Source organism: Camellia sinensis, chromosome 10 (genome assembly GCF_055761805.1).
Source record: "Camellia sinensis isolate YWXY chromosome 10, ASM5576180v1, whole genome shotgun sequence".
NCBI classification, from domain to species: Eukaryota; Viridiplantae; Streptophyta; class Magnoliopsida; order Ericales; family Theaceae; genus Camellia; species Camellia sinensis.
In genome coordinates, this window is record NC_138970.1 from 24234730 (window position 1) to 24306818 (window position 72089).

Consider the following 72089-nt stretch of genomic DNA (forward strand, 5'->3'; position numbering starts at 1 on the left):
TGGATCAGCTTCTTGCACCATCCATTCTCTGAAATTGATTGCTGAAGGAGGGGTCTTAGAGAGGAAGATTTCTTTAAGATTTTTCACTATCCCGTTGTTAAATGGGTTTCCTTCTCGTCATAATGATAACAAAAGTTCTCATAAGTTGTCTGTAAATATGCAACGATCAGTAGAGAATATTACATTCTTTAGCAAAAGAGTAAAGCGTAAATAAACACTACAAGAATTAACACTTTTGGCAACAAAAAAATTGGTCGCTAAAAGTCTATTTTTGGTCGGCAAAAGTTATTCGCGACCAATTTTTTTTGTCGCTAGTTTGGTCGCCAATTGAGAGTCGGCAAAAGTAATTCGCGACCAAAATTTTCGTTGGTCGGAAAAAGTTACATTTGCCGACTAAATTTTTGGTCGCTAAATATTTATTTACTGCGACTAATCCATTTTGTCGCTAAAACATTTTGGTCGCAAAAAGTTGCCTTTTGCCGACCAAATTTCTTAGTCGCCAATTGTCACATTCCACGACCAAAATTAGTTTGGTCGCCAATTGTAACATTTCGCGACCAAAAATTTTGGTCGCCAATTGTGACATTTTGCGACCAAAATTAATTTGGTCGCCAATTGTGGCATTTCGCGACCAAAAATTTTGGTCGCAAATTGTGACATTTCACGACCAAAATTAGTTTGGTCGCCAATTGTCACATTCCGCGACTAAAAATTTTGGTCGCCAATTGTCACATTTGGTCGCCAACATCCAACAAAATAAACCTGTAATTTATAATAATTCATCCAATTTATTCAATATAATCTGTAATTTGCAAAAATCATTCAAACCAACAAATAAATTGAATCATGAACATTCAACAAAATACATAGATCAACCATTTCTGAACCTGTTTAATTAAAATCAGCAACTATTATAAGTTTTCATCCACAAATAATTCCAAACTACATATTTCATCTAACATAAAAATTTAAGACATAACAAATACTTGTTATTATGTTTAAAATTTTTATCCATGTACATCAACCGAAAAATATAACTAGTAGTCTACTAAATATTTTCTATACACACCCATCCAAAAATATAACTACTAGTGTATCCAAAAATATAAGTACTAGTCTACCCTTTTTCTACCCATATCGAATCTCTTGGACTGATAGTCAGTGCAGTTTGAACAGGAAACAAGTTCTCTGTAAGTGCTGGATGCAGGAAACCATCCTTCCAAATCATACTTCTTTGCAGCTGCATCATTCAAAGCACCAGAAACAATAGCCACAATTTGATAGGATAGTTTTAGCTGCAATAGAGAGAATTATGTCATACTTGTAGGAAAGAAAAATGCATAATTAAATAGAGAAAAATCAATTTGTCATCAGCAGGAGCCCATATATAGGACCCTCGAAATATAGATATGGCGTCAAGTGGCAGACTTTTTAGCATTAACCAAACAAAACAACCAATTCCAAAATCACTCATCTTACATGACATTACAAAACCTGGCAAGATAATCTATATGAGTACTATAAGAAACATTATCAACCATCTCCAGATTAAAAAAAAAATGAATATAACGAAGAAATAAAGCTGGTTTAAAGCTTGTAGTTTATGTTGCTCATATTGATTTCTTCTGCCTTCCTTCCTTAGCTGCTTGAGAAAAACGTCATCAACAATACATTCAATGATATCCGTGCATACCATAAATAACATGTTCAACTTGTTTGCCTCTTTCTTTTTCTTTTTTTTTTTCCTTTTTGATTAATTAAATTCGAAGCATGCATAAGTTAAAACTTTTATAAGTGAAACATGTTTGCTTTTTAAAAATGAAGAATCCCAGGTTACATGGATAACTGAGAAACGTCAAGTACCTGAAGCAATTCCTTCTCATGAGAGGCCTTCCATTGTCGAAATTGCTCTGCCTCTTGTTTTATCTTATGCTGCAATTGAACCTACAAATGAAAGGGAAAATTAGTATGACGGATCCTAAAGTCATATAATAAATAACAGCTTCAGTGACAAAAATTGGGAACTCGTTTCATACCAGTCGGAGAATTTGATGAGATCTGGAACTCGTTTCATTCAGAGAGGTCTCCCCTATTTGTCTTTGAGCTGCACGAACGCAATGCACTGAATAGACTTACAATATCATCCAAGAAAACAGGACTACTATGACCAATTGACGACACTTACCTTCACAAAAAGAGAGGAGCTCCTTTAGATGGTCCCAGTCCCTCAAAATCTCCTCTGTAAGTTTCTCGACAATGGCTCCTCTCTGCAGAAGAGAGAAGAGACTAGCTAAAGATGTTTGTGAAAATTCAGATTAATGTCATTTGTATTCACATCAAGTACAATATTCACCTCTGGATCATCAAGTCTTTATAAAATTACAAAGTCAGAGATGTGGTGTGTGCACCATCAAAAAGTTAGAAAACATGTGAAAAAAGCTATTATTAAACAAGAATGTTAATGCTGATCACCTAAAATACAGAATAGAAGGGCCATCTAATACAACCAAAAAAGAAAAAAGAAAAAAAAGGTAGACATTGAAAATCACAAATTTTAAGTGTTCATTGCATCCACTCGGAACAATAAAATCTTACTAGTTATAGATTTAAAAGGGTATGAATTGACAAAAACTCCAAATACCTCAGTCAGTTTAACAGATATTAGATCAATGAAAAATTACCATCTCAAACCTTAACATAGCAAAACCAGAATGAAACACAGACATATTGTTGTATCAAGTTCCCAACCAACAGCTGCGGCAGCAATCTCCATGCCAATGTAACCACCAACAACAACAACCACCTTCTGTGCTTTCTCTTATAAAATGAAAACCAGTGTGTGACAAAATCCCCTCTACAGATCCTAATTTAAAAAAATAAAAAATAAAAATCTAGCTATTTTCAAAAGCAACTCATAGCATTTGCCATTCGGTTATCATTAAATACAACTTAACAAGCTTGTGCATGTAGAGTTTTACGACAGAAACATTAGCTTCATCACCATATTATTAACCTGAAGAAAGTAGAATTAAGTTGACAACCAAAATATGATAAATAGATAAATGATAAGTGTAACAAACGAAAATTACCAGTGATAATATCAGTGAATCGGCATCTGCAACATCCCGAATATAGTGAACACCGGGTAAGTTTCTGCCAATCTTCTCTAGAAATCTGAAGCCAAGGAGACAAGCCTTTAATGGATTAAAGGAATGAGGCTTGTGACTCCCTTTCCATGTTTTCAAGTTGAGTGTAGTAAAGGAATTCTCGTAAGAGCAGCTTTAAAGGGAATAGGGGTGAAAACCTTCATAGGAGTGGAAGGACTTTAATTCCATCTTCTTGCTTTCCACATTTACCCACATCATGCAAATCTTCAAACTCAACCTACAGTTCCTTCAATAAACATTTTGCAAATTCACATCAACTAACCCATGAGCCGCCTAGATACAAGTTAAACAACAGAACATCCAAGGTTTTGCATATTTTCTACATGATCTGTTTATTGTCCTTAAATTGATCAGCAATGGGAATAATGGAAGTGAAAAACTTCAGTTATTTGATTAAGATTTTCACTTCCATTATTTGATTAAGAAGATACAGAAAAGTCATGTCATTGCTCTATTTTTTTATTATTATTATTACTAAAAAAAGAAAAAGAATATAAGATCTTTCTTTGGAACACAATAGTAGTAGTGGCCAGCGAGGGAGCGAGGACAAGTTCATTCTTCACCTTTACTTTAAAAAATAAATCAATGTAAAATGAAAAGAGAATAAGCAATTTGACAACTGAATATAAAAGAAATGCATGTAGTGGCTCATAGGATAACAAAGAATTAGTTAAGCAGTTGCTATACTAGAAACCTCACCTTCAGAGGAACTAGATTTTGTACAGACCGGTCTCCATATAGGAGTAACTGTTTTTTGCTTTTTCCAATCCATAACACTTTGCCTATCTTTTGCACCAGCCATTTTCCACTTATAGTTCAGACTATGATGAAAACTGCATTCCTGCACAAGAGTTAGCAGCAACAATTAAGCTAACAGCAACTTGAATAAGCTTAACCTCACCTATTATGAGCCCTATCAAAGCAATAGTTTGGTAGCCAAAACTGACAACAGGACCATATGGCTTCAAAAGCATTCTTTTCAAACAGGTTTTTCTTTTCCTTTTTCTGAAATATGTTACATGATTCCCAAAAAGAAAACACCTCTATCTTTTTTTTCAAGCTTAAGATAAACAAATATGTTTGAAGGTCAACATCCTCAGTATACTAGAACCAATGCAGGTCCTCCTCATCTGGGCATTTGGGGAAAAGGGAATTGAAAGTCCATTGGTAGCATGGAGAAGCTTGTTCTTAACAAGATTAATTCTTCCTTGAACCATTTATGGGATTTGTAGACAATTTATGTTATTGTTGTTTCATACAAAAATATCTAGCTTCTCTTTTGATGTACAAAGATAAATTTATAGTATCTAAAGAGTCTGTCAACAAAAAGAAAGGCATTGTAAGAAAAACATACAATAGAGTCCACTAATACCTCCTCAGCATCCTCATTATCATATATCGAGTATCTAAATGCTTGGCTAAGATTATTTGCTAAAGCTGCTACATCAAAATCTGTCATGAAGATCATCCTTATCACTATCCCTTGTCCTATCTTGCAATGCAGTTGGGCGCCTGTACATCAAAAAGAAAGAAAATAAATAATTATCAGGAAGTAAAACAGGCCAACAAATATTGGGAGCAGGCTACAAAAGGGAACAAACACAGAAAATACAACGATGGTGGGGATTTTTTTAGTTTAGTAATGTGGGATATCAAAATTTTACTACTGAATCTTGCCAATAGCCATGTCCCCTTCCCTCTTATGCTACTTTTATGATAAAGTGCAATGAACCTCAAATATTTTGGATGCAAAAAGTAGCAACCAGATGGGCTGAGTTTCATCAGAGCAACAAGCATCATCATGTACTGTGCACTGACATCCTAATCACACTATGCATTAAAACACAATCATAAGCATACCCGCAAGCCCATCTGTAGACATTTTCCACAATATTACGCTCCTGCAAAACAGTAGCTTGCCAATCATTCCATTCGCTATTTTCCTGGAAAGCACAAGTGAGATTTTATCTCAGTCGAGAGATGTGTCCTCCATTCAACAGAACAAACAAAAGTATACTTGCTCAGTTTAGCCAACATAAGAAAATTCAATCTCTCTATCATACCAATGTTAGATTCAAGATACAGGAGAACCACTTCAAGCAGGCTTTTACAAGAACCAATTGTAATGAAAATAAGGAAATTGAGACCTTATGAAGTGAGTCATACTTAATTGACAATCAACAATAATCATTTGGATATTAATATACCCCTGTTATAGTCGCATTAGGAGGGAGTAAAAAATCAAGATGATGAACATATGAATTTTGTGATCATGTAGCTTACAGAAAATTGATGTCTTCCAGGGTCGTCAGTATCATCTAGATATGAAGATGTATCACATAATACGATCCAGATCTATGTCATTTCAATATGTATCTTTCTCACATATTGTAGGTACAACTACATTGCTAATACGGTGATCATGATCCTGATATAAAAACTTATTTTTCTGTAAGTAGAACATACATGACTACCCAGAAATCATGATCCTGATCCTGATCCTGATCCATACAATAATTTAATACTAAGAATAAATTAAACACAATCACCAACCTCTTGGTCAAGGCATTCAAATTTCCACACACTCTCACCCTCGTCCGTTATTTCATTCCACCACCTCAAACCAACCAAGATACGCCCGCTCGCATTCTTGACTACCCAGAAATCAAGAGCAGCAAGAAGAACAGTGACCACAAAAATGATGACAAAGCTATCAACAAAGAGAGCTGAAAGTTTGTAAAATGCCAAAGTTCCTGCCTGCCAAATCAACTAATTGTGATATTACAAAGAAAAATGGAATTACAATGTACACTAGTAAAAGACATAATTAAATAACCCATACCTTGAAGAGCACATGAAAGAAACATATTTGCGGGTTGGCATACACTATTGGAAATTTTACATTTAGTGGCGTTTAAAAAACGCCGCTATTGGTGTAAGAAACGCCGCTAATTCTTTTTGTGACGTTTTGTACTAAACGTCGAAGATGCGGCCGTCGCCATAGCATTATGACGCTTTAAAAACGTCGCTAGAATTATCCAATATTTAGCGACGTTTAAAAAACGCCGTGATAGATTTTTTCCTATTTTAAAAATGACCATTGACACTGTAGTGGCGTTTTGGAAAAACGCCGTTATAGCTTCTTTTTTTTTTTATTTTTAAATTGTGCTAATTTTTTTAGATTTAACTAAAAAACATAACTGTAATATAGCTGAAAAATAACAATAATATGGATAAAACTTTACTGCTATTTTAATATATTGACTACATTTAAGCAAACATTACATGACTATTTCTAAACCAAAATCAAACAACAAACGCAACCAAAAAATAAAAGGAAAAAATATGTAAGCTGGGTGTACCATTTTTTTATTTTTGGTCATGCCAATTCACGTGAGATTGTATCGGAACTTCCTTTATCCTCTTTCACAGCAACAGAATGTGTTGCCTCATAATATTGTTCTTCTGGTACTTCTCTTGAAGTCCCCACATTGTTTTGCAATCGCACTGACCTTGAACTGCCCTCACTACTCTGTTTCTGTGATAGCACTTCCCTGGAGGAAGTGCCCTCCTGAGTTCTTCATCTCTTCATTCAACTTCTTCCCCAAGTGAACTTCTCTAAAAGACTCAGTCTCTCTTTCATGTTCCAAATCAGGGATTCCCTCCCTCTCTCTCACTTCATTTGAATCAGGACTACTAGCAACTGACCCAAAATCTCAAGAAGGCTTAGCAGATTGGAAATGAGTAATATCTAGGCTGTGGTATTATTCACCTTGAGGAGGATGAAATTGAGTAATATCTAGGCTGCAAGCGTGGGGCAACTGATGCGAAGAAAACACCAAGTGGAGGCTTGGCTGATGAGAATTCTGCCATAATCTCAAGAAGGCTTCACTGACTTGCAACTGCCCATTGTGCATATTCATCCTGTAGATAGGAAAGATAGCGTTAAAAACTATGATGGATGAACCACTTTATTATGAAAACTCTGAACCAAAAAATTGCAAACCTTTTCAGCAGGAGATGCAAGATGCCTCAATCGCTCGGCTTCACTTGGATCAGAAGCATGAGCAGCCAGGACAAGTAATGCAGACTGGAAAACACATACATTTAACAAATTAGTTAATGAGAGTTCACATATATAATATTATGAGCAACACATAACTAAACAAACAATGGCCCTACCTTCTTCGGAAAGCTCAAAAGATCCGCATATCGAGTCAGTGCCGTTCTTATGGTGCATGCAGGGAAAGGAGGCAGCAATGAGCTACCACCAAGTGGAGTGCCATCCTCTTTATCGGTGTGAATGGAGAAATTTGTATCTGGTGATAAATCCATTAACCTTTCAGCTTCCTCCACAATGTCAATCACATTCTCACAGTACACGCCGACATGGTCCCCAGTTTCATATCTGTGGACAAAGGAAGTGAAGAAAGATAAATGAACAAAGTTGATTCATCATTAAATGCATGCCTTTTCTAATCCAATTTGTTTTAAATTTAAAGAGCAGGCATTTTCCATTTAAAGCTAAAGCAAAATCCAGTTGACAATTTGCTTACCAAAAATAAATAATAGTAGTAAGTCGACAGAATTTGTCATCACCTTATTCCAAATATACATCCATAATTAAGTGAATTAGAATTGCAACTTACACAAGTCCAGTTCCAGCAATGTCAAATTCTAGATGGGTGCAAGATCGATCAGAGGCAGCAGTATGAAGCTCCTTTTTCACAGCCACATTAGACCTTAATTCCAAGATAAAATATTTGTTAGGTTACAGAAGCAAAAGCGTATAATTAACTGGCAACAGAAAAATTCAGGATTTAAAACATTCTTTTGGTACGTGCATGGATGTTGTGCATCATGAACAGCATGACCATTTGACATACTCATGCTCTTGTCCAATATTGATGCATCTGTGCCGTCATGATATACCACACGATATTCCAAGACAGCAGTGGTGTAAGGAGTTGCAACAGTTGAACTGTCATCATCCTTAAGCAACTGATCTAACTCTCGCCAAAGTAATTCCCGCCTACATTAGCAGCAGTAACTAAGCTTTTATTTCTATATATCTTAAAGAAGTTGCAAAAATATATATGCTATGAGTTCCAGGTAATGATTCATGTTCTTAATACCATGCAGCAAAGTCATCTTCCATGCATTGATCATCATCTCCAAGACCCACTGGAACAAGACGCTTTCCACCTGTAAATGATAAACATAATCATGAGCAAAACAGAAATAAACACTAATTCAAGGTAACAAGAGCACGATTGGAAGAGACAATGACACTTTACCCATCACCTAAAGGAATATAATTTCTCCATTAATATTTCAATAAGTCATCTTTTCACTCTTTGTTTATTTGCAAATGTAAAGCCCACTTCAATAGAGTTATATGGCATGGTACTCAATTCTCTTGGCAATCACAACAATGGGATGGATGTAAATTGGAGTATGTCCTAGAGTGAAGTCACTTACACAAACCTCCACACAACCAAACAAGACCGTCATTTTTTTGACTAGCAACAAATTGTTTATTTCTGTACTATCTTAGCTATGCAAATAGTACAGTAAACATGTATATTTGCCTATGATAACAGAAATTACAAGAAACTGGGACTAAAATATTATTACAACGCATGTTTCAAACAGAAGGCAATAGCATGCATGGTTAGGACTAAATACAATGGTAACATTCAACAATTTATAGAGATGCAAGACACCACAATTTATCCAAAAAATTTAACGGTAATCAACAGAAGCAAATAAGTACTGCTATAACTTTTCCCATGTCCAATCCACAGTTTAGCATTCACTCCTCAAGTATAGTAACTTTTGTTCAAATTCCAACAAATTGATACAAAAGGTCACTAGAGGAGAACAAAACAGGGATTCAAAACATACCCTCCTCATCAAGGACCTCATCCACGATCTTTGCTATCTGTTTCCCAATAACACAACCACAAATACAAAATTTTAGTTAAGAAATACACTGCATACACACATAATATATACGTGAAATTGACCAAAACATGAAATGAAATGAAATCCAGACCTTGTTGAAATGCTCATATTGCCTGTTGCCAAGGCCAAACACTCCGTACGAAAGATTAAGCCATTTCTCTCTCCCTTTACCCTATAGGCAGTCATATAACACGCCATGAAACCCAAATCTCACTTGGTAGAAGAACCATAGTAACAATAAAAATTAGAAATTAATCAAAATTTACCTCTGAAAACCATTTATAGAACCTTGTAGAATTGTCAGTTGGCTCACCATCTCCATATCTATACCATAACAAACAAATAAATTAAATACAATGTTATATACCAACAATACACGAGTATGTATATATGTATGTATGTGATGTGAAGTAAAAACTCACGTAGCTAAAAAGAAAAATGCCACAGTTTCTTTCTTCAATTTCTCCTCATATTCTTCATCAGTGGCGGCATAATCATCCTATCAACCATTCATTCAATCAATAATCAACCCTAAAATTAAATTTTAAACAATTACATCAAAAAAAAGGAGCAAAAAAAGTCAAACTCACCATATCAATTACTTTAAAGCTTGCCTTTTCGTATCTCGCTTTACCTTCCTCAGCAAGTGCCTGAAAAGTTGAAAAAAACAGCAATCGAATCAGTCAAAGTAATTCAATGAATCCCAACCTGTTTGAGGAAGTGGTGGTGGTGGTGAATATGAATTCATATATAAATATGATGATGATTCAGGTCCTGCCTAATGAGAAGTCCTTGGATCACAACTTACAAACTGAATGAGAGGCGAAGATCTCTTCATATAATACATTTGAGTATTTGAATTCACTCCATATGAATCCCAAGCAGTTTGTGGAGGTGAGTTCAACCCATACGAACCCCAAGTTGTTTGAGGAGGTGAGTTGAGTATTTGAATTCACTCCAAATGAATCCCAAGCAGTTTGTGGAGGTGAGTTCAACCCATACGAACCCCAAGTTGTTTGAGGAGGTGGGCATACTCCATATGGTCCTTCACCCCAACCCATCTGAGGAGATGGGTTCACCCCACATGGCCCCCAACCTGTTTAAGGAAGTGGTGGTGGTGGTGAATACGAAGGTTCTTCTTTAATTTCTGGACTACGATGTATATGAATATGACCCCGTGAAGAACCCAGTTCAGAATCAAACCCAGAAGACAAATCCAATGGGGACTAAACTGGGTGTACCATTTTTTTAAAATAGAAAAAACAACGGGATCAAAAGGCTTATCACTTTTATTAGTTTCAGTGTCACCCCTGATTTGATTAAAATACACACGAAAATTATTGAGGCAAGAAACTTACAGTGCACTGCCCTGAAATGATTTTAGACACGTGACTTAGTTTGAGGTGTTTCTCCTCTTTCCCTGTGAACCATATTAGTACAGATTCATCCTGAAAGCAATAACACCACAGGTTCTAATTCTAAATAATTCTAGCAGTCAAACTCTACTTTCAGTGAATTGCAAATGAATGAAGTTATTGTTTGACAATAACACAACTAATGGCAGGTAATTGAGTATTAAAGTAAGCATATACATAAGACAATTATATATAGGAGGAAATATGTGTATCCTGTATTACATACAGTCAAAATGAAAATAAAACAACACAATTCATCAAGCATTCGCATTCAATTTTCTGACAAGCCAGTTTAGGGGGAGTGATTCAACAACCTATTTTGCAATTAGGCAAGGAAATAAGGTGTTAAATAGTGGGAGTGAAAGCACAACAAGTTCACATGACTTGTGAGCATAAATATTATTTGGCACGATAGAATGTGATTACCTATAGGTGCACCTATGTCATATATTTCCTGTAGTGATAGTTTTCCCCTGCATGCTGAGCACAGAAGTAAGGCAAAAATAAGCAATTAAAAAAATATCATAAAGTTCATACCCATTGCTAACAGAAGGGTCTAGGAGAGGTAATAAGAAAGCAACCATCTCCCCATTTAAATTATAAAATAAGAAAATCCATTCACAATAGATAGTTGTTATAGTCCATCGAAACAACCCACTTTAATGTAATGAAAAATCCAGTCCTTTGGACAGTGTAATTATTTTCTCAATACGAGTAAACAAAAAAAGCACCATTTTCCTTTAACTTGTCCCAAAAAAAAAAAAAAAAAAAAACATTTCCCTGTTTCCATCTCCTACACCACCATGCAAATCCGAAACCTAATTTATTGGCATGACAAGCTGATAGCCCATGCAAATGGAAAAGTAAATCTAAATATCCTTGGCTGAACTGCAATAAAGCAAGAGATGATCCACAAGTTCTTAATAAAAAAAGAAAAGTTTGGTCAAGTTCCACCAATTCTTAATTACACTAACAAATAAAACATTTATTCAAAATCATCCAAATCATCTAGACATTTATCCACAACTCACTCAGCCCACATGGTACTCTCGGTAGCCAAACATCTAAATCAAGCCACCATCTAAACAGTGTAATCCACATTAGAAAAGAACCACGCATTTATATGAAAAAGACCATAATCAAACCTATAAAATGATAATATAAAGAAGTGATGTAGAAATAAAACTCTCCAAAAGCCAAACATCATTAATTTGCCCAAGAATGTTATCAAAACAAATTGCATGACCATCTCTCACTTTGCCATTAGATTACCTGCAATATGAGGTTCCAGTACATATCCCACCCTCCTGACCACACAACACACTGACAACTCAGTTGTTATTATTAATTGCAATGGATTATATCTAGAAACTGATTGATGAACTTTTCACCCTCCACTCTCCTATAAAAGAATGTTGCAGAAAATGCCCATAGACTACCACCTAAAGTCACGGTCTACAAGTATAACAAGAATTTGAATAAAGAACATAAAGAAACACTCGCCGATAATGATACAACTTACAAGTTCACAAATCAAATCTAGTGGAGCTATTCATAGTGGAAAACCAGCACCATTTGTTTTCTTTTTTTCACAACAACTTAGAAAAGTGCCATCGCGGAGGTTGAAAAAGCTAGGTACTTCCTAAAATTCATATCCACTGCTATTTCTGTTTTTTAACATTGCGATCTCAAATTTCTCATGCAATATAACATAATTGTAATCCCAAATTTTCGACATTGCACACAGTTAAAAAAAAAATTAAAAAAAAAAAACTAAAAATCAATTACTATCCCAATCCTTTCTGAATCACAAACATTTCAAGACTGCATTCCCATTAAAGACATGTATTACAGGACAATGATAATGCAATTCAGATCTGTAATATACAACGTTGAATTCATCACAAACGAAGATCGAAATACATAAGAAATGGCATACATAACCAGATTTGCCATCAATTATCACCGATCGATACATATCCAATGAATTTGCAGAAAATGAATTCACGCGAATTCGTGCATTGATATAAATAACACGATAGTGTACACACACAGAGAGAGAGAGAGCAGTGGAGGTGATTGAAGTTACCGGGTTCAGATCCATGAGAAAGGAAGAAGAATTTACAGAAACCAAACGCAGCTGCTCTCTTTGTTATGTTATGCGCCTCTCACAGGCTAATTTGGCACCAAATATAACAGGGACCTGTTTCAATGTCGTTGGGTACCCAAAATCATCGTATTTACTAAAGCTGATGATGATGATGGTGGCTGTGGTGGTAGAAACCCTAGACTTCGGTGACCCAATCGAAGCACAGTGTCGCGATTCACAATCGGAAACCCTACCTTGCGAGTGGGAGGATTGCGACTTGAAGACACTGAGAGAGAATGGGGGAGAGGCAGAAATCGAGGCCAGCGTCGGGAGCGAGCGCAAGAGAGAGGGTAGGAAAGAAGAACAGAGAGGGAGAGAGAGACAGAGAGGGAATGGGAGGAGACAAGTTAAACAATGCATCAACAGTGCGTGAAGTAGAAAATTGCCCCAATCTGGAATTATTTTTCTGAAATTCAATTCCCGCCCCACGTTTCAAATTTCCCCCAAACTTTTGGCGACCAAATTCTCAAATTAGTCGCAAAAATAGGTTCTTTTGCCGACAAATTTTTTTAGTCACCAAATCTCAATCAACGGCGACTAAAATATTAGTCGCTAAAAGTATTAATTTGGCGACTAATTTTTTTTGGTTGCTGAAAATAAGCTTTTCGCGACCAAATTTTTGGTCGCCAAAAAATATGTGACCTTCCGCGACCAAATTTGTAGTTGGTCGGCAAAAGTATACCACTTTCTGCGACCAACATATTTTTTGGTCGCCAAAATATAACCTTCTGCGACCAATAAAATTTGGTCGCCAAAATTAATGATCATTCGCGACTAATTAATATTTGGTCGCCAAACGTCATTTTTTTGCGACTAAAATTTTTTTGGTCGGTAAAAGTGGTCGCAAAATGTGTAAATTCTTGTAGTGAAACATCATGTATATAAACAAAACAAGTAACATTGTGAAATACGTTATCATGCATTTTGTGATTTTTAGCATGTCAAATTGAGGCATGTCATCATTTAATTTTTTCTAGAAGTTCGTAGACAATGCTATCAATGATCTATTTTCAAAACATACATCACTTAGAAAAATATGGATGTCTATTCACCATGAATTGTTAGAAATGGTTGGAAAAATTCTGGGTAAAACCAAAATTTTTTCCTAAGTTTGGTCTATTTTTTAGGTGGGACCCCTGCGCCAAAATTGGCGGGTCAAAGTGGTAACGCTGCAACGCCGTAACGCCCCAACTTCTGGGCTACTAATAAATCAAATCAATCTCAAATTTATAATTGCAAATAACTCATAATCTCAAATATACAAATCGTCTCCATAAATAATTAACTCAAATGTCTCCAAAACATAAATTATACAAATTTCCAAAAATAATATATAGTTGTGGACTAAAAAAAAAATCTCCAACTCAAATAATCTTTTTAGATGCTTCAACCCCAATCGCCACTAAATTTGCTCCACGCCTGAAAAATAAATTAATTCGGGAAGTATACAATACAACAGGAATAAGAAGGCTCGGACAGAAAATAAATCAACAGAGATCCAACAATTACACAACCTATTTGATTCGATAATCAAGCAATTTACCAAATTACATAAACAAGTCAACTCGACATATAATAATTTATCCAGAGCCAAATACACGGTCCTACTTAGTACATGACCAGTAATCGGCCTCACCCACCTCACCCAAGCACAACCGCTTATCTGGGCTATTGGTGCAAGCTATTGGCAAGGTCTACTCGATCCATGTACGAAGCATTCCATGTCATTTAGCTAGACAAATCAACACTGACTACACAAAACAACTTCATAGAATTTATCAAATGACCAGAGTACTCAAACGTGTCAATAGAATGATTTCACAGGATTTATCAAATGATCCCAATAATCAAGAAGATTACAAATTGGAAGTAATTAAAATAAACTCTTTGCAAAGAGATTTAAAGAAATCATATTGTATACCACCGAATTACCTCAAATCAATCTTCTCCATCTCCAACACTCGAATCTCGATATTTCTCCATAAATCTCCAAAGTGGCATAAGGTATGTAAGGTTTCACAAAATCTACAACTTTCCTCCTTTACGAAAATGCTTACACTCACTCTATACACTCTTAATCTAAACTCAAAATTTCTATAATTTAAGAGAGGACAATATGAGAGAGATAGAGATATGGATGGACCAAGAAGAAGAATGATAGAAATGGTTGAGAGGTGAGCTCAATTTATAGGCAAGGATACTTGGGACAAAAGAAAAGGAAAAATAATAAAATAAAGTTTACTTGGTGGGCAAGAATGGAGTGTACTTAGAGAAAAAGAAAAATAACTTTCCTTGGAGACAAAGTAACTTGGAGTCTAAAGAATAGAGAGTGATTAGGGGACTTAATTATGTGATTAGACAAGATTTAGTTAGCCTCTAGTTGGAATGGAACTAGGTTGGGGACAAAATCCCTAGATTTAGGGATACTTGGTACTTTTGCTTCTAGAATGCCATGATTACAAGTCTTGAAAATTGGCCTCTCACGCTCTCCTAGGTTGGCCGGCCATGGGAAAAGGAAATGGGGAATATTTTATTCAATATATGAGTACTATGGATATATTCCCAATGTATATATAGATCCACAAATTGATTTGGTGGTACTATAGTATAAAAAGTACATGTACTAGTTTGGGGCAAATCTTGAAATTAATAAAAGAAGTGAGGCTTGGAATTTAACTCATGTAAAATAAAATAAAATAGAAAACCTAAGAGATGAATAAAATACTGATAACAATGAGGTGGTGCTAAAAAGAGACAAAACAAATAGAGAAAATAAATTAGATCATCATCTAATAATCTCACCACCAAACTACCACCTATATTTCTCATTAAAATATTAATAGCTCAAGAATACGGGGTTTTACAAACGCGTTCTATGTTGCATTGTGATTCAAGTGGTATATTTGGTTGCTTAAAACCATTATCGAGTGAATGGGAAATTGAAGCCAAAGTATGCTCCATGGAAATGGAGTTTTGGTAGAAATTCCTTATGGTTGGAAAATGGCTTGTCCCATATTGATTTGGTGAGAAGTTTTGAATGGGTTTATAAGGCATAGGATTGGAACTTGGGGTGTGCCCCAAGAGGTACCAAAGTTTTGTAGAGAGGGAGTTATGGGCAAAATGGGCTAGACCCATTGGACCCAAAAAATACCACGCACGCCGCCGTCCGTTCGGTCGGGCGGGCTAGGCTTGGGCGCGAGTGCATGGTGTGTGGTTGGGTTGGGTTTGTTTGGCCCAATACTAATCTTTTTGGACCAAAAACATTTGAGTTTATCTTATTTATTTTGAAATAAAATTTGTCCATTTTTATTTCAAAATTCTGGGTTGCAATTAAATTCAAATTTTGTAATGCACCTCTCTACAAAATTCTGTCCAAACTGAATACAGATTTCAAATCTGTTTAATTTTCAAATTCAAATAGATTCGGTTATCTATCCAATTCAAAACCCAACAGGTATAGTACCTGTTCAAACAGGTTGCACCTGTTTAATTCAAAACCTGTAGCCACCAATATATCTATAAATAGACTAGTTCCCCATTTGGATTTCTACTCCATTTTTTCATCCATCTTTGCTGCAATTCATCTCTGCATTTTGCTGTATTTATTCCATTATTATTCTGTGAGAAAGAGTGTATATATTCTGAAAGCACCATGGAGATGACGAATCTGTCTTAAGGACATAGTGTCGAACACTGGACTTGATCAGAATAATATTCAAGATATTAATCAAGTTAATTATTTATTTATTTTCTATTTTTATTATTTATTTAAATTAGATTTTAATTTTGTTTTTGTAACAAAATAAAATCTGTTTTTATTTATTTAATTCTATTTCTAGTTTGATTTTTGTAATCAAACATTCTCTCTCCTTTCCTATTTTTCTTTTATATTCTATTTGTCGTTTAGTACCCAAACATAATTAATTAATTTAATTACAGTGAAGATTGTCCAACAATCTTAAGACAGTTTATTTTTGGTGTCTTCATTGTATTTAATTTTCTGTGTTTTCAAAGTGATATTTTGGTTGAAAAATACAAATAGTATTTATAAACTATTTGACAGATTGTAGTAATATACTGTTTATTTTCTTTGACAACTAGTAGTAATATACTGGTGTCATTAACAATTGCAAAATATTATTTGTGTTACAGGAAATTATTGTGGTATTTTATTTTTTTAGTTTTAGTAACAAGAAAAATAAAATTATTTTGTGTTATAATTTATTTTCTGGTTTTAGTAACTAGAAAATTAATTTGTGTTTTTATTTTTTCTGATTTTTGTAATCAGAGATTATGGCTACTGCAACTGAAACTGCAACTGGAAGTGGTACTCTAATTGTTACACAAACTCCGGTCCCTATCCAGAACCATGTTCAAGTACCAATAAATCATGGAGAAAAACCGAAAAAATTTAACGGTACTGAGTTTAAGAGATGGCAGCAGAAGATGCTGTTCTATCTTACAATTCTTAATTTGGCCCGGTTTCTCCATGAAGAGGCTCCAGCACTTAAAGAGGGTGAAAGTGATCGGCAAGTTGAAACATTCAGATTTCCTGTGCAGAAACTACATCCTTAATGACCTTGACAACATGTTGTATAATGTTTACAGTCCTCTGAAGTCAGCAAAAGAATTATGGGATTCTTTGGAGAAGAAATACAAGATAGAGGATGCCGGCATGAAGAAATTTGTTATCGGTAAATTTTTGGACTTTGTTATGGTAGACTCCCAAACGGTAATTTCTCAAGTTCAAAATTTTCAAATAATTTTGGATGATATTCATTCAAAAAGTTTGTCTCTTAGCGAGTCTTTCCAAGTCGCTGTTTTAGTGGAAAAGTTACCATCGGCTTGGAAAGATTTCAAAAATTATTTAAAACATAAACGCAAGGAGATGCCTATGGATGAATTGATTGTAAGATTGAGAATTGGGGAAGATAACCGAAAGGCTGAAAAGAGAAATGAGAAAAATCTCATTGAGTCTAAGGCTAATGTGGTTGAACAAGTTCATAAACCACATAACAAAAAGAGGAAGTTTACTGGAGATGGTCCTAAACAAGGCGACAACAATGGCAACAAAAAGTTCAAAGAAAAATGCTATAACTGTGGCAAGACTGGACATCGAGCTTCTGACTGCCGCCGCCCTAAGAAGGATCATGGAAGTACAAGCAAGAAGACCACCAATCAGGCCAATGTGACAAAATTAGATTACATCTCTGACGGGGTGAATGACATCAACCTCTCTGCTGTGGTGTCTGAGGCTAATTTGGTTGGAAATCCCAAGGAATGGTGGGTTGACACTGGGGCAACTCGTCATATTTATGCGGACAAGAAGATGTTCACTACCTACAATGAGGCTGCAAATGGTGAACAACTTTTCATGGGAAATTCTTTTACTTCTACTGTGGCTGGACAAGGAAAGGTGATCTTGAAGATGACATCAGAGAAAGAACTGACCCTCAACAACGTACTGCATGTACCTGACATCCGGAAGAATTTGGTTTCTGGCTCTTTGTTAAGTAAAAATAGTTTTAGGCTTGTATTTGAGTCTGATAAAGTTGTATTATCAAAGAGTGGTATGTATGTTGGTAAGGGATACATGAGTGATGGTCTCTTCAAATTAAATGTAATGACAGTTGTACCAAAAGTTGCTATGAATAAGAATAACACATCTTTTGCTTATATTCTTGAGTCGAATTTATGGTATGGCAGATTAGGACATGTGAATTTTGATGCTTTGCGTAGATTAATTGGTTTGGATTATATACCAAAGTTTGAAATTAATCCTAATCATAAATGTGAAATTTGTGTAGAAGCAAAACTAACTAAGGCTCCATTTAAATCGGTTGAAAGGAAAACCGAACCTCTAGAATTAATTCATACAGATGTATGTGATCTTAAATTTGTTCAAACTAGAGGAGGCAAAAAGTATTTCATAACATTTATCGATGATTGCACAAGATATTGTTATGTTTATTTACTTATAAGTAAAGTTGAAGCCTTAGAAATGTTTAAACTCTACAAAACAGAAATTGAAAATCAACTTGGTAAAACCATTAAAATGGTTAGAAGTGATAGGGGTGGTGAATATGATGCACCATTAAATGAATTTTGTGCACAACATGGCATTATTCACCAAACTACAGCACCCTATTCTCCTCAGCAAAATAGAATTGCTGAAAGGAAGAACAGAACCCTAAAAGAAATGATGAATGCCATGTTACTAAGTTCAGGCTTACCACAGAACTTGTGGGGGGAAGCAATATTGTCTGCTAATTATGTTCTTAATAGAATACGCCACAAGAAAACCAACAGCACTCCTTATGAATTGTGAAAAGGTCGACCACCTTCTTACAAATATTTAAAAGTGTGGGGGTGTTTGGCAAAAGTAGAAGTTCCTGCTCCTAAAAAGACTAAGATTGGACCAAAAACAGTAGATTGTGTGTTTATTGGTTATGCTCAGAATAGTAGTGCATATCGGTTTCTGACTTATAAATCAGAAATACTTGATATAAATATAAACACTATTATAGAGTCAAGGAATGCTGCGTTTTTGGAACATGTCTTTCTTTACAAGAAAGGACAGGAATTAAGTTCACAGAAAAGAACTTATGATTGTACACAAAGTCAAGAGACTAATGACAATCAAACACAAGAGACTAGTAATGGTCTCGACCAACAGGATTTAACTGATGATGAACCAAGACGAAGTAAGAGAGTGAGAACATCAAAATCCTTTGGTTCAGATTTTCTGACATACCTGTTAGAAAATGAACCTCAAAGCTTTACGGAAGCAATGACAGGTCCGAAAGCACCTTTGTGGAAAGAGGCTGTTAATAATGAAATTGAATCCATTATGCAAAATCATACTTGGGAATTGGTGGATCTTCCACCTAGTTCTAAACCTCTTGGATATAAGTGGATATTCAAGAGAAAAATGAAAACAGATGGTTCAATAGACAAGTATAAAGCAAGACTTGTAGTAAAACGTTACAGACAAAAGAAAGGTCTGGACTATTTTGACATATATTCCCCTGTGACTAGAATAACATCCATTCGCATGCTTATTGCTATAGCAGCGTTGTTTAATTTAGAAATACATCAAATGATGTTACGACAGCTTTCTTAAATGGTGATCTAAATGAAGAGATCTATATGGAGCAACCCAAAGGGTTTGTAGAACCGGGACAAGAAAAGAAAGTTTGTCGGCCTGTAAAATCACTTTATGGATTAAAACAAGTACCTAAGCAATGGCATGAAAAATTTGAGCATGCAATGCTTACTAATGGGTTTAAAATAGACGATTGTGACAAGTGCGTCTATGTTAAAAACATTGACCAAGGATATGTCATAGTTTGTCTTTATGTGGATGACATGCTTATCATTGGAAGTAGTCAAAATATGATCAAATCAACTAAGCAAATGTTGAACAAAAGATTTGATATGAAAGAAATGGGGGTTGCAAATGTTATATTATGAATGAAAATTACTAAAATATCTGATGGATATGCATTATCTCAATCTAATTATATTGAGAAAATTCTTGATAAATTTATCAAGGATGATTTGAATGTAGCTAGAACACCTGTAGACATCAGTCTTTATTTATCGAAAAATAAAGGTGATGCAGTGTCTCAATTAAAATACTCCCAAATTATTGGAAGCTTAATGTACCTAATGAATTGTACTCGTCCTGACATAACTTATGCAGTCAGTAAATTGAGTAAGTACACTAGTAACCCTAGAGAAGACCATTGAAAAGCGATCATTCGGGTTCTTAGATATCTAAGATTTACGCATGATCATGGTTTAAACTTTACTCGATATCCAGCAGTACTTGAAGGTTATTGTGATGCCAATTGGATATCGGATACTAAATATTTAAAATCCACTAGTGGATATGTCTTTACTCTGGGAGGCGCTGCTGTTTCTTGGAAGTCCACGAAACAAACATGCTTCGCACGATCCACAATGGAATCCGAATTCATTGCTTTAGACAAAGCAGGAGAAGAAGCAGAATGGCTTCGTCACTTCTTAGAAGACATTCCAATGTGGCGTAAACCTGTGCCAACTATTTGCATTCATTGTGATAGTCAATCTGCAATAGGCAGGGCACAAAATCATATGTATAATGGTAAGTCACGACACATTCGTCATCGACATAATACCGTAAGTCAATTGTTGTCAAATGGAATAATCTCAATAGATTATATAAAATCTAAAGAGGATATTGCAGATCCGTTAACAAAAGGTTTGACAAAAGAGTTAGTGTATAGTTCATCGAAAGGGATGAGATTAAAGCCTATTACATAAGAGTCATTATAATGGTAACCCTACTTATATGACTGGAGATCCTAAGAACTAAGTTCAAAGGGACAACTAAGTTATGTGTGGCTCGCCAGAAATCACCACGGGCTTAAAATTTCCCTACCCATTCCTATGGTGAGAGTGATATCTGCAACATGTGTTGTCTGCAGGGATATAAGGATAAGCTTTGCTTTTAATGATTACTTATATCTTGATTAAGGCATAAAATCAAAATGAGTATAAGGAGATACTCACAATAAGAATCACATATATGAGTGTTGAACTGGGGCCGGTTCTATGAGAATGAAGAGGCTACATTCTCTAGAAGCACTCATGAAAACCAGGAGCGTTCAAGGCCAAAATGAACACAACAGTGAGAACCACGATGTGTTAGAAAATATTTTGTGTGAAATCTATTGTCTTGGTTTACATAAACGGCTGAACAATTCAAGACATCGCGTCCATTGGTTAGCTAGTAAGTTCGATAGGTTATCATTAAGGAATGTTCAAGACCGAAAGCTACCTATCTTGATGCAAGATATTTTCGACTTATACTCTTTCGACAAAGTCTACATATTGTTGCATTTCCGTTGTTTTCAAATTCCATTCATGTGGGGAATTGTTAGAAATGGTTGGAAAAATTATGGGTAAAACTAGAATTTTTTCATAAGTTTGGTCTATTTTTTAGGTGGGACCCGTGCGCCAAAATTGGCGGGTCAAAGTGGTAACACGTTCTATGTCGCGTTGTGATTCACGTGGTATATTTGGTTATTCAAAACCATTATCGAGTGAATGGGAAATTGAAGCCAAAGTGTGCTCCATGGAAATGGAGTTTTGGTGGAAATTCCTTAAGATTGGAAAATGGCTTGTCCCACATTGATTTGGTGGGAAGTTTTGAATGAGTTTATAAGGCATGGGATTGGAACTTGGGGTGTGTCTCAAGGGGTACCCAAGTTTTGTAGAGAGGGAGGTTATGGGCAAAATGAACAAAATGGGTTAGACCCATTGGACCCAAAAAATCACCACACGCGCGCGCGGGCTGGGCTTGGGTGCATGTGTGTGGTGTGTGGTTGGGTTGGGCTTGTTTGGCCCAATACTAATTTTTTTGGGCCAAAAACATTTGAGTTTATCTTATTTATTTTGAAATAAAATCTGTCCGTTTTTATTTCAAAATTTTGGGTTGCAATTAATTTCAAATTTTGTAATGCACCTCTCTACAAAATTCTGTCCAAACCGAATACAGATTTCAAATTCAAACAGATTCGGTTATCTATCCAATTCAAAACCCAACATGTATAGTACCTGTTCAAACAGGTTGCACCTGTTTAATTTAAAACCTGCAGCTACCAATACATCTATAAATAGACTAGTTCTCCATTTGGATTTCTACTTCATTTTTTCGTCCATCTTTGTTGCAATTCATCTCTGCATTTTGCTGCATTTATTCCATTACTATTCTGTGAGAAAGAGTGTTTACACTAAGTGTGTTCGTTAAACAAATAAATTGTAGTGCTGCATTTATTTGTTGTTGATCATTTCATCCTGGGAGATAGACGTCCATATTCTGAAAGCACCGTAGAGAGGACGAATCTGTCTTAAAGACACAATGTCGAACACTGGACTTGATCAAAATAATATTCAAGATATTAATCAAGTAAGTTATTTATTTAAATCAGATTTTAATTTTGTTTTTGTAACAAAATTAAAGTGAAGATTGTCCAACAGGAATGAGATACATTTAGTTGAAATCCACCATATATAGAAGTTCTTGGGATCAAAATGAGCTTCAAAAATACTCACCTAACACAATAAAAGCACATATAACAGTATGGAAATGGATAATAGGGGTGATGAAGCATGTTAACAGTATCAATAGGACACCAATAATGCCTATGTGCACAGGGGAACAAAATCATAGAAAAGTGAACAGAAAAATCAATGTGCCCAGATTAATTAATTGATTTTACGTTTTTTTCACCCTTCTAATTAGTTAATTGATCTTTCTTTAAGATTTAGAAATTGGGCATGGATAAAAAAAATAAGTGATTCTACTCCTTAACCATGAATTCAACCCATTCACATTTCTTTGGATTGGTAGACCTAGTAAACCTACAAAGTGATATTTGGGCTGTTCACGGGTCGTGTTGGGTTTGCCACTGACCTGCTACCCAACCACCAATCTTCTGGTTTATTTAACACCAACCAATTCCGACCGAAGGTTAGTTTGAAACCTTTGTCCAAGGTAGATCAGTTTACCCTTTTTCTCTTTCCATGCTTTTCATCATGTTCATTCAACGCAAGATTTTTTTCCTACACTTAACACGGCCCCCTCTAAGCAAAACTTCTATCTTTGTCCATACCTACAAGGTCAAAGATATTGCTAAAGATCATGGTGTAGATGTGTGATTCCAGTCAGTTTGAATTGCGACCACAAGGCAGCCATTAGTATCCCATAGCTTGTTCAACATTATACGACTAAACAAACCGAGCTAGATACATAAAATTCATTAGGGAATAACTTATACGCAGATTTACATCCCTTTTCAAAAGCCACAATTGAACAAGAAATATTTCATTTCATGAATGAAAGAGATTCCATTCTTCATCATATATTAAGCAAGTTGGCCACTCAATGTAGTCATGAACCAAGTTAATGGGGGAACGCTTTGAGTTTGTCTCTATTTGTAGGGTACAATATAAACTACGCAAACTTGGGGTTGCAAATAATTTTCCTTAAAATGATATGATCGGGAGTTTTGGGACTTAGAGAGAATGAATCTATCTCTCCTCCCATCTTTCTCTTTGTCCAAATGCTGAATTGCATATAGTTTGAATGGGTGATTGTAAATATGTGTGTATAAGAGCAAAATATTTGCGAATAATATGCACATGCCTCATCATCAACGACAACAAAATCAAATAAATAAATACAGAAGAAGAAGAAGAAGAAGATAATTTCACATGATATTGTGTTTCTCACACTTAATTCTAAGCTATATAGATAGCATTTGAGGGTAAGAGAATCACCTTGTTTGTGCAAATTAGATAAAAATGAAAAAAAAAAGAAAGAAAGAAAGAGAGAGAGCCCACCATTTCAATTGTACTAAATAATCTTTTAAGGGTAGTTTGAATTTTGAGTTATCGAAGAAAGAATATGTCGAATTGAGCCGATTTTTTGGGGTCAAGTGGATTTTAAGGTACAAAGAAAAGCTTACATGGTCATTCTATACTTATGCAAACAATTTGTTATAAAATGAATGGTTCACAGTATTTGAGGTATTTGAGATTGAGAAATACTCTTAAATTGATGGCTCATAAACGCTAAGATTGGCAAACATACGCACATATCCACTAGTAGCTCAGAAATATTCAATGCAGTAAACTATAGCTCAACCTCTCATACAAACATCAACTAGTAGAATAGACATGGTGCGTGACAATAAAAGCTTATTTTTTGACTTTTTTTTATAAAAAATATGTAAAAAAAATAGAGAGGTGATGTAACTAAAAAAAATCAAAAACTCAAAAAACTAGCTACCTTTTGACTGTATTGCCAAAATAGGCACCTTAAGGTGCAATTTAGCTTCTAATGAAAACTGAAGTAACCATTCCAATGGAAATTGAAATAGTCATAGTGGGCTCAAGAAAAGCAATCAGGCGCTATTCAAGTTAGGTCTTGGTTGGAAAAGGTTTAGGGTTGATTAGGAATTGATTGGGCTCAGAATCAAATGTTGAATAAACACACAGAAAAACAGCAATTTTATTGAGGCATTTCATCAAACAAGCTAGTGTTGCATACTTAACCCGCTTATTCATTACACAAAGAAAAAATTTAGGAATTCAGTGGATATGACAAGAAAATATGGCTTGAACTCATTCAATGATGATCAAACCTGTCTACACAGTTGTTGCAAATGGAGCAATGAGAAGCACGTGGTGGACGATATAGCAAACTTGTTTGTTATGTTATTTTTGTTTTGGGCGAATTACACGTTTGAAACAAGTTTGGTTACGTGTTTTTTTGCAAACAGAAAACTTGAAATTGACGTTGCTACCAAACGAGACCAAGCTTATGCGCGTTTAGAATTTTTGTTGTGCATTATCTATAACTATCTATAAAAGCAGGAAAATCTGTGTCTAACACCACACCAGTGTCTAACCCAGTTGAAATGGCCAATTCACCCTCCTTGAAGATTGTTGATCACGCTCCAGCAAGCTCCACGTCAATTGCAGCTTCTCTAGCAAGCTGTGCATCACCTCTTGCCACCTGTGTTGCTGCAGCTTTTCACCCAGGCTTGTTACACAAGTTCTGCGATGTTGAGAGGTGTTGAGTGTTTCATTGCGTTGGTGCAAAATAATCTGCGTTTTGTCAGCGAAACAGAAGAGGTATGACATTCTTCAATTTCCATTTTTTAGTTGCTGGGAAATCCAATTCTTTCTTCCATTGTCACATGTTTGCTTCATTGAAAATTGTTTTTTAGATATCTGTTTATGAGCTTGGTTAATGCCTATATTGAATTTAATTTCTTCTTGTTGAAATTAACTGTTCATGAATTTGTGTTTTGGGATGAAGTTCTTCTCTTTTTACATTTGTTAAAATTTCTGCCCACCAAGTGTTTGATTCTATGTTCAAGTGAGAAATTCATCAGAAACAATTGGAACATGCTCACCAAGTGTTTGATTATTGCCCACCAAGTGGCTGTAAGTTTGTTCCCATTTTGTAAATCGAAATTGGAACATGCTCACGTCTTGTCTTGGACCACGAACACAACAGATATATTGAAATGTTGGATTGAACCATTGACTTTAGTCTAAACCAATAATCTGCCTAATTTTCCAGAAATCTATGTTAGATTACATTTAGTAGATGGCGTATTCTGAAAATTCTGTGGGTTTTAAGATCACAGGAATAGAAATTAAGTCGGTTTTACAATTTGGTGTTTAGGCTTGTCCTGAGATTAAGAGAAGGATTTCAATTAGAACTGAAAATAAGTTGAGAAGCTAAAAATTATATAACTAGACAAATGCCAATACCACAACAAACTTCAAAGGTGACTAATTCGCAAGTTTGTGTGCATGTGTCAACACACGTGGAGGTACTTTCACAAATATTGTAATGTAAATGGCCATACAAACATGAGGTCAGTGAATTCTGACTACCAACCTATGATACATGTATACTAACAGACAGCCAATTTGTAGTCCAATTAGAGTATCTAGGTTGGTCTCTATCTAATGTTCATGAACACCTATGGTCAATATCTAAAGCGAATTTATGTTTTCCTGGATTCTATTATTTGGTGAGATGTATTATTTGCACTTTATCATGTTGCATGTTGAATATCTTAATCAATTAAACTTCAACTGTCCAATTGATAGACTTTTGTTTCTCTTAACAGAATATTTCAATTCAAATAAGCGAATGAAATAGTTCCAAATCTCTGACTGACTTGGAGTTTTAGTCTGCTTGTGAGATGACGGTGGTTTGGATAACTGGAATTTTGAATTGGGGGACATCAGAAATGATTGTTTGTTGATAGTTTTTATGTTTTATATTTTCATTTAAAAATTTACTCTTGGTTCTCTGTATAATTTATTTTTCTTGCTGTTATTAACATAACCAGTAAACCAGAAATGAAATCTCTTATAATTCCATAATTTATTTTTGTATTCCTTCGTTTTTGTTATTTGTTCTTTGCTGCTGGTTTGTTTTTGTATTCCTTCGCTATTGTTATTTGTTCTCAAAACAGAGTACTAGAAAAACTAGAATATTTACTACAAACAAACTCTATTGTGTTGTCTGGGTCTTTCACTTTTTAACCTGGTTCTTAGTTTGTTGAACTGGTTTTATTGCTATAGAAATGGTTGGTCTGATGAAAAGATTGTAACCCTTTTGGATTTAGTACTCAGAACTCTTGCTTGGTTAGCAATCTCTGTTTTTTTGCATACACATTTCTCTAATTCAAGTGAACCAAAGTTCCCAATTTCATTGAGGGTTTGGTGGGGTTTTTACTTTTCATGTCTTATTATTCTTTCACAAAACTTCGTAACTTTAATCAAAAAATTGTAACTTTTCTTGCAATGTACAAGTGCACATTGTAGCATTTCCCCCCACAAAAAAAAAAAAAAAAAATTATTCACTTTCTTTTTTTTCCCATGCTTTTTTGATTTTCTTTATTTCTAATTCAGCCAATTGGTTGTTCCTGTTGCTACTTGCTGGTTTATGGTTGTTTCCTGTTGATATATGGATATATTTCTGATAAAATGAAAGGTCAATGAAATATCATGGGTGAATAGTTGTGGAGTTGTATGCAAAAAAATAGCAGAAATTCTGGTCTGTAAAAGTTCCAAATGTCCAAAAAGATTTGTGCTTTATTACAATGTTGCTCAAAAAACATGGACAGCAAAATAAAAAGGATCAGTGTTCTTTAATTTGAACTTTGCAAAGAATTATTTTTATTTATTGATTCATTTGTTCTTTCATTGGAGGCTTATTATCGAGAAGCTTGTAATTTTCTAACATGCAATGGCAACACATATATGATATTATACTTATCCGGCAAAGGTATTACAGCCAGCCTTGCAGCCAACTGAACAATGATTTTCTACAAGCATCAGAAGATGAAGTGCTTGTAGCATATTCTCATTCAAAGTTTTACATGTTCATGTGGTAGATAATATTTGTTGAGGTATTTTTTCTTGTGAATTTGATTTTTCGTTGTTTGTAGAATTGCAGTGTTCCCCATGGCGATACTACTATATTAGTAATTTATGAAATATAGAAGTGTTTTGTTAATTTTTATGGCATGTTTTTAAAAATTGGGTATTTGATCTCTCCGTACCTTCTCGTCATCTCAATGTCTCACTCTCAAGCATCTCTCTCTTGCTATGCATTTTGCTCTGATTCGGTATTTTTTCCATTTGGAATCTCCATGGTCACAATTTCCACCCTTATGTTCTTCATTTGATTTGCATTTCCTTCAGATTTTGCTGTGTTTTTGCTTTGATTTTGTATTTAAAACTGTGTGAAACCCTCGCAAGGGTTTATGTACAAAGAATGGGCAAACGTTTATGGGTTGTATCCGAAGACATGGAAAGAGATATTTTTATGTCAGCAATTGAAGCCCAAGCTTATGGAATTGTTGATCTTGTAGCAGTTCAATGAAAATAGCATGGATATGGATTTCGCGCAACGCAAATCCGTACTTTGGTACGCAGTTCAGAAATGGATTTAGTGACATATATAGAATTGATTACAAAGGTGAAGCTAACTCTTTTGGGAAGATGGCTAAAAGCCAAAAGTTAACTTTTAACTTATTTTAGGTCACATCATTTCTCTATTTTTTTACACGTTTTTTAAAAAAAAGTCAAAAAGTCAGCTTTTAACCAACTTCTTAGAACAACGGATTAGTGAAGATGAGGCTTTGCAAGGAAGACACTCTGATTGTCAATGTGCCAATGGTTAGTTGATAAGTGTAAATGGAACCCTACTTATCTAATCATTTTTGGTTGTTGAGAAAATTGACTGAAGATAATGGAACAATGGATGAAAGTATAATATATATTGATTAATTTCTCGTTGCTTTGTTAGATTGTTGATATTTTTGTTTTGATTTAAGCGGTTTTCATGGGCTCTCATATGTCCTCTTACTTACCGCTTCAGATTCATTCTTGGTTTATGTTTGCCATTTTGCTCTCTGTTCATTCATGCTTCTACCCCTTATTTTCTTCTATTATAGCCACACATGATACAACCTGTATCAAGACAGAACAGAGGCCATGTAGCATTTTAGCTAGCATACCCAACTCACCAGGCACCACTAGCAGCAACCATCTTATCGCATTCCACCACCTATGCAAATCCTACACTATCCAGGTAGGAAGAACAAATGATAGTCTAATCTCATTCTCTTCTTCACTTAAAAAAATAGTATTATTAGGGAAATTCCACACCTTCTGTTCCAGTTTGTGTTTGGATAACCTTCCAACTGCTTAAACATAACTAATCAAATCTTTTATACATTTTCACTCTCACTACATCTTTATACATTTTTACTCTCACTACATCATTTGTGCCCACTCAAATTACTAATGCTATTTTCCAATTAACTTTGCAGAGAAAACTCCAAGGTGGATTTGTTTCCAGTTCCACCTTAGGAAGGAGTGGCAGCGTAGAGAGAAGGGAAAAAGAGAAACATAAAGCAATCCTTCCAACCGGTTAACCCACGGAGTTTCATTTGAAGACAAGGGGGCCAATCATTTTGCTGGTTTACAATTTTGTGAAATATAAGATGTGGTTATGATTAATAGGATAGAAAAGAAGAAATATTGTGTATTTTGCATTGGAGAATCTCTCAAAAAAAAAAAAAAAAAATATGCTGCATCTTTTCCTTATTATTTTCATCAACAATAATGCGACCCGTAGCATATGGGGGTCCAACTAGTATAGTCAAATGATCAATAATTGGCAGCCTAATGTGAAAAACATGAATAATTTTAATGAATTTAGAAAATACTTTTTGAGTAGTTAAGGCCACGTTTGGTAGTTCCAACTTTCACAAACCTAACAAGCACGTTAGACCCCTGAGCAACCTATCCCCACTTTCTTTACATCTCAAAGCATTTGTACTGGGTTGACTTGTTTGGGTGGTGTTAAATTTCACTTGAATTGATTAAAAGATAGGTTTTCGTGATAGGTTAGGTATTTTTAAAAATATTTAATCAAAATTTTGATTTTTGCCAAGCTATATCAAATTAAACTTTTGATTTAAATTATTGAACAAATTTGATGAGAAAAAAAAAAATAAGGTAAAAAGTTAGAGACGCTCTAAGTACCAACCTGTTGATGCGCTATTCTTGGGTACAATCTTTTGAAGCACAAAGACATAAAACAAACTTAAGATTAAACAAACCAAACATACAATGGTGGACCCAAAGAAATTCTGATAAAAAATTAAATAAAAAATAAATAATATCCATTTAAATGGCTCTAAACCGATAAAAATGGGCAAATAAATGGAAATCATATCCCTCAAAGAAGAATGATGAAACTAGAAGCAACCTGGAATAAAGTAATCCACAATATCTACCATCTGAAACACCATCCAGTGCTGGGAAATATAAAATCAAAGGAAACTAAACAATCAATTATTACAATTCTTCACAGCCATCTATGATCTAATAACACAAAAGCTTTTCAGCGTGATTAGAGAAACAAGAGTGTTCCGTACCCATGCCGCTCTGCGATGAAATACAATTTCGAATTTCTTCAACCTATACGAGAGATTAATGAAAGAAATCAAAATTTAGTGATTTTCTAATTTCACAAGTTAATGAAATTCAATTCTGACTATGATGTATTATTATCCAAGAAAAAGAAAACAAACCTCGAAAACTATGATGTATTATTCAACTAGTGCGCAAACCCATTGAGGCCAGCCACAAAATTCTTCAAGCACGCTGCATCAAAAACTCGAGTCTTCAATTCTGCTGCACTTGCTCAAATCAGCTTTCTGCAAACACTGTTAGATGTGAATCTCCACTTCAAACTAGCACATTAACAATCCAAGGTTTGTACTCGTTTACAATTCATCCAAATCACGGGAATGTGAGCTATCTTCAGCCAATCCTCCACAGTCTGTTTCTGGCACCGTCACTCCAAATGTTGACATAATCCAATTTCCAGACTTTTCAGAGTCTTCTGATCCTGCAGCCCATCCGGCAAACACCTCAGATTAGGGCAGTACGAAATCTTTAAGGATGATAATGACCGGAGGCCTCCTAGCCAATTTGGTAGAGAAAATAATCCGTTGCAATTTTCTATACACAAATCTTGGAGAGCATTCAAATGTTGCATACCCTCTGGAAAAGATTGTATCTCTGGACATCCTTTGATACTCAAGGACGAAAGTGCTGTCAGATATTGCATTCCATCTGACAAAGATACTAGTTTATCACAGAAGCAAATTTGTAAGGTTGCAAGGGAAGTCAAGCCTTGCAACACTTGCACTGGAAGGGACGTAAGACTAGAACAATGACTTATATACAGTTTCTGCAGAGAGCTTAGGTTTCTGAGTCCTGACAAATTTTCAAGTTCAGGACAATAACGAAGGTCTAAGGATTTTAGAGCAAATAGATTATCCAGTTGATTTGACAGGGTCTTCAGATTGCCCATCCAATATAACTCTAGGGACTCCAAGGTCTTAAGATTTTGAAGCAGTCCATCTGGAAAAATCTTAAAATTACACCTACTTATCCTAAAATAGGAAATCGAAGTAAGATTAATCACAGATCTAAATAACATTTCATTGCCTTCCTCAATTGTTAATCTCTCAAGTGCTGGAAGAAAAGGCAATTTAGTCAAGTTGTGGCATCTAGATATCTCCAACTCCCGTAGGCAAGGGAAATTTTCTCCTCTATCCACTATTGCCCATTCCTCCAAGCCTGGCATTTCATAGAACTTGAGACTCTTCAATGCAGCAAATGAACTTTCCCCATCTCCATAATCCCCATGGTTGAAGTCCTTAAGAGAATGCATCCCCCCGATCTTGAGAATTTTTAGGGATTGTAGTTTGCCAAGAGGTGGAAGATGTTCACATCTTTCACAAGCTATTAAAGAGATCTCAACCAGATTTTTAAGAACCGACATCCAATTGGGAAGCTTTGAACCTGGGAAGAAACATATGCTCAACTTCTTCAGATTCAAATTAGGTTGGAGACTCTCAAGAACCTCTTCGACATTCTTTGGTCTGTTTTCTTCATAGCTCTGCCACCAATTTAATTTCAAAGAAATAAGATCATGCTTCCCCTTAAAATTGGCCTTCTTGGCGTCTTCTGAATTTTTTACGTTCTCGAGTCTGTTTATGCTCAATGTACCCCCAAGATTTAATTCTTTCAACTCACCAATTTGGTAACCCTCATCTTGGCCCACAATGAATGTGCTTAGTCTTTGTAAGCTAGTTAATAGTCCCATTTTATCAGGCATTGAAGTAAGAGAATGACATCCTGTGATATCCAAGTAAGTGAGATTTCTCATGTTCTTCATGCGTTTGGGCAACTTACAAAGTTGGCAGCAAAATTTTAGCTTCAGTGTTTTCAGGTTTTGGAGATTACCCACTGATTCCGGTAGAAATTTTCTACTATGGAATGACATGTCCAAATACCTAAGATGGCTGAAATTGGAAATTGACATTGATAACTTCTCAACAGCATTGCCACACAAATCCAACACTCTGAGATACTTTTGTTTTGAAATGAAAGATGAAGAATCATTTTTCCAGCAATGTAAAATGAGAGACCGCAAAGATGGGATTTCAAATTCAATCTCATTCCAAGGAACCATCTCACTTGAGCCGACGTAAAAAGACAAGTGACGAATTTTATCTAGAATTCTCATACCCTCATGTGGCTTCATAATAAAGCATTCATTTCTCATGATAGATTGTGCAAGATCATGCATAAGATCGTGCATTTTACAAAATATTGTTCCGTCCTCATTCTCTTCCACATCTTGTAAGAATGACCTCCAAACCAAGTCCTTAAAAATCTCATCGCCAATATGAAATGTTGTTTTTCCTTTAGATGGAATAAAATCATTTGCCATCCACATCCCTATCAGCATGTCTTTCTCCATTCTATAGTCTTTTGGGAATATACAACAATAAGCAAAACATTGCCTCAAATGTGGAGATAAGGCTTCATAGCTCAACCTCAAAGAAGGTAAAATACCACTTCCATCGTCTGGCAAATCCCAAATCTCACTCTCCTTCACAGATAACCATTCACTTTCACTTCTTTTAAATTGCATGAGGCTCCCCAAAGCCTTTATTGCTAAGGGTAACCCTTTGCATTTTTTCACTATTTCCTTCCCAATGGGATCTAATTGAAGGTTTTCCTCTCTTCTTTCATTGCCAAATGCACGCCATTTAAACAAGGACCAAGAATCATCCTCCAACAGTGGAGCCATGTGGTGTAAAGGAAGTGTAGCCATGATAAGAGCAACTTTCTGAATCCTCGTTGTTACTATAACAGTACAGCCTTTAGCTCCACACTTTAGTGCATTTTTTAGCCTATCCCACTTCTCGTGGTACTCATTCCATACATCGTCCAAGACAAGTAAAAATCTCTTCCCAAACAGTTTTTCATGGAGGCGACGTAGAAGTGGATCCAAGTTTGAGATACTACAACCACCACCTTCTATGGACTCTAGGATTGCTCTGGTTAGTCTCTCTACATCAAAATCAACAGAGACACACACCCAAATTCTCAGCTCAAAGTAGCTCTCCACCCTTCCATCATTGTAGACCAATTGAGCAAGTGTGGTTTTTCCAAGTCCCCCCATACCACACATAGCATAGACCGAAACATCATCATCACAATCACTTGAATTGTTGAGCAACATTTCAATTATCATTTCTTTCTCATCAGTTCTCCCATAAATTTCCGATTCATTCACCATTGAATCAGTTTGTCCTCTCTCCATCCCACAAACTTCTCCGGTTTCCACCACAGCTTCCCTCAAGTGAAACTTATTTTTCTCCCCAGCAATGGCATCTAACCTATCCCTCATATCCTTGATCTTATGCCCCATTTTCAATCGAAATATAAGCCGGTTTCGAAGAGAGAAAAAGGCACTTACTTGGGGTTTGATGCCTCTCTCAGAATCCATCCTTCTTCTCTGAGCTTCAATCATGAACTCATCCACCAGATTGTCTGCATCATAAGCTGCATCATTGAGCTTTCTCAGCCAATTCTTCAGAGCCTCGCTCTTCCCTCGCTTTGTCTCTGCATCTTGAAGGACTGCTTGAATGGTACTTAGTGTGCTGTCTAACTTCACTAGCTCTGTTTTCAAACCCCATGCTATCCCAAACTCTTTTAGCGCTAAAGAGTTCAAGGTTGTCAAAATTGATCTAACAAGGGGAGAAATGAGTAGATCAGCCATAATCTAATCTGCTTCGAGAATTGGAATTGAAATCAAACACAGATGAGAAAAGAGTTGAATCAATTTTCACTCACAATTTTTGAAAATGTAATGTAAAGAAATGCAGACCCTCGAACAGTTTCAAAGAAATCAAATGGAAAACACAGCAATTAGGATCGGTTAGGGGGGTTTTCATTTTTTTAACACATTGGGCTCCACACGGTGTTTACAGCAGAGACTAGAGGAGATGGAGGACCCATCAAGTTGGAACCAAAGAATAAAAATTCCATTTACATCTCTTTCCTATCATTATTTATTTTATTTTATTTTATTTATTTATTTTTTTTTCAGTCATGAACCTCTCTAATCCTTCGCGCGTGTGTGTATATATACGAGTCCGGATCCTCTGCCGTTGTTCCCTGCAATAATCCCTGACGTGAGCCAAAATGACGTCGTTTTGAACTCTCTCTCTCTCTTTTTTGTTTTTTTTTTCTTTCACCCTGTTTTCTTCTTTCTTCTCAGGGCACCTACGAACGACCGAACAGAAAGATGAAGAAGAGAGTGATAGCACCGGCAAGACGACGGCACCGGCGAGGATCGAACTCGCATAACCTAGCCAAACGAAAGACCAAAATGATTCTCATATTTGGGATGTGAATTTCTAGATCTGAATGTGTTGATTTTGAAATGTTTCACTGTTGTTGCCTTTTGGATATCGTTTATTTGCTTGTTTTGACATATGGGTTCTTGTTATGTTGCCATTTTATGTTCAATTGATTTATTCTTAGCACTGTTTGGTTGTATTGTGATGTTTGGGTTATGAACTTTTAGATCTGAAAGCTGCATTTGGTATGTTTGAGAATGGGAAAAATTTGGGAGCTCAATTGTTGATTGTTGTTCGCCATCGCCGTTGGCACGGTGATGCGAGCCAGGATTGGTTCAATAATAAGCCATGGAGTTCAAGAGAGTACTTCCCATCAGGTGCATTTTTAACCAGACCAAAATCTGCAACCTTGGCTCTCATGTCATCACCAAGAAGTATATTAGAGGGTTTTTGAATGAAACTTTGTTGTGCTAAGCTGTGAAGATACTCAACCCCTCTAGCTACATCCAATGACATTGTCACCCTCTGCTTCCAAGCAAGAGGAGAGTACCCAAGTTTACCCCACTCAAACAAATGCTAAGCCAAAGTCCCCTGTGGCATGTACTCATACACCACTCGTCGCCGCCATCGCCTCGCCGTGCTGTCGTCGTCGCGTCATCATCTTCTCTCTTCGTCTCTTTGGTGTGAGAGTTGAGTGAAAAGAAGAGGGGAGGAAAGTAAAAATGAGAAGAAAAAAAAAAAAAGAGTTCAAAACGACGCCGTTTTGGCCCACGGCAGGGATCATTGCAGGGAACAATGGCATAGGATCCGGACTCATATATATACTAGTAAATAAAATCCAAGGCAGGGTCAGTATAATTTTTTGACTTTAATAGTTTATTAAATTTATTAAATAAAATGAAATAATATGACATTTTTTTAAAAATATTTATTTTACATTTAATTTATTAAAAAAATAATAAAAAATATATTTTAAAAATAATAATTACTTCATAAAAAAATAATCATTACACTTTATTCCATTTCACTATCTTTTTCTCCAAGATCCTGAAAATAGTTCATAAAAGATAATTGTATGGGTTTTAAATTGCTCATTATTTTGATAAGATGCAAATTTTTATTATCAGTAATCCCGATCCCAAAATCAATAACATTGTACAAAATAATAAAAATATTTTAAAGTTTTAAAATAGTATTAATTTAGTTTTTTTTTTTTTTTTTTTTTTTTTTTTTTTTTTTTTTGCATTGTCAGCTTAGTAGAACTGTTTTTATAGCAATTCTACTAAAGCTACTAAAGCTTTCTATCATACGGTGGTGCTACATGCACCAATTAGTGTACACACTAGTGTACCAACTAATATTATAATATTATTATTGATCATAGTTATTATACAAATTATAAATACTCAAAACCATATAAATAAGGGATTTTTTTTTTAGGGTCTCTTGTATTAAGACTTTATAGTATAAAAGACATCTAATATTTTCATAATGTCTAAGGTTTCTCAATTTGATCCAGAGAAATTCTGCTCCAGAGAAATTCTGTCCAGAGAAAATTCAAACCAGAGAAATTTCCATCCAGAGAAATTTCAAACTAGAGAAATTTGAAATTTCTCTGATTTGTTCAATTTTTTTTGATTTTCTATGTTTTGAAATTTCTCTAGGGTTGAATTTTCTATAATTTTCTCACAAATAACTCTGTGATTTGCTGCTTTGCTTGCATTCACTCTTGGTGTCAAGCAAATTATGGGAATTTCTCTAGATGAGAATTTCTCTGGAGAGAATGAGAGATGAAATCGAACAACATCAATATTGCTCTCCTTCTCAATAAGAGGGTTTCAAAATTTGATTTCACAAACATTGGGTTTTATACAAATTAAGCATTTCAGGTTCCAGCTCGAAACCAAAGAATTTCTCTGGACCAACCCAGAGAAAATTCAGTTAAAAAACCAGAGAATTTTTCTGGTTTCAACCCAGAGAAAATTCAGTTAAAAAACCAGAGAATTTCTCTGGTTTCAACCCAGAGAAAATTCAGTTCAGATGATCGTGATTTACCATTTCTTTCTGATAATGGATCATCTGAATCAGTTTTGCAGTAGGAAATTATAAGATCCTGATCACTTGTGATATATATGTTGTTTGTGTTGCAATCAGGATGCCACAAGAGGTGATCCTCAGTACCAGCATCACAGAGGAGAATATCTAGCAGCACCAGCAAAAACATCTGTACCATCGGAAGCTATGGACAAACAACTCTCTCTCCCTCTGCACCGAGCCAGCACCACTGCGAAGCATCGACCAACACCAACCTCAACACCACGCGCAACCATGGCAGCAAGCTTCAGTACAATAAAACTGCAATTCATTCCATAGACACAAATCATCTAAATACCTTGCCAGCTCCAGTACTGCTAGGGATAATGTTGAAAGAGAGGCAGCTCTTCCACCTCTCCAATCCTTCATTGATGGACCATCAACAGTCTTTTGTGTTGCTGAAAGGCATGAAATAATAAGATAAAAAAGTTCACTTTATCTAAAGAAAAAAGGACAATGAGTAGTATTCGCACCAGTAATTGAATGCACTGTGGTCATGAGGCTTTCAACAATGCCAAATTTGTCATTAATAACTTGTAGCGATTTATATGCAAGAAACATAAGATAGGCATTCCAGTCTTTTGTTATGATATAAACTGAAACTAAGTACAAAAACAACCTTTGCCAATGGAGCAAGACAGTTGGTAGTGCAACTAACGTTGGAAACAATATCAATATCTGATTTGTACTCCTTCTCATTGACACCCATAACAAACATTAGAGCATTCTTACTCGGAGCAGAAATGACAACCTTCTTTGCGCCACCCTGGTAATCAGACAAAAAAACGGGGCTATACTGATTAACATCAACAAACCAACAAAAAAATTAAAAAAAATTAAAAAATGACCCTCGACATTGTCCAACTGAGCATAATATGTAAAGAACATTCAGATTTATGTGCGAGAGATTGCACCAGAACAAGTATTATATGAAGCAATTACAAGATTAGATTATGAATATAATAATCTAATAATAACTAAGGTCTACGTAGCCAAATATGAAAACAAATTCAATTCTTCCTCTCTCTGCAGTGTCGGATTTGAAAAATATATAGATATATGTGGACAACTTCTTCGAATTGGAACCAGAGTATGCTGAATACTTTAGAAATCAAATGGGGAGGAAAGCATGGATTATCGGTCCCGTCTTGCTGTGTAATAGAAATGTTGAGGATAAGGCTGACAGAGGCCAAAAATCTGCCATTGATGAACACAGTTGCTTGAATTGGCTCGATTCAAAGAAACCCAATTCTGTTCTGTATGTGAGTTTCGGGAGCTTAGTTCGCATGAACCCCACACAGCTCCTCGAGCTCGCACACGGACTCGAGGCTTCCGATTGCTCCTTCATATGGGCTGTAGGAAAAATCCAAGAATCCGCCGGAGACGATGAGCCCTGGTCCAATGACCCTCGTCTCGAGTTTCTTCTTCGACAACTACTCCGATTCCGACTGCCCTTCCTTCTCTCAGCTCCTGGGCGGAGCCATGGCTTCCCCTGTTGCTGCTGATGGTGGAATCCCAACTCTGCCTAGCTTTTTAGCCAGTAGTTCGTCGAACGAAGTGGCTTAAGAAGAGAAACAACATTCAACAGTGCTGAATTTCTCTGTGATAGATGAGAGAGACCTTAGACATCAAAAAATAATATTGTGGATGTCTTCCATTACTAAAAATAAGAGAGGAATTTTAGACTAATTTTCCCTCTAAATAATATCAAATCATCTATTAATACACTAATATATACATTAATTAATACATATAACATTATTCATCTATCAGATCTGACAAAATAAATTAGAACAGTAAAAGCAAAGAAAATTAAAAAAGACGTTACATATCATATTTTGATAGGGATTCCTGACTACAAATGAACAAAAGTGTGGGTTATTGGGGGTGTTTGGTGGGGCTTTTTTGAGCTAGTTTATGGCTTCTGGCTTTTAAAAAGTTATTTTGGACTGTTTGGTTAAACTTATTTCAAATAGCTTCTGATTCTAACAACTTATTTTAAGTCAAAAAAGTTCATTCTGAGAAGCTGCTCACCCCTTACTTCTGATTATCAACTTTTGCTGTGGACATGTTAATTCACGGTTATACTCTTAGATTTTTTTATTTTTTATTTTTTATTTTTTTAAAAACAGAAAAAGACCCAAATGGACTATAACATATTATTATTATTATTTATGAAAAATGTAGACAAATAGTGAATAATAAAAAATAAAAATTAATTGAAAAAGCTGCTTCACAGCTTATTTAAACAACACTACTCAACAACTCAAATCTGTAATCCAACAGCTATACCAAACAGATTAACAGCTTCTAATTAAAGTCATAATCTATAATCTGTTAAGCTATAACTTATAATCTGTTTTAACGGTGTTGGCTTTTTGACTTTCGAAGGTTATTTTTGTAATTATGAGCGTGCCAGCAAGGATCAATCAGTCCTTATAGAATTTTGATTGCCAACCAATTATCAGACGATTGTGTTGTAGTTCTTTCAGCCTCAATGAAGAGGACTTTTACTAGTAGCTTGATTTAGGAGAATTTAAGCACAAGAACAGTTAAATAAAGAGCAATTGAAGCATTTCATTAGTATGAAAAACTTACAATGATCCAAACTCAGCCTCATAGAGGTTTACAGCGACAATCTACTTGAAGCTACTCCTATGAATGAAGTGCATCTACTTGAAGCTACTCCTATGAATGAAGTGCAGTGCAGGAATTTAAAGTACAGGAATGTAAAGAACAGGAAATATAAAAACTGGAACGAAATATGTAAAGTAAGACTGGTTTCTTGGATCTGAGTCTGCGCTTTTTCTGGGGTCTTCCCTGCTATTTATACTTCTCAAAGATGACCATCGAATTGCACTTCAAACCGTTGAACTGCTCCTCCGTGGTCGCTGATTATGCTGCCTTATAAGTAGTTCCACTACGCCATCACTTGTAGTTAGGCTTCCCTCATATATTTGAATTTGAATGTGAGTAACCGTAGAAGCCACGTCACCTTGCATCTCTTTGTTGATCCACTGCTACTCAGATCTCATAACAACCAATATTAACTGCCACGTGTACGATCAGGATCGAAGACTTGAATGGTCTTCCCATATTACCCTTACTTTGCCACGCGTTGAATTGTAACTGGCTTGCACAAAATATGTAGCCAACATTACCCCCCGTACTAATATACCCAAGACTTGGTGATATTAGTGGATCAGGGTCTTTTCCCTACGTCTTAAAACGTGCATGGGTTTTGCATCTTCCCAGAAATGCAACTATCACTCACCATCTGTATTAAACTCTCGTTTAATCCTTTGAATGCTTCCACCGTCTTAGCATTCGAACAGACTAATACATTTCATGGCCGAATTACTTTTTTCCTCGAGCAATTGAGCACACGAAGAGTCATATGTCGATGCTATTCCTCCTCGAAAGAACGTCCATGCATTTATTAGCCACCTTTACCCACCTTTCTATATTCAGGTCATGGATGCCTTTGCAAATTATCAACCCTTGGACTTCGAACATATTGCCCTTAATCCTTCGATCCAGAAACTCACAAATATGGACATGGGAGGTTCTTCTTCTATCTCACCCTTGGACTACGAACAAATTGCTCTCAATCCTTTAATCCAAAAAGTTGCAAATATGGACATGGGGAATTCTTCTTCACAATCCTCCGCATGGGACAAGGCTGCGACTTCTTCCTCTTCTGGTGCTTCTGACTGGACAAGTTGGTCAAAGCCTGAGGCTTGTGATTTGAGGGAACGAATTAACCATCACTTTGTTGAATTTACTGACCCTTTGGAGTTCCCTTCTTATGCACGAAGCTCGGTGGTCTATCCTTACGTGCCCATTGACCATTGACGCAGTTTGGAGGAGAATCTACTTGTGGCATGGTATACATCCTCCATGCCTACAAAGATAGTGCACGCCACCCGACGCTTAGAAGAGGCACAAGGGTACAATCTATCATTCTTAGCCCAGAAGGCGAAGATTTGTTCTTCTGACTGGTTTGATTATATTAATGCCCTTGTTCCTTCTACCCTTGTTCCTCCTCCTGAAATGGAAGCATCCACACATTCTCCCCTGCCAAATCCTTGTTGGATAAAGAGATTGAGGCTTGCCCTCTCTGTAGATAAGATCTTTCCACCTTACAAACCTCCACCTTCCCCTACTCCTGCAGAGCGGAAACAAGCTCTACTTCTGCTCGCGGCTTTCTCTCATTTGCCCTTCAATGTTCTTGAGGATGAAGTTCCTCTCAAGAACCTTCGATGGGCTTGTGATATTCTGACTCGGGGTCATCTTCTCAATCCCCTTGCCCAAGCAGAACTTCACATGTTTTTGGACCAGCTTCCGTTGCTTCTCCACTGGCATCGGACCTCTATGGCCACTACACGATCTTTAGATCAACTTTCGTCCCTTCGAATTCATGCCCAGCACGAAGCAGAGAACTTCATTAAAGAATTTGATGATTTCAAGAACAAAGATTCTGCGTACTGGTATGACTTAGAGATGGACGAATTGGAACAAGGATTCAGAGAAACAGCTTTCGAAATAAAGGCTGAAGAACTTTTTTATGAAGTGAGAGCTCATCAACTAATGCAGCCAATGTTAGAAGAAATAGAGGACAGAATAAAGAAAGAACAGAAATTCATTGATTATAGCTGGACCAAATTTCATGATCTTGTTATTTATTCCATTCCTTATTTTTATGAGCTTGAGTTTGTACCCAAATAGGGCCATTCGATGTAACTGCTTTTGCTTTAATACAAGACTTCTCTTTGTTTGATATGGTTTGATTTTGTCTCTATTTGTCTTTAAAAGCAATTTCAGAGCTTCGAACTGAACAATCTTTTCCTTCGAGCCTAGATTTGATCGTTTAAAATGAATACTAACAACATGACCATGAACTTTTCCAATTTATGGAATGCAGTAAATAGTTATGGTCAATGATTTAGTATGATTAATCAATTCTAAATTGATCTTTTTGTTTTTGAACAACAGTCTATACTTTCAAAAATATGGAAGCTCCTTTTGAGGGCTGCACTGTTTTAGTTCAAAAAGTCAACTTTTCTGAATATATATATAAACCAACTATGGGTTTAGATGATTCGAATGCCAATTTCCCTTCCCAAGGAATTTCTAATTTTACTTCGAAGAACATCACTGTCATTGAGAAACCTAAAACAGGTCTCTAGTCCTTTTGAAGTAAACGAATACTTGAGCATTCTTGTATCCCTTGAGTACGGAATGCGCTTCGAAGCCGGCTCTTAGTTTCGAAGCCGTTGTTACTGGACTTTTGGCGCCAAAATCTAGTGTGTTATGTTTTGAACACCAATTTCCATCCCCACGGGGTCTCAAGTTTCACTTCGAAGGTCATTGTTTTCATTAAGAAGCTTGAAACATGTCTTTAATTCCCTTCTAAGTAAATGAATATTTGAGTACTCTTACATTCTTGAGCATGGAATGTACTTCGAAACTGGCTTCTTAGTTTCGAAGCCGTTGTTATTTGACTTTTGGCGCCAAAATCTAGCTTCGAAGCCAAACATTCTACTTCGAAGCTGGTATCAACATCTGGGATATGTTTTTTCCCTCCAAGAGTATCAATATTGAAGGAAATTCTTCGTATTCGTACTTTTAGTACTTAACAAATTTACGTGATGTATCTTTCAGATATAAAGGCTTTTGAAACCCTTATATTCTGAAATCACTTGCTTGCTCAAGATACAAAACCTTTTACCTCTATTCGTCTCCCACTTCTTTCTATTCCATTTTCCAGCTTCGTCCTTTGAGAAAGCGTTTTATCAATGGCTTCCTCCTCATTGAAAGTGCCAGTTGTAGAGCGTACGAGCCCATCTGTAGCCCTGAAAAGGCTCATTGATGCAGAATGTGAAAAGTACAAAGCTGGGGAGAAAAGTGCCATTGACGGACGCATCTTCATTCCTCGTCGTCATGTGCAACAAGACTATGTGCTTGGTCCCATATTTAAGGAGATTCCTATTGAGCTTCCAGCTCTATACCCTTGTCTGGAAGACCATTGTCTCCTTTACGAAGGTGGCCTTGACTGGAGGAATTGGAAGACGAATCGCCCCCACCGATGCTGGCCCACGGTGAGACCGGAGTGGCAAGAATGGTATGATCAAGTTGTCCCTAGTAGGACCCTGGACCTTCAAGAACTCTGCCTCCTCGGCGCCCTTCGATTATCCAGGTTAACCATTTCAAAGGACCCCTTTTTAGTTCCTGCTGCTCTGTGCTTCTGGAATTCTGTTTTTAATTTCTTCCAATTTAGATGTGGGATGATGGCCCCTACTGTTCTTGACATTTGTCATCTTTTAGGATTATCTCCCGTTGGAACCCTTATTGGACCAGATTATCCTGACCTAGCAGTCCATTTTTCCCTCCCCTCTGTTAACTCATCCTATAGTGACTTTGTCAAGGCTGAGAATAGAAGGGAGGGTCTTGTGACCGATAGGGAATTCTTTTCTTTCTTATTATATTGGCTTTGCAAGTTCCTTTTCTGCACTTCCTCTCAAAAAATTATGCCTGAATTTGCCCCTCTTGCCAAAGCCCTTGTTTTACAGAAGAAGGTGGCTTTAGCCCCATACGTTCTAGGTCACGTATACAGAGTCTGCTCTTTTTTTTGCGAGAAACCCTTAGATGTCAATCAAGGGAGACCGATTTGGATTCTTCAGCTTTGGCTTTTTGCTTATTTCTCTGAGTTACAATCCAAATGCCTTAAATTTTTTGAACCAGACCCTCCTACTCATGGCATGAGGCTAGCCAATGCTTCTCTTTATCCTTCTACTTTTGCTTTTTACTTCTTTTTCTTCCACCAACTTTCAGCTTCTTCTCTTTCCCACTGCTTTCATCCCTTTGAACCCACTACTATTGGCCCACTTTTGTTGAATAATTTCCTAAGTGATAGGTTCTGTGCTTCATCTGTTCACAAAGATATATGGGCCTCCATTTTAATTCCCAGAGAATTATTCATTGGGACTATGAACCCCAGGGCTTACAAATGCATTGCTGAGCCCTATTGTCCTGCCCAATTTGCTAGACAATTTGGCTTCACTCAGGGGGTCCCAATACCTCTCTGTAGTAACACCAATCTAAGTCTTACCACAAGGGATGTGAAAGTTCGAAGGTCCAGACTGGAAGAGGTAACTTCCAAATTTATACAGGATTTAATTGATTTTGAGTATATCTCTTTCCTTCCCCAAGGTAACATTTTGAAGAGATACCAAAATTGGTGGGTGACCAATATGGAATTGCATATGGCCATTCCCCCTCAAGACCTACTGACGGTGTTAGATGTGCCTAAGCCTAAAGGAGCTGGAGCTGCTACTTCTTCCACTGTTCTGACCACTCCAGTTCCTGTGTCTGCCTCCACTCCTAAAGTTACTCGGGCCACCTCGAAGAAAGGTATATACTCTCATCTCTTCTCTTTTACTTTCTTTATAATGCTTTCAGTCTTATCTTTAGTTCTTCCTTTTGTGAAGGTGGTGTAGGTACCTCACAGGGAGACTCTCCTCAGAAGATTCAAGCTCTAAATCTCCTCAAAAGCAAACAGCAACAAAAGAAACTGACTTTCACTCGAGCCTGAGAAGGAAGTTTTTGAGGTGCAAGCAGAAGAAGAAGGAGAAATAGACGAAGAGTTAACCCAAGAGCAAGAGTCTCCCCTGAAAAGAAGGAAAAGAGTGGCCGTCCCTTCTTCTGGCTTGGTTCAAGATCCCATGCATGAGACAATTGTCAGAGTGGAGGAACTCACTTCTGAAGAAACTGAATCCCAAACTGGAGAGAAAGAAGTTGAATAAGAACATTCAATGCCTGTACAAAGAAAAAAGAGAAGGAAGATGACTTTCTCTCCTTCTGATTTTGTTGAAGACCCTATACATGAGGCAACTACTAAGGCAGTGGAATGAGAGCACTCCAAGGCCATAATTGTCTTTGAGAGAGCTGAGAAGAGACGAAAGTAGCAATTCTTAAGAGACGAAGCTGATGCTGCTGATGCACTTCAAAGGGATGCTGCAAGAAGACAACACGTTGCTGATCACTACTCTCTTCGAAGCTCTTCTACTGCTACTGTCACTTCTGAAACAAGTAACTTTCTTAAAGCCTCTACTGTTTTTCCTTGTTAATCTTGTGGGTATTGAGCTTTGACATCACTTTGTCATTCTCTTCTTTTGCAGCAACAAATCTTGAGCTTACTCTTCCAATGAGAACTCTCTCAGTTTCAATTGAGGCTGATCAGATGCAAAATGTGAAGACCATTCAGATAATACTCCCACTTCCTAGGCCTACATTCAATGTATCCTCCTTGAGGCCAAGCATTCCTGCATCTCTTTCTTTTGGATTGAGTCCATATCTCCCTTTCTTATCTTTGGATCTACCTTTATTCAATTCTTTTCCAAGGTTTGCTCTTTCCCTACCCCCTAGGGAAATTCCAACTATTACTCTATCTCAGATGATAGCTGATTCCCCAAAAGAGGGTGTTGGTGGGTCTCCAACCCATGGTTTATTACCTTTATCTACTTCCAGCCCTTCTTCACTTGATTCATTGGTGGCTAGGACCATGGAGACTGCTAAAGATGCTTCACCCATTTCTCCTATCCCTATTCAGTCCTCTGTGTCTTCCACCACAACTCTTTCTATGCCACTTATGTCTAATGATGAGGCTGATGTCTTCGAAGCAAGACTAGCTAGTCTCTTTGACACCTCCTCTACTTCTCCAACATTCGATGAGGAAGCTGAGCCATTAGTTTTGGCTGACTCTTTGCTGGAAATTTTTGAGAGTTTTTCTTCCTCCAGTAGCAAGCCTTCTGTACCTTTGATAGCTTTGGACACCTGTCTGGAACTGTTAATCTCCTTTTCGAGGATTCCCTTCGAGGCTCTACAAAGGCCTATAATCAGGAATAGGTTTCTTCAGTGCTGCAAAATTGCTGAGCAGTCCGGCATGAATGTCTCAAGTCACCTATCTCAGGCAACAGCTACTATTGACTTTTATATCAACATTTGTCATACTGCCAAGGTTGCAGAGGAGAGATTAGCGAGAGATCAGAGCTTTGTTTCCGCAGTACATTCTGAAGTCTCAGTGCTGAAGGAACAACATTCCTCTGTCTCCCATTTTCGAACTCAACTACTGGAGAAGAAAGCTCAACTTGAGGAGGAGCTGTCTGTAGTGAATCAAGCCTTAATTCGAATTGACACAAAACTGCAGATCACCAACCAAGGATTGGCCGATCGAAAGCAAGAAATGACCACGGCCATTCAGTTGGCTCCCTCATTTAAGAATAGGAAGTCTGTTATAAAAGAACAATTAAGGCATTGTAATGATTTTTGGGCTAATTTATGGTAGAATGTATTTAACTCTTTATGAAGAAAAACAAATTCTAATTTATCATTTGAGTAATCTTGTGTTCTTGTACATAGTGTTTATTTTATTCCTTATGTTTCCCAAATAGTTGGAAAATAAGGCTTCAAATATCTACCATTAATCTTTTTGGGATGCACATAACCATTCTAATTTCTCAAATGGTACGCTCCAAAAGGCAGAACTCTATGAATTTGATATGGTCCTTCCCAATTAGGTGACCATTTGCCAAACTTATGGCTTTTAATTCCTATTGGAAGTATTGTCTTCCATACCAAATCACCTTCATCAAAGCTAACGTGTTTGACTTTCTTACTATAAATTTTGGCTGCTTTCTTCTTCTGAAAGAGAATGCTATTTAATGCCAGAATTCTAGCTTCATCTTTGCTTTCTAACTCCAAACACATACTCTGATGGTACTGCTCAGGATCCAATTGGTCTTGGCATCTTACCCTCAGGGACTTAACGTTGATCTCTGCAAGTAATACTGCATCATGCCCATAAACTAAGGCATAAGGAGTGACTCCTGTGCTTGACCTTGGGGAAGTTCTGTAAGCCCACAATACATCCAACAATAAGTTATGCCAATCCCTAGGGTTATCTTCCACAACCTTTTGTATTCCTTTCTTAAAGGACTTATTGGATGATTCAGCTTGACCATTGGCTTGTGCATAATATGGGGTGGAATTAACAAGGCTAATTCCAAACTCGGCCACAAAAGACTTCACCATTTTCCCATCAAAAACAGTCCCATTATCAACCATTATAGTTTATGGGATGCCAAATCTATGGATCAAATCTTTAATGAACCCAATAACCTCTGTCTGGTCTACAACTTTGTATGGCTTAGCTTCGACCCACTTAGTGAAATAATCGGTAGCCACTAGAATGAAACAATGGTGATTCGAAGAGGGTGGGTGTATTTTCCCCATCATATCCATGGCCCATGCTCTAAATGGCCAAGGCTTTACTACTGCATGCAGGTCAGTTATGGGCACATGCCTTATTGTGCCATGCTTTTGACATGCCTGGTAACCCTTTGCATATTCTATGCAGTCTTTAAGGATAGTTGGCCAATAGTAGGAATGCCTTCGAAGTAGCCATCTCATTTTCACACCAGGCTGATGTGCACCACAGATGCCTTCATGAACCTCAGCCATAGCTGTTAATGCTTCTTTTGGTCCTAAACATTCCAACAATAGACCATCTCCCCCCCTTTTGTAGAGATCATTATTATATATGATGTATTGTATAGATTGCAATTTAACTCTTCTGCTGGCCTTTGAGGATGGGCTAGCCAAGTACTGTATTATTGGATGCCTCCAATCTTGTTCCTGCAAATCATTATGATTGACTTCCAGGACCACATTCCTTTTATTTAAGGATGGTATAGATTTCTGGTATGTTGTTTGGCTTATGTCCCATTGGGTACCATCATTCCTCTTGAAATTTGAGGCTTTCTGAGCCACATCATTAGCTCTATTATTCATGAATCTTGGAACATGAGTTACATTTGCTATTTGAAATTGAGAGAGCAAATGTAATGTGACAACATAATATGGCAAAATGCTTATGCTTTGACACTTGAAAATCCCTTTCACTTGATTAACCACCAATTGAGAGTCCCTAAATATGTCAACTACATGAACTTGTAATCCAATAAGAATTTCTAGTCCCACTATTAAGGCTTCATACTCAGCTTGGTTATTGGAACAGGTAGCTTCATCCACTCTGAAACCATGTGTGGTTTCTACCCCTTGTGGTGACCTAATCACAATACCAATTCTAGTTAAACCATTGGCTTTTGATCCATCGAACCACATTTGCCATGGCTCAACACTAGCTGTTCCGAGTTCCATTATCTCTTGGCTTTCTGTTTGAGATGGATGGTCTGCCAAAAAATTGGCTAAAACTTAGCCTTTTACTGCATTTTGGAGAACATATTCTAAATGAAACTCTGATAAGGCTAGGATCCACTTGCCAATTTTCCCCCTCAACATGGGTCTAGATAACATGTACTTAACCAAATCTGTGGTTGCAATTACCAAGACGGTTGTAGGTAAAAGATAATATCTTAATTTCATTGCAGCAAAATACAAAGCAAGACACAGCTTTTCAACAGCTGAATATTTACATTCATAAGAATTTAGAAACCTACTAAGGTAATAAACAGCTTGCTCCTTGCCTTCTTCATTGTTTTGGGCCAAAAAGGCTCCTAATGAATCATCTGCTGCAGCTATGTACAACTTCAAGGGCTTATCACCCTTTGGTGGCATCAGCACTGGAAGGTTGGCCAAGTAGGCTTTGATACCTTCGAAAGCAATTTGATGCTCCACTGCCCACACAAATTCCTCTTCATCTTTCAACCTTAATAAGGAAGAAAATACTTTAGTTTTCCCTGCAGTGTTAGAAATGAATCTTGCGAAGAAAATTAACCTGTCTAAGGAACTTTTGTAATTCTTTCTTACTTGATGGAGGTCTGGCTTCAATGATGGCTTTGGTTTTATTCTGGTCAATCTGTATTCCTTTCGTGTGTACTACATAGCCTAAGAAGTTTCCAGATGATACGCCAAAAGCACACTTAAGAGGATTAAGCTTCAATTTGAACTTTCTCATTCTTTCAAAGGCTGCTTCCAGGTGAAACAGATGCTCCTCCATGGATTGGGATTTAACTACAATGTCATCAATATAACACTCTAAACACCCTCCAATAAGGTCATGAAAGATAGTGTTCATAGCCCTCTGATATGTGGCCCCAGCATTCTTTAGGCCAAATAACATTTTAACCCATTCGAGGGTCCCAATATTTCCAGGACATCTGAATGCTGTCTTGTGAACATCCTCCTCCGCAATGCAGATTTGGTTGTAACCAGAGTGCCCATCCATCATTGATAAAATTTGATGCCCTGCTGAACTGTCCACCAGCAAATCTACTATAGGCATGGGATATTCATCTTTTGGAGTCGCTAGATTTAGGTTTCTAAAATTGATGCATACTCTCATTTTGCTATTCTTCCTAACTACAGGCACAATATTTGATAGCCATTCAACATACCTGGCTGTCCTGATAAAGCCTGCCTTAAGTAGTCTAAGAATTTCTTCCTTAACTTTCTGGATCACTTCTGGACCCATTTTTCTTGGTTTTTGTTTGTATGGCTTGAAGTTAGGCTTCATAGGAAGCCTATGTTCCACTAATGACCTATCCAAACCTGGTAGTTCATTATAAGACCATGCGAAACAATCTTTATATCTCCTCAGAATAACTAACAACTGGTTCCTGTCAAGAGTATTCAACCAAGCACTTATATAAATGGGTTGTTGTACAGAACCTTCCCCTAAATTTATTTCTTCTAAGGGGTCTTGTATTTGAGTACTTACTGGAACTCCTTCTTTGATTACCTCTGGCTTCGAAGCAATCTCCTTGCTGCGTTCTATTCCCAGGTTCTTTGATTCAACCTCTTTACCCTCCTCCTCATAGACAAAGTCTGTCCACAAGGCTTCTTCTTCCTGTATTTCTTGGATTTTTGTTTCTATGTCCAATGCACAGTATTTATCAAGGGTCAAAACTCTGGCTTGTTGCTGCTCCTGCTTGTAGCCAATTATCATGACTTCTTTCTCTTGCTCCCGCACTTTTTGGACTATTGACTTTACATCCAATATTGAAAACTTAATTAAAGCCAAAGACCTGGCTTCTGGTGCTTCATCTTGCTGCCTATAACCAGGTATCATTGTCATCTTTAACGACCACCTCTTCATCAGCACTCTCCTGGACTAAGTGCTTCAGGTGTGTCACTTCCTCATCAGCCGTTACTTTAGCTGAGCCATCAGATTTCATCAGTATACTGAGCGGTGTCACTCCCTCAATATATAGTTTGGCTTCTGCGAAGTCTGCGCAGGCTATGAAAGGTTGAGGATCTGCATCAATTTCCTCCGTCTCCCCATTGCCTAGAGCCATTATCATTTTCTGATGTAAAGAGGAAGGCACACATTTGTTAGTGTGGATCCAATCTCTACCAAGTAAAGCATTGTACTTCGCATTGCTGTTGATGACGAAAAACGCCGTTATGCAGTCCCTGGTTCCCACACTCAGGTTGATGGGTAGAATTCTCTGGGCCATCTGTTTGTCCCCAGCAAAACCAACAATGGTTGTACTGGTTGGGATCAACCTGGGATTCTTTTTCCCTAATTTCTTCAAGGAAGATTTCGGTAGTAAGTTCACCGCTGCCCCATTATCCACTAAGACTCGGTTTAACTGTATCCCATCGAAGAAGGCCTTAATATACAAAGGCTTAACATGCTGTGTCATAGAATTCGAGGGATATTCAAAAGGATACGAGAGGTTAATACTTACCACTTCTGCACTCTCATACTCAGTTTCCATTGGGGTAACTATTCCAGAATTATCTTGTACCATACTCGCTTGTGAGTCTTCACTAGAGATTGGAATTGGGTCAATTTCTTGCCCCTCTTGATTCTCATCTCCAGTTTGGAATTCATGCAGTAGTATGTGTACCATGTTTACTGATACTGGAGGAAACGAGCCAAACTGCATGGCTGGCTGTACCTGTTTCCCCTCTTGGCTACCTTGGTCAGTTACCTCAGAAGCATCCTGCATGCTGCATTCTGGCACTTCATTACTAATAGGTTCCTTCGAATGGTTTTCCTCGACTGGTTTTTCAACCAAAAATGTTTGCTCGGCCATGAAGGCTTCGAACATTTCTTCTTCTACCATTTCTTTCTTTTGGCTCATGCCAATTTCTTCTTCTGTCTCGCTACCACTCTCCATTAGAGCTTTCTCCAATCTTGCTAAGCTAGCCTTCTCTCTGACTCTTAGTTCAGAATGAACTTTAGCCAACTGTTCTCTGCTACAACTCACCTTGCTTTGTAGAGTTGGCTTTGGAGTATGGTCTGACTTTGGATTCTTCTTTCCTTCGGTCTGGATCAATGAAGAACTCTCTCCACTTTCTTTCAGGTCTTGCTGGTACTGGGTGTACTTACGCTGGATTTTCCTCCTTTGTGATCTGGAAATTACGGGGACCACATCTGGTTCCTTCATTCTTGGGTGTTTCAGCAATACCCAATTGTTGGGGGCCACCAAAGGAGGCTTAACCATCCTACCTTGGTTTCCAACATTCCTTTGGATAGGCACTTCCCTAGGTTTGTTCTGCATCACAAACCAATCTGGAACTCCAGGTACCTACGAACTTACTGACCCAGATGTTGCGCTGCCTGTAGACGTGCCCGCGTAGGGCCTTCGCTACAGTTCGGACTCGATTTGTGTCACGGTTCTTAATCTGAACCAAAGAGTCCAAATCTGGTAAATCGTTTTGAGAAAACAGATTTTTAGAAAAGAAGTGCCAAACATGGACAACTTTGCCAGATACAGAGTCGCCACCTAAATATTTTATTTTTGGGGGAATTTAGGAAACCCTGACTCGGTGCCAAAGGCCACGTGTCCATCATCACCAGAGTTACCTCGGCTCGGGAGCTTGGGTACGATTGGGGAAGGTCAGCTATGAGCACCCCCTCTCGCTCGATCCGAAGATCGGCCTCTACTAACCGTGATATCCATTTTTGAAAACGTTATGTGTTCTTATTCTGGTTATTAGCCTAGAATTACTATGTTATGCGCACAGCAAACAAGTATAGACTAGATTGCCTAATTTGGAAAGAAGCATTGCATATCCGTTTGTTTCGAAAAAATACTTTGGAATTTGCTACTCGCAAGCAGGCTAAAATACGGATTTCAACGAGTTTTTCCAACTCAAACAATCCAACCTTCATCCACAGGCATTCAAATAGTTTAACACATAAGCATCTAGCCACATGGTAAGCATGCTATCATGTTAACATTCACACGCATGTGAGATGCTAAAGCATAAATACTTACATCGTACTCCGTGCCAAAACAATAAACTAGTTAGCAAACATGCGTGATCCTAGTTCATGTTAAGTGCCTAATGCATCACATACAGAATGCAATTAGAGTAGGCTCGGCTAACCTAAACATGGCATGTGAAATGCAACCAATTAATGCACGTATTCAATTTGGGATTGAAATACAAATGCAGTTAGAATGATGTACCGAGCCCGGTGCATGCAAAACAAATGTATGGATGCACGCATGCATAGCATAAGGTATGCTAATTTAAACATGCCCTAACTTACCATCATAAGCAGGTAAATAAAAGAGAAGAAAGAAGTGGGAATTGGAAGACAGACACACCACTCACACACGCTTATTACAGATTTGCCCTCGCCCGGAGGGACCAAATAAATATTACAGACAATTAACCTACAAGCTAATTAATTATTACAAATTTCCTTAATTAGTTAACAAACTAACTAAGCTAGGAAAAACAGTAAACAGCCTCGGGAAGAGAGCTCGATGCAATATGTGCTCGGGTCTTGCTCGGAAGTGCACCGCCATGCATAGGCTGCCTCTGTTTTCCTTGCTGTACTCCTCTAGAGGCTGCTAGAACCTCAGGATTGCTTCTCTGGATGCTGGGGAATGCCATCGGCTGAGCAGTATGCCCACCGGCAGTGGCCTGTGATCACCGGCCATTGGTGAATCTATCGGCAGAGGGAGGATTTCCGGTCGGCACTTAGCACTGCCGGTCAGCAGAAAGCTCCTGCAGAATCTGCAATTGACAGCAACAGAGGGCAAGGCAGAGCATGGCAATACAATTCAAGGCATATATGCACCAATCATGTCCCTTATCATGTTAGTGACTCAAAGGGACATGCTCCTTGGTTCTCGGACCATCAATCGCGCATTTCCATACGTGATGGCCCAAGAGACCAAGTTATGCATTTCCATGTCAAATGCAATGCAAACAATCAAACCAATGGGGACTTAACCTCTATCATGGATAGTCAAGAGGCCAAGTATGCATGCCAATGCAATGCAACCTAAGCATGTTAACTAGGCATGCAATACGGCAATGCAAATGAGCATGCAAGAAATGCAAGGCATAGAGCAATGCGACTAATAAGTGTGCAAGGCTAATGTAGGCATTTAAGCATGTAAGCCAACATGTGACTTCATTCAATCATGTGATTTCAAACATGCAACAACTCACCAATATGCTACAATATACAAGGAGAGCATGCAACAAACAAAGAGATGGACTTAAACATGATTTGGGCAGCTTTAATTAGGCCCAAAACAGTGGCCATAATGCTATGCAATAAGGGCTAAATGACATGCAAACATGCATGCAAATGTGGTCTAATTCCTAAGGCCCACCAAAGAAGTATTGAACTACACTTAGTGCAACCACACATGGCATGAATTAAATGACTAAAAACAGAATTTTAGCATATTAAAACAAGGCCTAAAGATCACTTAGATGGCATCCAAATGACCTAAATTTAAAGGCATGCACAAATGCCAAAACATGGAGCATGCTACACAAACTTTGAAAGCATTAAAGAGGTGTCCAAGACAAGCATACAAGCATGTCAAAGGGACTGAAATGATGCTACAAATGGTGCCAAACCAATAAAACAAAGCAAATAAAGCATGCTACATACTCACACACTTAAGGCCAACAAGCAAAAATGCAAAGGGACTATACTAAACATGGAAAATGTGAATCTAAAGACCCAAGACAGACCTTAAGCATGTTAAAACATGACCAAAAACTTCACAAAGCTAAGCTAAAATATGCAAGCATGGTGGTCCAAAGGCAAGATGCATTTCTGGGCAAAATAGAGGAATACAAAGCAAGTGTATGATACACATGGAATCTCACCAAACCATCAAAAATTAGTGAATAAAACATATGAAAATAGGCCCAAATAACCACTGATATGCAACCATGGCATGCAAAAATGATGAGTTACTTTAGAGGGCCATGCAAGGAGTTATTAAGCACATGCGAGATAGACATTTAGCAAGACCAAATAAACTTTGGAAATGGCTTATGGGGGTCCTAAAACCCACTGAAAAATGCTTGAAACAAGGTTTGAAAGCATGCAAATAGGAGCCCCTTTGGAAGGCCAAAAAGGGCAACAAACAAGGCAACAAGGGAGAGGGTCACCCCTCTCCTTCTTAGGACCTTAAACCACCATCCTCACCACTGAAATCCCTCAAGATTTCAGTGGTGAGGAGGCCCAAACAAGGTGGTCCCGAAATTCACCAAAAATAGCACAAAATGGGGCCAAACAAGGCCTAAGAGGGGGTAAACGACCCCAAACACAAAAGTGTCCTTAATGAAGTATCTTAAACACAAAAAAACAGAACTTTTTTATGTTATACACAAAGCTCAAATCAGCAAGAAAGATAGGCTAAATGGGTGTGTAAAAACAGGGAATAAAGAGGGAAAATGGGTTACCTTTGTAGCTAAAAGGGGACAGCAGCCTTTAGACCCAAAAATGCAACCTTCAACCTCTGAAAACAAGACCCAAGAACCTCCAAGTGATGATGGAAGTGTTGTGCTAGGAGGTGTAGTTCAAATGGCCAAGAACTAGACCCTTTTGGACCCTTTAACCCACCCAAATGTAGAGAGAGAGGGAGATATATAGAGAGAGTGATATATATATATCTTATATATCAGATTTTCTAACCTCTCTAATGGAAGGAGAGGCTCTCCTTATATAGAGAAACCAATGGGTCTTAGAAGCTTTGACCAAAAAGGCCAAGCTTCTCTTAGAAGTTTGGAGCAAAAGGGCCAAGAAGGCCAAGCTTCTTGGAGAAGCTAGACAAAAGGGCCTAGCTTCTTGGAGAAGCTAGGCAAATGGGTCAAGCTTCTTGGAGAAGCTAGACAAGGGTTCAAGAGGTGCAAGCTTCTCTTGGAAGCTTAGAAGGGTTCAAGCTTCTTGGAGAAGCTAAAAAAAGGGTCAAGCTTCTTGGAGAAGCTAAAAAAGGTCAAGCTTCTTGGAGAAGCTAAAAAAGGTTCAAGCTTCCTCAAGAAGTTAAAAAAAAGGTTCAAAAGGGTCAAGCTTCTTGGAGAAGCTAAAAAGGTTCAAGCTTCCTCAAGAAGCTAAAAAAGGTTCAAAAGGGTCAAGCTCCCTCAAGAAAAGGTCTCAGCCAGGAAAAGTGGCCGATTGATCAGAAACAGTGGCCGGCCGACCAAACACAATGCCGACCGACCATCAATAGTGCCGACCGGCCATCACCAATGGCGGGTGGCAAGGAAACAAGGCCGGTGGCCTCAAGCCATGGCCGGTGAGGTGTGGGGATGGCCTACAAGCTACTTTCCACCCTCAGAAGCAAAACAACAAGTGTTTGGTGCAAAACCAGACACAAAACAGACAAGTCGAGAGGTCTTGAGGTAAGGCGCGTAGCCGAAACCTCCGAGAATTCAAGACGAACACAAACAAGGGTAATCATCGAGTGTTCAAACGATGACGTCCAAGTCTTGAGGACGGTCAAAAATTGGGTGTCTACAGTTGCCCCTCTTTGACAGAACTCGAAAGTCATAACAATGATGGGAGTGAATGTCAAAGCCCAGAGACGACCCATTTTTGACAAGGCCGAAGACTTAGACAAAGCATACAAGCTACAAATAAAGGTATGCACCCGAGGGCAGGGGCAAAATGCAAGAAAATGCACCACGCCGAGCATAACTTATGATCATGCAAGAAACATAGGGACGTATCCCGGTGTTTCGGAAATGTATAAGCATTGGAACGTATTCCAAATGCTCTTAACCAAAGGGGGAGAAACATAGGGACATATCCCGGTGTCTTGAAACGAATGAGAAACATAGGGACGTATCCCGGTGTTTCAGAAAAAGATGGAGAAACATAGGGACGTATCCCGGTGTTTCGGAAAAAGAGAAGAAACATAGGGACGTATCCCGGTGTTTCGGAAAGAAGGGAGAAGAAACATAGGGACGTATCCTAGTATTTCGAAAAGAAGAGAGAAACGTAGGGACGTATCCCGGTGTTTCGGAAAAAGAGAAACATAGGGACGTATCCCGGTGTTTCGAAAAAAGAGAAAGAAACAAAGGGACGTATCCCGGAGTTTCGGAAGGAGAGAGAAACATAGGGACGTATCCCGGTGTTTCGAAAAAACAGAAACATAGGGACGTATCCCGGAGTTTCAGAAGGAGAGAGAAACATAGGGACGTATCCCGGTGTTTCGAAAAGAAGAAAGAAACGTAGGGACGTATCCCGGTGTTTCGGAAAGAAGGAGAAACATGAGGACGTATCCCGGTATTTCGGAAAAAGAGAAAGAAACATAGGGACGTGTCCCGTTGTTTCGGAAAAAGAGAAAGAAACAAAGGGACGTATCCCGGAGTTTCGGAAAAAGAGAAAAATAGGGACGTACCCCAGTGTTTCGGAGAGAAGGAAGAAACATAGGGACGTATCCCAGTATTTTGAAAAGAAGAGAGAAACGTAGGGACGTATCCTGGTGTTTCGGAAAAAGAGAAACATAGGGACGTATCCCGGTATTTCGAAAAGAAAGAAACATAGGGACGTATCCTGGTGTTTCGAAATGGTGTGAGCATTGGAACGTATTCCAAACGCTTTTAACCGAAGAGGGAGAAACAAAGGGACGTATCCCAAAGGTTAGGGACGCATCCCAAAGGTTAGGGACGCATCCCAAAGGTTAGGGACGTATCCCAAGGATTAGGGACGTATCCCAAGGATTAGGGACGTATCCCAAGGATTAGGGACGTATCCCAGTGTTTCAGAAAGGTATAAGAAACAAAAGGACGTATCCCAGTGTTTCCAAACAAAGGAGCGCGCAAAACAATGCAATGCAGGTGCACAAGACAGTGCGATAAAATGCATTTTCTATGCAAGTATGGGGGCATTTTCTATGCAACATTTGAAAGCATATTCTATGCAGAAATATAACGATGCGCAGCACGCATGCAACCGAAGTGTATATGAAAGTTCACATTCTATGCAATGGAAGGGCATCAAACACGTACTCTGGTGCCTCCGATTTACCTTTCGGAGGACTTGGCAACACAACTCTGCTCGAAAAAGGGACACCCTGTTTACATTGGCGAGAGATAACATTTGCTGCTGCTTTAATTGCCATTCTGACTTGAAGCAGGCTTAAGCTTGGAGTACAGGCACACTCATTCTTCGGAGCACTGACAAGGCCTGAAGAGGTACATACGGAGCACAATCACGGAGTTTGAAGAAGGTGAAACACACTCAGATGCTTCGGTTTTCCTTCTTTTCTTTTGCTTTGTAGTCTGGAACCCATATAGCTTCAAATAGGTCCTTGTTTTACTGTTCTTGCATGACCTGGGTTGAACCCTGCAGTTTTAAGAAAGAACAAATTCTTGTTTTGCACAAATGTGGAGAATGGCACAGCACTCTGGGCACAAAATGATTCATTTTTGAAATTGAGAAATGAGTTCTCGACCAGGTATTGAGCCTACGACTGAACACAGCGAAAAAGACTCAACAACGAGAAACAAAAGGTAAACAACCTAAACACATCGAGACATGCTCGGAACGACTCAAAGCAAGAATCGAGACAAACAAAACAAAAGACACGACACACAGACGTGCACAGGGAGCTTGTTTCTTCGGGTATTGTTTCCCCCCCTTTCTCATTTGTGATTCTCACATCACTCGGCCCTCAAGCTCTGTTTTTCTGAAAAAGCCCTCTTCTCACTTTTTCTCTCATCACACATCTCCCTATTCTTCAATCTCTATTTTTCATCCCTCCCCTAGGTGGTTGATGGATAAACAGCAAATTGTGGGCTCTTGCCCCTAGCATTCTGCTAGATTCTTTTTCTTCTGTATGCAGCTAGTGAGTTTCTCCCACAGAGGGGCTGCGCTACAATTGGGTGTGTAGCGAATCTGCAGCTGACATCGGTTGACGATGCTCTGCTGGGGAGTTTGGACATGGTCAGATCTGTCCAGATAAGGGAGTGGAATATCTTGTCCCATTCCAGTTCGTGCTTCGCACTTAGCTTGATACCTCGTTGCTTGGAGGATGAAAGAGCTTTCAGCCCTTTGTTGATAGCTTCAGTGGCACCCTTTTCTGGCAGGTATGGTACCCTTCTGGCAAATGCATTGACGACAGGGGAAAGACAGAAAGCCTGACTCAACTGTGCCCCTAGTTCATTATTTTGACCATTTTTTGTTTTGGTTTCTACTAAAATAATCTTGACCAATATGAGATTTTTGATTTGAAAATCATGCAAGTTAGGTTATGAGCACTGAAAATTTTCCCTTTTTGGGTCCAAGAAATGGTCCAGTTTTGGAAAAGATGGAATAATTTTTGAGGGATCAGTCAACCTCAGTAAAAATTGTCAAAAAATTGTTTTTGCAAACGGCCACTGTTCAACGAGGACAGGACCTACTCTTGAGATGCACGACCTCGGATCGGAGGTAATGGAAAATTGCCCCTTGTCTGAAGGGCACTACATGGCAACAGAAAGTTGCCCCTTGTTTGAACGGCACCGCAGCGCATTGAATGGCAATGGAAACTTGCCCCTTGTTTGAATGGCACCGCAGCGCACTGCAATCAATCCTCAGAGTGACGATCACAACCGAACTCTCGGATACAGAGAAGGTAAAGACAATCAAAACCATTACATGGACACAATCGATTTTAGAGGTGTTTGTGGCTGGACTTCAGAATGAAGTTGCCTACGTATCCCAAACATGGGAATCAAGCCTTACGTAGTTCCGGGGTAAGGTACACTCGGGTATTATCCTCTCCTTTTTAGGCTCTAACTTTTGCCAAGGCGCCCGTTGCGGGTTTTCGACCTTGCGAGCTTTGTTCTTCTTTTCTTTTCAATTTTTTTCATTTCTTTTTCTTTTCCCTTTTTTTTTTTGCATTGTTTTTTCTTTTTTTTTTTCTTTTCTTTTGCATTTTTTTTTGCTTTTTTTTTGTATTTTTCTCTTGCTCTAACTTTTGCCTGGGCCGCCCTTCCGGGTTTTCGGCCCAGCGAGCCTCTCAAAGGGTAAAAGTGTAACAAGTCCATGCCAAATGGTTTTAGGGTTTTGAAGCTATCCGTATCCAAGAGAGTGGCTGTTGTATTGATCTACTGAAGGATCCATCTTCGGCTCTTCAAGCATATCTGACATTTTTGCCCCTAGTTTAAGAGGGGGCTTCTGATCTAGCTTTACAAGCTTCCTTTGATCTGATCTTCTTGATCTGACTTTGGTGCCTCTTGTTCGAGGGCTGCTTCAAGATGGCCACACAGGCCTCACGTTGTGGTTGACCGTTGAACGTTCTGAACTCAGGTTCAAGGTTTGAAAGTGAGGGGTCGAATCACGAGGCTGAGAGCGATCCTAAGCTACACAATCTCAAGAGCGATCCCACATAAGTCTTCGCAGGACCGCGTAAAATATTTTTTTGAAATTTTTTTAAGAAAGCGACAAATCGCTCGCTCCGAAGACAGTGTAGAACCAATCTGGATCAAGCCAGGGTCCTTTTCAGTACTCACATTAACAAGTATGATCTCAATCATTAAGGGCTTAGCATGCCTCTCTTTCTCTCAATTGATCAAGTTTTGCCAAACCTGAGGAATTCCTTCATCTTCGTTTTTATCACAATGTTTCGAAAAAAGTTTTGAAAAACTTAGGTCATTACAATGACTTCAAAGGCACAGAAAAGGCAGGCGAAGAGCACTATCATTTCATTCAAACTTCTGGCACAACTAGCACACGGCAGAAGCAAACATAAGAGTGTAAAAATCACTGCTGTTCCATTCAAATCTGTTGGCATAATTGGCTCCAAGGCAGAAACAGACTCAAAAGAAAGCAAAAAAGACAAACACAAAACAAGCAAGTGATGTCCGAGGTAACATCCCCGAAATCACCTAACTCTAACAAAACAGGACTGACTCGACACAACAAGACAGACCCGACTGACTCAGTATGAAAAGACTGACTCAATACAAAATGACAAGACTGACCCAATACCCAAGTCAGAAAGCACAAAAGCTAGCATTCGCAAAATGCTCGAAAACAGTGCATGCCATACGCCACATCCGAAGTAAACTGAGCGCCGCCCGCAAGTGGTCTAACCTCTGATCACATCACATTATCCCCCACAAGTCCACTGATTAAGTGTCGATAGACTTTGCAGGACCTGGTGTGGGAATGACCTTGCTGTTAATCAAATTTTGTATCTCGTGGCGGAGACGGACGCAACTGTCGGTGTCATGACCGGTTTGTTGATGTAAAGCACAGTACTTAGTCAGGTCATGCTTTGGAGGGAGAGGATCGGGTAGAGGCCATTGTTCCAACGGTTTCAGATGTCCTTTCCTGAGTAGGACCCCCAGGGCTTTAGACAAAGGCATAAAGAGTGGGGTGAAAACCCTCTTGCCTCGGGGTAGATAGTCCGAAGTTCGGGGGTTTGGATTGGATGCACCAACAAAAGGGGTGGCTGTTCTTGGTGTGGTGGTGGCGACCATGCCCACTTCAGAAGATCTTGCAGCTGCATCACCACTGGTGGTCGCACTGGAATTGCGGGAAAACATCCTCCTAGGCTGCTCCTTCTCCTGATCAATAAGGCCCTGCTTCATAGTGTCCTCGATCTGTACCCCCATCTCATACAGATCCGAAAAGGTAGGGAAGGGGAGCATGATCATTTTCTGTATTAGTTTGGGTTGGAGGTTACGCACAACCATCCTTATCTGGTCTTTGTCAGAAGGCCATGTAGCCATCATCGAGGCCTTTGCTCTCCACCTCGCCACAAACTCTGAAAAACCCTCCTTTGGCTCTTGGCGGGTGACTTCAAGATCACGAGTTGTGACCTCAATCTGTGTGTTGTAGGAGTATTGATCACTGAAGGCCTCAGCCATCTCTTCCCAATTCTGTTTCACAGAGTTCTCCAATTTTGCATACCAGATTGCGGCTATCCTAGACAGGGTCTAGCCAAACAATGATAGCTTCTGTAATCTAGTGAGGCCCATCGGCCTTAGAATGTCTGAAAACAGCCGCAAGTGCACCATGGGATCCCCGGACCCATCGAAACGGTCAATATGTGGCATCTTGAATCTGTTTGGCAGCGTCACAGCTGCATCGGTATACCCATCCTCGATGTCCGGGACGGATTTCATGCCTTGAGCCTTCTTGAACAACCTTTCAAGCTTGCTCATCTTTAGCGCCGTTGGATCCGTCTCTAACTCAAAAGGGGAGTCCGGTAGGTTGATGGGTGTCTTGGATAGCTGGGGTAGAGCCGGGGGCGGAGCTGGCCCGACTGGAATGTCCGTATCATCCTGGACGTGGGTTGCCTCCCCGAGTATGGGAACTCTTGGTGGGGGAGGAGCCTGGTGCGAAGTAGATACTCCAGTTTGCTGCTCTAATCTGGAAATTGTCTCTGCCTGTTGGGCTATGACCACAGCCTGTTGCTTGGCATATTCTGCTTGACGGACAGTGTCTTGCTGCATGGCTTTCATACTATCCTGGAGCTGGCGCACCATCTCTTCCAGACTCGACATACTGTTCTAATCTAATTGAGCAACCGGTATATCTGTGTCGGCAATAGGCTCGGAAATCTCAGCCCAACTGCTCAAAGATCACTGATCTGGTAGCTGTTGTACTGGTGGTCTGTGCCTGACTAGCCTTCTCTGGCCCTGATTACCCTTGAACTGAGTATATGACCTGACAAAGTCTATCAGTACAAGTCCAATGAACCTCGGGGGATATTGGAGCCTTCTGAAGCTATGGTTCCAGGACTACCTTGCAAAAGAGAAAACAGGCAGCATCTCAGCCCAATTTCATCAGAACAGGCATAGGCATAACTGAATAACTGTATTCTACTACTGATCACTGTTCCCCAAAATCACTGCCCCAAATCTGAGTCTGATACCCGCAGATATAACTGATTCTCAAAACACTGATACCCGCAGGCCTGATACCCAGACTTGCAAACTGATATACGTGTCCCTGTAGAGATACACTCTAAAAGCACATAGCAAGTAAGAGAGAGCCAAAACACCCCTATGTTGGGGTAGGGTTTCCCTGTCCTATTTTGTCAGGAGCTATGGTTTCACTACGCATGCAGCGGTTTTAAACAACTTAGCATCGGGTAAGCAACCTGTCCTAGTTTGGAATGGTCACTATGGATTCCGAATATGCACTAGGTCGAATGGTCAAAAAGGGTGCCCCGGTAAAACCGGGGTTCGTGTTCCCATACTGTCAGAGCCCATAACCGGTCAGCCTTATGGTCATGTCTTGACAAGACAAGCCTTCGGCAAACCGTTTAGGAATGGCAGATGGCAAACACGGTGTCCTAGGCGCACCAATGCACATGCAATGCAAAGAGACACATAAATGAAATCAAAACAGGATATCATGAGTTCGAGTCAAGCTCTTTAAAATCCCCAGCGGAGTCGCCAGAAACTGTAGACGCGCCCGCGTGGGGCCTTCGCTACAGTTCAGACTCGATTTGTGTCACGGTTCTTAATCTGAACCAAAGAGTCTAAATCTGGCAAATCGTTTTGAGAAAACAGATTTTTAGAAAAGAAGTGCCAAACATGGACTGCTTTGCCAGATACAGAGTCGCCACCTAAATATTTTATTTTTGGGGGAATTTAGGAAACCCTGACTCGGTGACAAAGGCCACGTGTCCATCATCACCAGAGTTGCCTCGGCTCGGGAGCTTAGGTACGATTGGGGAAGGTCAGCTATGAGCACCCCCTCTCGCCCGATCCGAAGATCGGCCTCTACTAACCGTGATATCCATTTTTGAAAACGTTATGTGTTCTTATTCCGGTTATTAGCCTAGAATTACTATGTTATGCGCACAACAAACAAGTATAGACTAGATTGCCTAATTTGGAAAGAAGCATTGCATATCCGTTTGTTTCGGAAAAATACTTTGGAATTTGCTACTCGCAAGCAGGCTAAAATACGGATTTCAACGAGTTTTTCCAACTCAAACAATCCAACCTTCATCCACAAGCATTCAAATAGTTTAACACATAAGCATCTAGCCACATGGTAAGCATGCTATCATGTTAACATTCACACGCATATGAGATGCTAAAGCATAAATACTTACATCGTACTCCGTGCCAAAACAATAAACTAGTTAGCAAACATGCGTGATACTAGTTCATGTTAAGTGCCTAATGCATCACATACAGAATGCAATTAGAGTAGGCTCGGCTAACCTAAACATGGCATGTGAAATGCAACCAATTAATGCACGTATTCAATTTGGGATTGAAATACAAATGCAGTTAGAATGATGTACCGAGCCCGGTGCATGCAAAACAAATGTATGGATGCACGCATGCATAGCATAAGGTATGCTAATTTAAACATGCCCTAACCTACCATCATAAGCAGGTAAATAAAAGGGAAGAAAGAAGTGGGGATTGGAAGACATACACACCACTCACACACGCTTACTATAGATTTGCCGTCGCCCGGAGGGACCAAATAAATATTACAGACAATTAACCTACAAGCTAATTAATTATTACAGATTTCCTTAATTAGTTAACAAACTAACTAAGCTAGGAAAAACAGTAAATCGCCTCGGGAAGAGAGCTCGATGCAATACGTGCTCGGGTCTTGCTCGGAAGTGCACCGCCATGCATAGGCTGCCTCTGTTTTCCTTGCTGTACTCCTCTAGAGGCTGCTAGAACCTCAGGATTGCTTCTCTGGATGCTGGGGAATGCCATCGGCTGAGCAGAATGCCCACCGGAAGTGTCCTGTGATCACCGGCCATTGGTGAATCTATCGGCAGAGGGAGGATTGCCGGTCGGCACTTAGCACTGCCGGTCGGCAGAAAGCTCCTGCAGAATCTGCAATTGACAGCAACAGAGGGCAAGGCAGAGCATGGCAATACAATTCAAGGCATATATGTACCAATCATGTCCCTTATCATGTTAGTGACTCAAAGGGACATGCTCCTTGGTTCTCGGACCATCAATCGCGCATTTCCATGTCAAATGCAATGCAAACAATCAAACCAATGGGGACTTAAGCTCTATCATGGATAGTCAAGAGGCCAAGCATGCATGCCAATACAATGCAACCTAAGCATGTTAACTAGGCATGCAATACGGCAATGCAAATGAGCATGCAAGAAATGTAAGGCATAGAGCAATGCGACTAACAAGTGTGCAAGGCTAATGTAGGCATTCAAGCATGTAAGCCAACATGTGACTTCATTCAATCATGTGATTTCAAACATGCAACAACTCACCAATATGCTACAATATACAAGGAGAGCATGCAACAAACAAAGAGATGGACTTAAACATGATTTGGGCAGCTTTAATTAGGCCCAAAACAGTGGCCATAATGCTATGCAATAAGGGCTAAATGACATGCAAACATGCATGCAAATGTGGTCTAATTCCTAAGGCCCACCAAAGAAGTATTGAACTACACTTAGTGCAACCACACATGGCATGAATTAAATGACTAAAAACAGAATTTTAGCATATTAAAACAAGGCCTAAAGATCACTTAGATGGCATCCAAATGACCTAAATTTAAAGGCATGCACAAATGCCAAAACATGGAGCATGCTACACAAACTTTGAAAGCATTAAAGAGGTGTCCAAGGCAAGCATACAAGCATGTCAAAGGGACTGAAATGATGCTACAAATGGTGCCAAACCAATAAAACAAAGCAAATAAAGCATGCTACATACTCACACACTTAAGGCCAACAAGCAAAAATGCAAAGGGGCTATACTAAACATGAAAAATGTGAATCTAAAGACCCAAGAAAGACCTTAAGCATGTTAAAACATGACCAAAAACTTCACAAAGCTAAGCTAAAATATGCAAGCATGGTGGTCCAAAGGCAAGATGCATTTCTGGGCAAAATAGAGGAATACAAAGCAAGTGTATGATACACATGGAATCTCACCAAACCATCAAAAATTAGTGAATAAAACATGTGAAAATAGGCCCAAATAACCACTGATATGCAACCATGGCATGCAAAAATGATGAGTTACTTTAGAGGGCCATGCAGGGAGTTATTAAGCACATGCAAGATAGACATTTAGCAAGACCAAATCAACTCGGGAAATGGCTTATGGGGGTCCTAAAACCCACTAAAAAATTCTTGAAACAAGTTTTGAAAGCATGCAAATAGGAGCCCCTTTGGAAGGCCAAAAAGGGCAACAAACAAGGCAACAAGGGAGAGGGTCACCCCTCTCCTTCTTAAAACCTTAAACCACCATCCTCACCACTGAAATCCCTCAAGATTTCAGTGGTGAGGAGGCCCAAACAAGGTGGTCCCGAAGTTCACCAAAAATAGCACAAAATGGGGCCAAACAAGGCCTAAGAGGGGGTAAACGACCCCAAACACAAAAGTGTCCTTAATGAAGTATCTTAAGCACAAAAAAACAGAACTTTTTTATGTTATACACAAAGCTCAAATTAGCAAGAAAGACAGGCTAAAAGGGTGTGCAAAAACGGGGAATAAAGAGGAAAAATGGGTTACCTTTGTAGCCAAAAGGGGACAGCAGCCTTTAGACCCAAAAATACAACCTTCAACCTCTGAAAACAAGACCCAAGAACCTCCAAGTGATGATGGAAGTGTTGTGCTAGGAGGTGTAGTTCAAATGGCCAAGAACTAGACCCTTTTGGACCCTTTAACCCACCCAAATGTAGAGAGAGAGGGAGATATATAGAGAGAGTGATATATATATCTTATATATCAGATTTTCTAACCTCTCTAATGGAAGGAGAGGCTCTCCTTATATAGAGAAACCAATGGGTCTTAGAAGCTTTGACCAAAAAGGCCAAGCTTCTCTTAGAAGCTTGGAGCAAAAGGGCCAAGAAGGCCAAGCTTCTTGGAGAAGCTAGACAAAAGGGCCTAGCTTCTTGGAGAAGCTAGGCAAATGGGTCAAGCTTCTTGGAGAAGCTAGACAAGGGTTCAAGAGGTGCAAGCTTCTCTTGGAAGCTTAGAAGGGTTCAAGCTTCTTGGAGAAGCTAAAAAAAGGGTCAAGCTTCTTGGAGAAGCTAAAAAAGGTTCAAGCTTCCTCAAGAAGCTAAAAAAAAGGTTCAAAAGGGTCAAGTTTCTTGGAGAAGCTAAAAAGGTTCAAGCTTCCTCAAGAAGCTAAAAAAGGTTCAAAAGGGTCAAGCTCCCTCAAGAAAAGGTCTCAGCCAGGAAAAGTGGCCGATTGATCAGAAACAGTGGCCGGCCGACCAAACACAATGCCGACCGACCATCAATAGTACTGATCGGCCATCACCAATGGCCGGTGGCAAGGAAACAAGGCCGGTGGCCTCAAGCCATGGCCGGTGAGGTGTGGGGATGGCCTACAAGCTACTTCCCACCCTCAGAAGCAAAACAACAAGTGTTTGGTGCAAAACCAGACACAAAACAGACAAGTCGAGAGGTCTTGAGGTAAGGCGCGTAGCCGAAACCTCCGAGAATTCAAGACGAACACAAACAAGGGTAATCATCGAGTGTTCAAACGATGACGTCCAAGTCTTGAGGACGGTCAAAAATGGGGTGTCTACACTGCCTTTTCTTCCTTTGAGGCCACCTTCGAAGCTGGTTGTGAAGGCAATTGCTTGGCCCTGACCCTAAGCTTTGAGCCTGATTCAGGCCTTCGATGAAGGTGATCATTTTCTATCCTCCGTGAGGCAGGTCTAGGGGGCCAATCTCTGGCTTTGATCCTAAAACCTGAACTCTTCTCCAGTCTTCTTTGAGAATGACTACTCTCCATTCTGTAATAGTTAGGTGTCCTGGACTCATATAAGGGCCTCTTACCTTTAGCATGCATTCTATCACTGCAGGCTCAACCACTAATGGTTGCTGCCTAACCTTAGCCTGATACGACCTTTTATTATAAGCATTGGTTTGTTTGGGATGCCTCTGCACATCCCTGTAGTATTGCTTCCCGTCAACTGGAAGGCCTTTCAACCACTTATAACTCAGTCTGCACCTGGGACACATCCTCTGCATTACGGCTGCCTCTAGAGAGTTATCATCCAGTGTTTCTTTATCAGAGTCTTCCCTCTGGTGTGAGAAATCTTGTCCAATAGCTGGTAGATTTCTAGTGTCTTTCTTGATTGCTGTCTGGTTGGCCACATGCTTCTGTACATTGACTTCTTCAAATTCTTTCAAAGACAGGTTCTGAAAATCTGGCATAATGACATTGGCTGCCACCTCTCCAATTTCTGGAAATGGATTACTGTCGATCTCCATGGCCTTTTCAGCTTTGGCTGGGAATTTCAAACTCCCTTTCCGAATTTGTTCTTGGATCCTGTCTCGAAAAACAACATAGTTTTTAGTCGAGTGAGACCAAGAATTATGCCATTTACAATATACTTTTCCTTTAAGTTCATCAAGAGATGGAATTTTAACCCCTTTTGGTAACTTAAGGAAGTTGGCCGCAAGCAAATGATAAAAAATGTCATCTGCCTTAGTTAAATCGAAAGAATACTTCCTGTGGAGATCTTTCTTTTTAAACTGCTGGTCAATTGTCGTATCCTTATGAATTAATGCTTCACAGATCATAGGCTCTTTCCCTACAATCTCTGCTGCATCAATCTCATAGTTAGGATCTTTGTAGTATGTCTTATATGATGCATTATTTCGATCTTGCTCTTCTTCTAGTAATGCTTCATATCTAGATACTTTGTAAGTCAGTTCCACTAAGTCCCTGAACTCTGTTGAGTCAAACTTCTTTCGAAGCCTGAACTCTAAGCCATTTTGGGCCAATCTTATGAATTCTGGCTCTGGCAAGATTACTCTACATTTATTTCGAGTCCTTTTAAATCTGGTAATAAACTGAGTAGCCTTCTCTTCAGGCCTTTGACTCAATCTTGCCAAGTTTGCCATGGAAACTTCTGGCTCTGATTGGAAGAATTGGGCATGAAATGCCTCTTCCATTTGTTGCCAAGTCTAGATAGAGCCAGGTGGAAGGTTAATGCACCATACAAATGCTCCCCCAGTTAGAGAGTTTGGGAATAGTCTCAACTTCATATAGTCATGATTGGTAAATTCACCACATTGAGCAGCAAACCTAGCAATATGCTCTACTGTTGATTGGCTTTCGTTCCCATAAAAAAGGACAAAATCTGGTATCCTGAAACCCCTTGGGTATTCATGTACCCTGTCGACCCATTCTGGGTATGGTTTTCTGTACACAGGAGTTTGGACCCCCCGAGCCATTGGTCCACACATCTCCCTAACTATATCAGCAATTTGGTCCCTAGGGACCATATTTTGTGCCTACTGAACCACTACTGGGGGAACAAACACAGGAGTTGGTGGACAAACTTGTGCTTGTGGTCCTTTTGGTCCATAGGGTGGTACATTTGGGACTAGTTGTCCCTGTGGTACAGGTTGCTGTTGGGGGTGTGGGTAACCTCTTTGAGCCTGTCCTGCGAAGGGACCTACAAAAGGTGCTAGAACAGGTGTTGTATCCCTTCCATTTGTGGGAAAACCTTCCAACCCCCCGGGTATAAATTCGAATAAGGGATTATTGTACCCCCTAGTGCCAGGTATGGCTTCGAACGTGGGATTTGGAACCATTCTTATTCCATTTTCTTGTACTGGGCCAGATCCACCAACTTGCATGGCTTCACTGTTGAACATTGAGGCATTTTGGCCTGCTATAGGCCTTGAAATGGGTTCGTACCAAGACTGAGATGGTGGTCTTTCATGACTCTGATTACTAGTTTGATCATTAGAATGTCCATTAACTTGCATAGGTTGTTTATCTCTAGCCAATCTTTGCTGAGGGACATTTACTTCCTCCATGTGTCTTGCATTTGTTGGTTGGTGGTTATTCATTCGATCCAAAAAGGATGTTGCCCACATTTCCATTGTGTTTATTAATTGTTGTCCCATGGCATCTACTAGGCCACCCCATGGTTTCACTGGCTGAGTAGATGGGACAGTGGATGGTCCAATTCCTTGGTCTCGTCCAATATTACGAACAAATGGTATTTGCTCTGAAGTACTGGTCTGTTCGACCATAGGTTCCGATAAAATAGGAGTTTCCACAGGATATGTTATCACATTATCCTCTAGATTAGGTATCTTTACCTCTCCTTCCACGCCTTCTTCCAAGCGTTCATTTTCTCCTTGTCTCCTACGTCTAGCCATTTTAAATGTGTCCCACTGGGCGTGCCAAAAATATATGTTGGCTTTTTGGCTTTCGAAGGTTATTTTTGTAATTATGAGCGTGCCAGCAAGGATCAATTAGTCCTTACAGAATTTTGATTGCCAACCAATTATCAGACGATTGTGTTGTAGTTCTTTCAGCCTCAATGAAGAGGACTTTTACTGGTAGCTTGATTTAGGAGAATTTAAGCACAAGAACAGTTAAATAAAGAGCAATTGAAGCATTTCATTAGTATGAAAAACTTACAATGATCCAAACTCAGCCTCGTAGAGGTTTACAGCGACAATCTACTTGAAACTACTCATATGAATGAAGTGCAGTGCAGGAATTTAAAGTATAGGAATGTAAAGAACAGGAAATATAAAAACTGGAACGAAATATGTAAAGTAAGACTGGTTTCTTGGATCTGAGTCTGTGCTTTTTCTGGGGTCTTCCCTGCTATTTATACTCCTCAAAGATGACCATCGAATTGCACTTCAAATCGTCGAACTGCTCCTCCGTGGTCGCTGATCATGCTGCCTTATAAGTAGTTCCATTACGCCATCACTTGCAGTTAGGCTTTCCTCCTATATTTGAATTTGAATGTGAGTAACCGTAGAAGCAACGTCACCTTGCATCTCTTTGTTGATCCACTGCTACTCAGATCTCATAACAACCAATATTAACTGCCATGTGAACGATCAGGATCGAAGACTTGAATGGTCTCCCCATATTACCCTTACTTTGCCACGCGTTGAATTGTAACTGGCTTGCACAAAATATGTAGCCAACAAATAGCTACACCAAACAGCACCATTGTGCCTCATTTCTTGCGTGTTGAGGTGTGTATGCAATAATTGCCACTCCTGCATCACTGCCCGCTGCCACAAGAGCAAGACCCAAAAAATAAAAATAAAAATAAAAATAAAGATTGCGTTTGATAGAGTTTTGTAAATATGATTTGAGAGTGTAAGTTGTATTTTGAATTTGTGAGTTGTGAAATTATGATTTGAGTGTGGAAAATTTGTTTAGTTATGGTTTTTGAATAGAGTGTTGAATTGAATTTTGAATTGTTTGTAGAATTGAATTTTGAAAGTTTTATGTGACATGTGAAATTAGAAATTTTGTTTGGTGATGAGTTTTCAAAACTTAATTCAACTTATAATTGATGATCAAACACACAACTCATAACTCGATATCCGTATTTTTTATCAACAGTCATAACCAAACTATTTTTAAAATACTCAAATAAAAAATGATTTGCTTTTAAGTAATTTTTTTTGAAATTTTTTTTAAATATATATTTTTTCAAATAACTTCTATGTCAATTATTTTATGTTAATTCATTTTTCTGTCAATTCATTTTTTAGACCTGTATAAACATTAAAAATATTTTAAAATTATTTAGAAAATTAAAATATTAAAAATATTCCGAAAAATAAAATATTAAAAATATTCCAAAAATTAAAATATTAAAAATATTAAAAATATTCTGAAAATCAAAATATTAAAAATATTCCGAAAATCAAAATATCAAAATATTAAAATTAAAATATTAAAATATTTTTATGAAAATTAAAATATTAAAAATATTCCTATAAAATAAAATAAAATATTTAAAATAAAAAAATATTTAAAATAAAAATTAAGTTGTTTTTGAGTTTTGAAAAGAGTTTTGAGTTGTGTGTTTGGTTATGAGTTTTGAAAAGTAATTAGGCTTAGTTTGACATAATAAAAAAAAGTCAAAAAGTTAAAAAGTCACTATCCTATTTAAGTCACATCATTTATTTAAGTCGCATCATTTCTCTACCACATCACTTCATACCCAACTCATACCCAACCCGTATTTCATAAAAAGTCAAAAAGTGCACTTATTTAGTTTATCCCAAACAACCCCTTATTATAATTTGAAATGAGTTTTGAGAAATGGGTTTTGAATTATGATTTGAAAACTGCAACCAAATAACACACTCAAACCAGTGGTGGAACTATGTTTTGAAATATAAACCAAATAGAGTAAAAAATTCTTTACGTCTTACCGGCATGTGTTACAGATTTTTTTTTGTCAACGAAGAGGGGTAAAAACGTAAATTTACATTATTAACTATTATTTTATATTACTTTTTTTTTCATAAAAATATTAAAAATTTATTTCAAACATACATATTTTTTACTACTTTTTTTAGCAAAAAAAATTAAAAAATAAATTTATTTAAGTTATTTCAAACAATCCCAAATTAGAATGGAATTAAAATATTATTTTTTTTAGCCAAACCAAATACATATATAGCAGGACAAAAAACAAAGGGTAAAATGAAAAAGAAAAGAAAAGAGCTATTTACCGTGGCAGAACCTAAATTGCCTCTCATTTATGATATTGTGTGAGTAATTTTTTTACCACACTGCCCGCCTAGTAATCAGCTGGAGAACACCGGCAGAATAGATGGCTCCAGTAACCTGTAACAGAAAGAAAGGGCTCCGGCGGTGGCTCCTCCACCCGGAGGCACTCCGACGATCAAGTCAGTATATCTCTCAAAGATAATCAAGTGCTAAACTCACAAGCTTGAGTATAAAACTACGTACCTTAGACCCATGGGGGTGCCTCTCTTTTTATAGTTAACTCAATCCAAGTCCTACCTGAAGCATGACTTCTATAGATTTCAATTTAGTGATTACTTAGGATTTCTCAAGAGATAAAGATAAACTCCCTAAGAGCTTTATCCTTATCTTGGCTAAGTCCCCTCTTTGTCCTAGGACTCTTGTCCCTTATCCGCTTATCTCGGATTACGATATCTTCGGAGACAATCTCGGCAACTCCGAGATCACCTCGGCGTAATTTCCATGACACGTGGTACCTCGGCCAAACACGTCGGCGTCGTCATGCCACGTGTTGGTACCCAAGAAATATATCCCCACAACTGCCCCCTAGGTTCTATTACCTCGGCATCCTGAGGTGATGGAACCTACATCGATATTTCTTTCTGCATAGTGGCTCAAAAACTGTTTGGCCGAAATAATTTATTTTTAAGCCGATGTGATCTCTTCAGGGAATAAGAATTCAAATGTACTCTATCACGCGCATGAGCTGTCATGCACATGTAACCGTTCCTTTCACGTGCTTTGTCTTTATTGGCCC

The 72089-nt window shown here is 38.3% G+C and overlaps 1 protein-coding gene, 2 long non-coding RNA genes and 1 pseudogene across 4 annotated transcripts; 1 reads left to right on the top strand and 3 right to left on the bottom strand.

Moving 5' to 3' along the window:
• Positions 1-863: 863 nt before the first annotated feature.
• On the bottom strand, positions 864-4450 carry LOC145801027 (uncharacterized). 2 transcript variants are annotated; one of them, XR_014341839.1, is made up of 7 exons: positions 3867-4450; positions 3305-3384; positions 3090-3174; positions 2186-2267; positions 2037-2104; positions 1864-1944; positions 864-1295 (listed from the first exon to the last, which is right to left on the bottom strand). It is a non-coding gene; the product is annotated as an uncharacterized LOC145801027 (long non-coding RNA). The 2 variants fall into 2 exon arrangements; XR_014341840.1 differs by having other exon boundaries at positions 3305-3393.
• Positions 4451-4474: 24 nt separating this feature from the next.
• LOC114256936 (NADPH--cytochrome P450 reductase 1-like) lies at positions 4475-10195 on the bottom strand (annotated as a pseudogene).
• Positions 10196-24601: 14406 nt separating this feature from the next.
• On the top strand, positions 24602-29393 carry LOC114258110 (uncharacterized). Its single transcript, XR_014341845.1, has 2 exons — positions 24602-28875; positions 29117-29393. It is a non-coding gene; the product is annotated as an uncharacterized LOC114258110 (long non-coding RNA).
• A 490-nt stretch (positions 29394-29883) lies between these two features.
• On the bottom strand, positions 29884-34046 carry LOC145801020 (disease resistance protein RGA2-like). Its single transcript, XM_082891086.1, has 2 exons — positions 30386-34046; positions 29884-30272 (listed from the first exon to the last, which is right to left on the bottom strand). Exon 1 carries the CDS (start codon positions 33937-33939, stop codon positions 30652-30654), a length of 3288 nt encoding a protein of 1095 aa, XP_082747212.1. The 5' UTR covers positions 33940-34046; the 3' UTR covers positions 29884-30272; positions 30386-30651.
• Between the last annotated feature and the right edge of the window lie 38043 nt (positions 34047-72089).

Bases quoted from the DNA above. Each gene is read 5' to 3' on its own strand.
- LOC145801020 (XM_082891086.1), bottom strand. From the start codon at position 33,939: ATGGCTGATCTACTCATTTCTCCCCTTGTTAGATCAATTTTGACAACC.